The sequence below is a fragment of the Pinus tabuliformis genome, chromosome 7, assembly GCF_031772625.1.
Source record: "Pinus tabuliformis cultivar Carrire ecotype Pingquan chromosome 7, CPIR1, whole genome shotgun sequence".
Taxonomy (NCBI): Eukaryota; Viridiplantae; Streptophyta; class Pinopsida; order Pinales; family Pinaceae; genus Pinus; species Pinus tabuliformis.
This window is the reverse complement of record NC_142293.1, coordinates 1,400,877,156-1,400,949,244: the sequence shown is the minus strand read 5'-3', so window position 1 is coordinate 1,400,949,244 and position 72,089 is coordinate 1,400,877,156. Positions and strand designations below refer to the sequence as shown.

At 32.9% G+C, this 72,089-nt stretch overlaps 1 protein-coding gene across 1 annotated transcript; it reads left to right on the top strand.

The window, feature by feature from the left end:
• Window positions 1–16,189: 16,189 nt before the first annotated feature.
• Window positions 16,190–53,877, top strand: KAN2 (Homeodomain-like superfamily protein). The gene is made up of 8 exons (XM_089459822.1): window positions 16,190–16,591; window positions 16,809–18,032; window positions 18,611–18,687; window positions 18,988–19,033; window positions 19,521–19,719; window positions 39,778–39,922; window positions 52,804–52,996; window positions 53,120–53,877. The coding sequence occupies exons 2-8, from the start codon at window positions 17,024–17,026 to the stop codon at window positions 53,134–53,136; spliced, it is 1,686 nt and encodes a 561-aa protein (XP_089315948.1). The 5' UTR covers window positions 16,190–16,591; window positions 16,809–17,023; the 3' UTR covers window positions 53,137–53,877.
• Window positions 53,878–72,089: the final 18,212 nt, after the last annotated feature.

The window sequence follows — 72,089 nt, the reverse complement described above, 5'->3', positions numbered from 1 at the left end:
AATCTAAGGGCACAATAATAACAATAGTGGGCTTCTATGGGGCACGATAATAATAATATGGGGACCACATGGGCACAAAAATATAATAAGGGGGTTGTACTAATAACAATAAGGCATTACACTAGTAGTATAGGGACTTAACATGCCCCTCTCCTTCAAAAAGTGTTGTCCTCAACACTTGACTAGTTCTTGATGCTTCTGTATAAAATTCTTGTCCTCCCATGTGGAATCTTCAATGAGTAAGTTCTTCCACTTGATGAGATACTCTGAAATTGGTTGATTTCATAGCTATTGGATTCTTGTTTTTGTGACTACTCCAAGTTCCAATATGATTTTTCCTTCCTCGTCAAGTTCTGGAAATATTGTTTGAATTGAGTTCTTCTGCAACTTTTGAATGAGTGGCGACACTTCTTCATCCTTCTTCCATTCATCCCTTACTTTGTTTATCCAATCTAGTTAGATAATAGAAATAACACAAAACAATGCTTCCACATCCTCATCCTTTCTTGACAGTGCATCTGCAACAACATTTGGCTTCCCATTTTTGTAGATGATTTCAAAATCATAACCCAACATATTTGTTACCCATTTTTTCTTTTCTTCTAAATATAATCTTTGTTCGAAAAAGTATTTCAGACTATCATGATTCAGTTTTACCTTGAAGTGCCTTCCCATTAGGTAAGGTCGCCATTTCTTAAGTGCATGTATTATTGCCCACTTTTTTTTCTAATCAATATCTTGCTTGAGATGTAGCCGTAAAAATACCCAATCGCCTACATCAAAACGTCTTTCACTACGATGTTGATCTGCCTCTTATTTCCTTTGATTCTACACCAAAGTGGCGTTATCCTTTAAAATTTGGAGAACTTGTTTTTGATGCTTGATTTGATCTTTCACTACTTGAATTTTTTTCTTCTTGATATGTCATTCTATCTTGAGAGTTTGAGTGGTAATTTCTTTCAATGCATTACAAGATATGGTCAAATTCATTTCTTGATGCTCGATGTGATCTCTCATTTGAACATTTTTCTTCTTCATATGTCTTTTTATCTTGGTAGTTTGAGGAGTGGTAATTCCGGTCAATGCATTACAAGATATGCTAGGATTCATTTCTTCTTGGTTGATGTGATCTTTCACTTCTTGAACCTTTTTCTTCCTGATATGTCCTTCTATCTTGAGAGTTTGAGGAGTGGTAATTCTTTCCAATTCTTTACAAGATATGGTTGGATTCATTTCTTCTTTCTCTGGAGTTGGTTCCTAGTGTATATCCTCTTTTTTTGATGTTTCTTGATCCTTTTCTTTCTCCTCTTCATAATCTATGTAAAATAATTTCTTCTCGGCACACTTATGACCTTTAGTCTATTTGTTATCAGAATTGTAACAAAGCCCTTTTGCTCTTCTTTCTTCCAATTGTTGTGGTGTCAACCTTGTAGGTTGTGGAAGGCTAGGAGAAACAACATTTCCATCTTTATAGTTGTGAGGGGTAGACTTCCTTGTTGCCATTATTTTTCTTTCCACTTTTCTTGCCAAACTGAATTCCCTCTCCAATGAATCAGGTTCCCAAAGATGAACCTCATGTTGAATGTTATCCTTTAAAGTCCCTATGGAGACATCAATCTTCTGCTTCTCTGGAATATAATTTTCCCTTATATTGAATTTTTGAATGTCCTCAATGTGCTCTGCCATTGAACACTTTTTCTTTAGATTTATGAATTGGCTAAAGAAGGTGTTTCTCTTTGTATCTTCATAATGTGCTATCATTTCCTCTGTGAAAATTGACCACGTAACAAGTGGTTTACGAGAACAAAGCCCTTTATACCATAAAATTTGATCTGGTTCTAAATATGACGCAATACCTACCTTTTGTAACAGTGGTACACCATGTAGATCAAAATATTTCTCCATCTGTAGTATCCAATTTACTGGATCCTTTCCATCAAACTTCTTCATCTCTCTTTTCTTGATTTTAGGAGCTCGATCTTGAAATGACTGTAACTTTGTAATATCAGATCTTTAGGTTCTACAATTTCGGCCTGTAATAGCCCTCTAAGTCCTGTTTCTAACTTCGCAAGTCTGATCACAATTGGATTCTCCAAGGAAGGGTTATGCAAAATCTCCCACGGTGACCTAATTATATAATAGTTCAGTAGAGCGAACTCATACAAAGTGCCACGTGTCACTGTTTCGACCTTAGTACTTGAAACTGATATACAGAAAACTACAGGCTGTCCTCTTTCTGAAACCTCTTATGAAATTTAAATCTAATGCTCAGAACCAAAGTTATGATGATTTTCCATAGGTCACCTTTTTGGAATGTAATTCAGGAGTCTGCAAAAGTCCTAACTTCCTCAGATCATATATCCAAAATTATAGCGAGACAAGCTCTGAAATTAGGACCCGAAGTTCAGAATGATTTCGGCTCAAATGAGTTTTTTTTAGCTTCTGAAACGTCGCAGAAAAAAAGTTATAGCGAAAATGCCACGATGGCTGGTTTGGAGCAGAGAAACCCTAGAATCTAAAGCTCTGATACCAAATGTTATGAAAATAGCTCACAAAAAGATAGAAAAGATAGATGAACGCCTTATAAATAAGCCTCTTTGAGGGGGCAACCTCCTTTACATTACACAAATGAACAATTCTTGGATGATACAAATGACAAGACCTCCTTCCTATATATAGGAGTCTAAGGGGTCATAATATAATCAGAGCCGACATAGCAATAAGAATCTAAGGGCACAATAATAACAATAGTGGGCTTCTATGGGACATAATAATAACAATATGGGGACTACATGGGCAAAAAAATATAATAATGGGGTTGTACTGATAACAATAAGGGGTTACACTAGTAGTATAGGGACCTAACATTGTTCAAGGAGTTCCAAGCTCAGGAACAGGTGTACTTGTGCATCAAATTGAAGAAGAGCTCCTTGCGGGTTGGCTCATGTGCCAAGCTATTACCACAGTTTTGCGGACCCTTCAATATCATTAGGAGTATTGGGCAAGTAGCTTATCGACTTGCACTACCTTCGACAGTGAAATTCCATGATGTTTTCCATGTATCTTTCCTTAAGAAGTGTGTTAAATATGTTGATCATGTGATTGACTTGTCTGTATTGCAAGTGGAACTGGATGGAGAATTGTAGCCAGAGCCCCAATGTATATTGCAGAAAACGGTGCTCATGCTCTAGAACCGAACAATCGAGCAAGTTAAAGTGCAATGGACGTACTTTGGGCCCGATGAATCTACATGGGAGATTGCGAATTAGATGTGGACATGTATCCTTCCTTCTTTGTCATTTGATGCAAAGCATCTTGACAGGGTGGTTTGGTATTTGCTTATGGTGGTTTGGTATTTTCTTATGGTGGTTTGATATTTTTTTTTATGATGGTTTGGTATTTTCTTTATGGTGGTTGATATATGCTTTACGATGGTTTGATATATGCTATATAATGTTTTGATATATGCTTAGGCATGGTGTTTAGTATATGTTTTGATATATGCTTTGGTATATGATTCGGCATATGTTTAGACATGGTGTTTAGTATATATATATATATATATATATATTGATGATGTTGCTATATGTACACCTATGTATGGATGTAAATACCATAACAAGCTATGTTATAATGATCCACTATGCGGTATGGGTGTCATGTTATTATGTTATCATGTGGTTATGTTATCATGATTTTATGATGTTATATGAGTTGGCACTCAACAGGATGATCATTGTAAATACCATAATGGGTTATGTTATAAAAGCTCCACTATGCGGTATATTTTCATGTTGTCATGATGTTTTTCTCTTGAGCAAATATTTCATTGTAAATGCTGCATTGAGTTGTGTTATAAAGCTCCATGAGCAGTATGTCTTATTTCAACAGGCTGTTGAGGTATATGTGTCATTGAAAACCAAGGATGGTGTCCCCCAAGGGGAGGGTTTTGTAATAGCCCTGGTGAAAATTCCATGTAATAAAAGTTAAAAACAATAGCACTGTCGATCTAACACTTATTCCAAGATGAATGTTGGGAAATGCATCCTAGGGGGCATTCATTTGGTTATTTATGGCTAAGGAAATTGGCAAAGGCAATGGCTAACGCTTTAAAAGGCAAAAAGGCATTTTTGGCACATTTATTTATGAAAACAATGGAAATTAGGAGAAAAAGGAGGCAAAAGGTCACGTGTTGCATATGAGGAGGAAAATGAAGGAAAATAGAGGCCTCATCCATAAAAAGTCTTCTGAGGATCAGTTGGTAACCTTTTGTCAGTGTAGTGTTGGAACTATCTCATTATTTTCTCTCTCTCTCTCTCATATTCTTGGATACTTAGAATTTTCTTGGAGCAGTCTTGGAGGGTGTGGCACACTTGGATTCTTGGAGAAAGAGGGAAAAGGAAGTGCATGAAATTACAAGAATTCATTGACATTAGCAGCTACATCAGATTTTCTTGCAGGTACCGAGTTGCATGTATGATTTCTTCCCTAGTTTTGGCATGCATGGCATATGCATGTGGTTTCTTGGTTGTGAACTATCATTGACATGGAGGATGGCCGAGATTCACAGTGGATTGCCTAGCCTTGCCATTTCTTGGATAGCCATGGTGATTGTGGGTTTACTTTCATTGTTTGCTTTTTGTTGGTTCTCATGTTTCCATATCTTCGGTTGAGTTATTAGTCCCGGAAGCCCTATTTGAACAAACGCTCTAGAAGCCCTGTAACAACTTGGGCTGAGTTACTAGTCTTGGAAGGCTTGGTTGGAAAATGCTCTAGAAGCCCTTGGTGGGTTGAGTTACTAGTCCTAGAATCCTTGGTTGGAAAAACACTCTGGAAGACCTGTATAAGCTATGGGTTGAGTTACTAGTTCTAGAAGCCTTGGTTGGATAGATGCTATGGAAGCCCTGGAAGGCTTGGATGGAGACCAATCTGATGATGGTTTTGTGATGTCCATCTATGAGGTGGAATCACTGTTTGATGGGTTAAGGTGGATGGCCTTTGGAAGACCTAGATGAGTTTTAATTGATGTGTTCTATGATGTCCCACATTTGTGCTTGGACTATGACACAGGGGTGAATGGCTCAAGAGAGATTTGACTCAACCATTCTATGGTCAGGTGGAACGTGGAAGTCCCATCTCGGGTTTAGATTTTGCATCGTCAATGAAATTTTATTTCTCCTCGTATTTCTATGAGCATTTTGATGGATTATGTTGCTTATGTATGTGTTTTATGACAACAGCCATGTATGGATTTTCTCATGCTTTTAATTTTAATTGAATGATCAATGTATCTATCACCTAATGGATGTAATGGAAGTTGATGTGTTCAGGCATCAATGGTTCTTTGCGATTGTTAGCTAAGTATGAGACCCCTGTGCTTAGAAATGTTAATTATACCTGTATATTACACATTTCCAATATGTTTAACAAAATGGTTGTGGCTAGTAGGGTTCCAGTCAAAGCCTTGAATAAGTATTTACTTTAGTATTTTCATTTCCATGCTAATTTACTGATATTAAGAGATGGTTCAATTTTGGGCAGTGACCTGGGCTCTGGGCCTGAAAAAGTGGCTTGAATCACAGAGTTTTTGGCATAGCACTGACTATTTTGGTGTCTAGTCACTCGCAGATAAGCCTGTGAGAGCAACTTTGAGTTGTTGGTCGCACTTGTGCCTATAGCATGGGAGCGAATGAGCCTCAAATTGTCCAAAAGCTCAATGGGACCCCAAGGCAAGTTGTCTAAAGGATTGGATTAGTTCCTAAGGGTCCTGTATCTGATAATTAATGTTTGTATAGTGCATTTTTGTTGATTCCACTTCCTTAACGTGATTTGGGAGGTCAAATCATGTCATAGTGCCCTCTCGTCGCATGTTTACCCCAGCTAGCCGGTTGCTTTGGTAGATGTGGGAGGAGGGTATTACAAAAAAATAATTTAGTAACTCATAATCAACCATATGTATACTTGTACATTACTAGTTACCTCTAAATAGAGCCAAATATAGTCTTATTGTCTCCATCTCATTGGAATATCTACTCACTTATCATTAAAAAACTAAAAAATTATCATCAATATTATGTAGGTCATCCATTCCTCCATATCAATATTTGTGCGGTTATTCCATTAAAAATCACACATCATGTAAGCAATCAATGGTAATCTTGCATGATGTAGGCATGCAAACCATAAGTAAGTAGGTTGCATAATCATGCACACAATCAAAAATAAATACTTTATGTGATCTTGTACACCTATCCCACCAATAGGTCTACTAGTTAGTCACATAGATAGGAGTCTCACTAAGTGAAAAGTCTTCTAATTGTTTATGAAATATTTGCACTGCATCACATTATTGTAAATCAACTAATAATGTAAAGTGGTCATATAACTTGTGGTCCTAGCATCTACACCTATTGTAACTATTGAAGGAACAATTGTACCATCCATGCGAATCTCCCCTTGACATCCACATGACCTAGAATAAATACCTAATAGTAATATTTACAAGTAACTAGAATCATAAAATGTAAAACCAAATTAATGAAAACCAATATTAAGGAAATACCTCTTACATGGACGTTGCATAATCAAATTTTGTTGGTCTAATTAATCATAGTGTCCTATGGAAGAATTAGGGTTGGCATGGTCACACAAACTCATCTCAACATAAATGATTTTGAATTTTATTTCTTGACTCTAATTATATGTCTAACCTTAATTTTATTTTGACTTGTAAGACAACAAAAGATATTTATTGTCCATGTTGTTTGCACCATGGGATCCATTTTCTCAAGCTCTTTCACATCTTGAGGTTTGTTTTTCTTCTCTCTCTCTCTCTCTCTCTCTCTCTCTCTCTCTCTCTCTCTCTCTCCTCTATATATATATATATATATATAGATATATATATATATATATATATATACTCTTCTTCTTGAATCCATTATCTCCCTCCATTATGTTTGTATTGATACAAGAGCTCGCAAACCAATTTTCTAAATCTCACACATAATTGGTTTTATTTTCATAGGAATTTTCATGTCATAGTATAATTTCGGTGTGTGTGGGTATTTGATTTGGACACTACCTACTTCTTGGATTTCAACCAAGGCCCACTACCCACTCTTTCACATATACTTCTTCAAGCTAAAATTTAGACGTCATATCCCTTCTACTTATATTGCATTTTCATTGTTTTCTCAACTCTTTCCCACTAATTCAAGATACCTTCCTACATATGGGAAGTGCCATTAAGATTTGGATCACAGTAAGTTCCCATTTATCCTATTGTAACTTATTTTAACATTTTTCATGGGCATGAGAGTACCTACCTCATATGTATAATATATTATATGTGTATATATCACCTTGTCCTTGTTTGTCTTGCATATGTCCTCCATTACTTATTCTTAAGTAAGCCTCCCTTGTTAGCCATCTCACTCACTCTCTTCGAAATTTTAACACATGATATACTTTGGATATATAAGATTATCATAGCCTCATGCATCAAGGAGTGAGTATTATAACCTTAATTTTCCTTACTCATGCCATTTTAGTGGTTGTATAAAAATTGTCACCAATATCTGAGCCCCATGCATCAAGGAGAAAGTATTATAACCTTAATTTACCTTACTCGTGGAATTTTAGTGGTTTTATAAAAATGTCACAAATTCACACACAAACACACACACACACACACACACTAATCGATGATTATTTATACCCATTAAAGCAAGGCGAAGTTCTCAACTCATTGCTTATATAAATTAGCATGATATCTTCATGTACATCAATCACACAAATCATGTGGAAAACCCTTCACGAACCATGTGATTTATGTGAATTTAAAGGATAGAACAAAGAGGAACTCTTTCCTAGCATTCTTCATCTTGTAGATTTCCTTAATTTCTCACATAGCACAAGGAATCTATACAATGGAAAAATTGAGTTCACACATGAGTTAGTTTTTCAAAATATTTCAATTATACACAAAATAAAGAAGCCATGATCATGCATTATGGGGTGAGATTTCATTGCAAATTTATGCTACATGAATGATTTTGGTGATCACAACCCTTTATTTCTTCATTTATTCCATCCTTTCCCTCTTGCTTTATTGTTTTCCTTTCATCAAAAAGGGCATGTTGTCTATATTCACGAAAGTTAAACATTGAGGACTCAAGGTGGAAAAGGACCACAAAAAGGAGAACTTTGGAACCATTTTCTACCACTTATCCTCATTAAGGTGATATTTTATGTTTATTGTTTTTCCATTGTATAACAATTTGATTATTGTTGCTCGCCCCAGATTTCTTTTATTCAAGTGGTGTTTGTTTATTAAACTCATAGATTAATGATTCTAATACTCTCTTAGTTCTTATAGGTTATTGCGTTTTCCCCTATGCTTATCCCACAAATTAACATTTGTTTATTATTACCTTAACAACTTGCTAATAGAGTGATTTTTCTTATCATTGCAAGAAAACTCAATACAATGTGTAATGTGTTACTGGAAAAAAAAAACTCTTCTTAACTCTTTGTAGTTGGAAGAAAATGATTTTTTCTTCTTGTCTATGTGACATAATATTCCTTATACAAATTGAGAAAACAAAAATATTTACAATATTAATATCTTTACTAGAATTTTGTATCTATGCCTATATTCCTATATGGGAAATATACTAAATAGATTGAAAATAATTCTTTCATATGTTTGGAATAAATACTTGCATGATGATTATTTCACTAATTTTTAATGGTTGTCTCATTATTAAAATTACAATAAAACATATAAAGTTATTATTTATTATACTTTTCACTTGTTTATGCTCCCATGACATACTAGGTGCATCATTCTTTATTTTGGAAAATTATATGCATAATGATATTAGGACAATTTCACATTTTAAAAGTATAAATATTATGAATTTGAAAATTGTGTTATATATAGATAGAGAGAGAGCAGTGTGATGTATAATTTTATGTAATATTAATGTCTTTATGTATTATAGAATTATGTTTTATATGAGATATTAATGTAATGATTCATAGTGTTTGTAAAAATCTTATAATTTATTTAAAAATATTTATTTTTATTTAATTTTATATATAATTTATTATTATTATTATTATCAATTACATTAATTTTGATTATAAATTGTCACATTTTTTTATATAATCATATACTTGATAAGTAAACTAAATTAATATTAATTAGCACACATTTCTCCCTATGCTAAAAAATATTCTACAACAACTTTGCTTCAATTATTTCTATCTTTATTCTTTCTATGATTAATTATCACTTTTAGTTAATACAACTAAATCCATGTTATATAACAAAATTCATATAAATCTATGTAATATCATATTATTCTTATAAAAATTTATATTATTTATATATAAGTATATAAAATCACAATACAACCACACTAACCTTAACCTTAAAATTTACCATAAGTAACCTTAAAAGTTACCATAAGTATCCTAAAAATATGCAAGAGACATATCACTATCTAAATAATTAAACTACCACAACTAGTAGTAATATTGATAGGGACACTAGTAATGTAAAAAATGATATTAAAAATTTGATAGAAAGCCATTAAAAACCTAACACTCTTCCACCTTCAATATTCCTAGTTTATTTGACCTAAAAGGGAGAAAAAGTACTACTGTTTGTATACAATAAGGGAATACAAATTATAGATATTCTTTAATATTTTACTTTTAAATAAATATAAAGTGAAATTGATTTAAAATTAATTTTTATAAATGATATATTAAATTATTATTAAGTATATTATTATAATAATTAAAGTTTTTTATGTTGTAATAATCTTTTAAAAATTAAAACATTTATAGTTTTTATCTAAAATATAATAATATTTTTTATAAAAATACAAAATACAAAAATAAAAATAAAAATTATATTTTAAAAATATCATATAAATAAAATAAAAATTATTTTTAATTTTTAATATCAATTTATATAATTTTTTAAATAATATAATAAAATAATAAATATAAATCATTATTTTTTAAACCTATTTATACAATTTAAATTAACAAAATTCAATCATTCAAAATAATATATCAAACACATTTAACAAAATTTTTATGGGAAAGACATAAATGTCCTTCCTTTCAATATGTTATAACATGTAATAAAAACATCCCGTTTAAAATTATAACATAACTTAATGATATTTTCAATATAATTATTATTATTAATTTTAATATTAACATAGCTTAATCATATTTTCAATAATATTATTATTATTAATTTTAAAGTTAATGTGATTATTATTGTTATTTATTATATAATAATTTTAAAAACTAATTCTTATTTTATAAAAAATATTACATAAATTATAAGATAATTTTAATATGATAATTATTATTAATTTAAATGTTAATGTGATAATTTTAATATGATAATTATTATTAATTTAAATGTTAATGTGATTATTATTATTATTTATTATATAATAATTTTAAAAATTAAGTATTATTTAAAAAAAAAATTATATAAAATTATATTATTTATTGTTAATTTGAAAACGATATTAATTATATATTTATATTATTTATGAACTATAAATTATATATTAAAATTTAAATAATTATCATATAATTGTAAATATTAAAATTTAAATAATTATCATATAATTGTAAATACATGTCATAATTAAATATATTTTTTAATATTATATTATATGAATGTGTATTATATTTTTATTATTATTTTAGTATATATGTTCGTGATATTTTGGTTTTAAAGTTATTTTAAATTTGAAATTTAAGGAGAATATTAATGGATAAATTGAATTAATTTAGAATGTATTTGTTTAAATATTGTTAATATAAAATTTATTAATTATAAAAAATAAATTTTGGAAAATTTTAATAGAAAATCTAATATTTAAATAAATTTTATTAAAATTATAAATTATTTATTTAATAATAATTGATTATAATTTTTTTTTAAATAACATTTTTTAAAAGTTAAATGGTATTTTATTTCCCTTATATGAATTTAAAAAGAATATCATTGTAGGAAGAACGGAGAGATTTATGAATTTATTTGGAAATATTGGAAAGAGGTTGAAGAAAGATAGGATTAGATTATCTATCAGGAATATTATTGATTAATAGAATATATTATTTGTTTAAAGAGCTTGTAAAAATAGATCATATTGTATTATTTTTGACATGACAATAAAATTATCATACGAAAAAAAATTGTATTTTAAATGAAATTCATAAGCATATTTAAATTTGCTTTATGTATAAAATTGTTGACTTTAAGATAAAGTAAAATATATATATATATATATATATATATATATATATATATATATAATCGCATGCTATAATTAAAAATAAATAATAATAATAATAATAATAATAATGATAATGATAATAATGATGATGATGATGAAACATTTTTATATTAAATAATGTATAAATAAATTTGTGTTGTTAAATTATTAATATATAAATATATTTTTTTTAATTTCTTTTTATTAATATGTTTTAAAATTTTAAAGAAAATTAAAAATTTAAGTATATATAGATGAATTTATATTAATAAAAATCCTAAATATTAAAAATATTATTAATTAAGCAATAATATTGCATAATTTGTTTAATATTCCAATATTATATGGCTTTTAATTTAAAATAATAAAAAAATTTATTAAAATAGAGCAAGCCAAAAAAAAAGTTATGAAAATATTTATAATAAAAGAGTGCTATTATTATTTTAAATGAGGTTCTTAAGTATGTACTTAGAACTACTTTATATGTAGAATTGTTGACTTTAATATAAAGTAAGGAATAAAACCAATAAAAACACAAAGCATAATTAAAAAGGTAAAAGAACGGCTAATGCTAAAGCCTTTTTCTCTCGTTAATCTTCCATGAAGTTTACATTTCGTGTGTTACTCATACAAGCATACTTTGGAAATTTAACTAAAGTCAAGTGATGTGTCAAACGAGATTTAGGTTCCTACTTTCAAATGGTTTGGCTTTAAGGGAAAACAAAGTATTTAGGTTGCAATATAATGAGAAAATAAGTTAATTTATGGGTCAAACTAAGTCAAGCTCTTGCTTTGAAATTAGTCGGTGTAATACAATTAGGGAAATAACAAAAACTGATTTCTTAAGAGTATTGGATAAGGCCTTCAAATCATTTCATAAAATTATTTATATATATATAAAGTTTTATATGAAGTCCACTTTTCTTTAGACTATTAGGATTTTTTTTCTTAGTAGTAAAACATAAATGAACGATTTCTGGAAGTTGTGTAAAGGGAACTTAAAGAATTGGAGAATATCATATTATATGATTGACACCATCATGGTTTGGTTGTTGGTTGGACAAGTCTTCTTCATCTTATGCTTTTATTCCATATGTTAGTAAAGTAATTATATTGTCCTTTGCCTTTTTGGCTATGTCCCACCCTATTGTTAAGCAATAATATTCAAAATCTTTTTATATAAGAATATGTATGGTTTGGTTAACATTGACATTATATATTTCATCACAACTTGTACACATGTTAGTCTTAGGAGACACATGGTTTGTACTATCTCTACAGCGTTTCATACCATCATGAAATTGGTGGGTCGATTTGATGCCTTGATGATAGTTACATATTGGCTATCTATGATGTAAGATGACATAAATTTTGCTCATACCAAAATTCTCAATTTGAAAAAACTGCTAGTGAACGACTTCACCATTTATGGGCTTCCTATTCACAACCTGGCCATACTTGTCACATTATGCACATGTCGCCTCTCTCCGCAATAACCCCACATCCACAAATTCAGAAAGGGAAGACACCTGCTCTATTAGGTTAATGGTTCATTTGCAATAATATATATGTGACAATGTCACTGTCGCGCCATGTCAAACAAACAAAATGGAGAGAATAGGTTGGAAAAAATTTTGGGTCGCTATACGTTGATTGATAACAACATAATAACTTACCCACATCTGAAAATGTAAAGGTTAGTGACATGGTTTTGATGAGTACTCATTTAATATAAAATCAATGGGGGCAATTTTTTAAGATTAGTTTGGAGATTTTTAATAGAATATCTTTTAATAAAACGCCGTGCTATGATATTATATTGACATTTAATTATATCATATTGACATTTAATTGGTCAATTATCGTAAATAAAAATCTTTTTGAGCATATTTGGAAAATGGCATTATAATGTAAAATTAAAAGCAAGGTGCGGATGTTTTTTAGTTCATTTATTTTTATTGAAACTCAAGTAAGATGATTTTGTGATTAAGTTTTGTGGGTGATTGGTCATTACTAAAAAGGTTATTTTCGAAATATAAACATATATATATTAATAATAGAAATATAAAGGGATTTCTCCATAGATAAAATTTAAGATAATAATTATGTAATAAGATACAAAATTTAGAACAATATGGATGAAATTGAAGGTAGTGATTAAGAGACAAGATAAGAAATTTAGAATAAGTGTCAATATTGTTTTTAGTTATTTATTATTGTTTACAATTATCACATTGTTTATAAAATATTATTGAAACTCAAGCACCTTCTTCTCATTGATCTATTTCTTGGGACCAAATGCAGGGACTATCAAAATGTTTATGAAATAGTTTGCTTGGATTCTTAAGTAACTCTAAGATAAAGGCTTGTGTTGCTAATATTTTCAAATAGTATCAATTACAATTTGATTGTTTAAGTTTACTTTGGATTTCTCAAAGTTGATGGCCTAGGAGTTGAAGTCATATTTATAAGAGACAAAAGAGTTGGTATTGGTTAGAATGTCATTTTAGGGAGGGTGGGTTCTCTTTCCAATTGTATAAAATCCTTAAATTGGTTATGTAATGTGCTATATTTTGTCATTGTGGATTAAAGAGAAAATTAGACTTCTTAATAATGTCAACAAAGATACCCACAAAATGTAGAATAGTCAATGCCTAGGTGTCTCCATGGCGAAAAGGTCATCAATTTAAAACCCTATTAACACAAATATAGCTATTAGTATAGGTTGGTGTGGGCCATGTCAAGTGCAATTTGTGAGTGATTTTGAGAACTTAGATGCCCCTCGGCCATGGTTTCTTAAGCCATAAGTTAGCCTCGTGATTTAAAGGCAAACTAACTAATCACCCCTTAATGACCTCTTAATAACAATGACAACAAGAAATAAATTTAAATAATAAAATATAAAATTATTAAAAGCAAAGAAAAAGAATCATCCATAATTAATATCAATATTACCTTTTCTCTCATAACATCCTTGAATTTCTATCTCATACACTCAGCTCGTTATATCTTCATAATGCCATGATGCCTTTCAAGATAAAATATTCATAAGTCTTAACTTCAGTCCATATACATGGGTTGGAATGATAATAGAAGCAAAGTAGGATCAACTAATGTGTAAGTGTGGGGTTTGAAGTGTAGAGAGATTTAAATGATGAATATTGAGCTTTAAAGTGGGAAGTGTCTCACCCTTCTTTTTTTTAATGCAAAGGTTGATAAGTTTCTTAAAGACAAAGTTATGTTTTATTTCTTAAAGTGAGAAGTAATGATCCATATATACATAAGTAGTTGATTCTAAGTAGAAATAATTTTAAATCAAAGCAATGATAAATGAATAGATACATAAGTTTATTTAAACTATTTGATATTTACAAGATTGAATGGCTATATTGAGTGATAAAATTTCAATTTTGTGCCAATTTCCAATGGAATAGTGAATGAAACTACGATAATGTAAGCTAGTGATGTAAGTCCCAAGCCACAAGTTGGCTTATTCAATTGAATTTAGTTATTTTCCCTGTTAATTCTACTCTCATCCATCTACTTCTTGCCTACATCATTGAACTAACTTTGATGTACCTTGCATTAGATTCATTTGAGACATTGATTCCTAGACTTTGGATATACAAATCAGACCTCCACCTAATTTGTCAATATAATTTATAACTTGAAAAAAACGCTACTCTATTTCTGCCTCTCATTTTTAAATGCTAAATATAACCTACCTTTTCTCTTAAAATTTCTATAGTGATTATCATCTCCTTATTTCACTTCTAAGACATTTATGCTTACCTTCCACTTGTAAAGAATAACAACTTGGCTTTTTAATATCACTCTCACCAATGGAGAATATAATAGCATAAGCCAGAGAATTTATTTTGTCTTCACTATGACAGCAAGGGAGCTCCACACGCAAAAGGGTTGGAGAATAAGATAACCTACCCTTGTAAAGTAAAATATGGAAGGACCTTTTAAAGTCATGGCCAGAGTGGTAAGGTAGCAGAGAAGAAATGACAAGGGAGAGCTTATCGATTTCAACAATAGCCGCACCCACCTAAAATAAAATACAATACGAACCCAAAAGTTTTGGGTAATTTTGTTTAAAAATAGGAAATAGGGGAAATCTTTATTAGTATTCTCGTTACAATTTGTATCTGTATGCATGGATGCCGGCAAGTTATGATGAGTGTGATGATGGTGTTTTTTTCATGATGATGAATGTGATGATGATGGTGGGTTTCTTCTTGTTCTCATTTGCCTGCTCATCGACAAATATGGTTTTTAAATATAATTAAAAAATTGATTAATGACGTTGTTTTGTCATATGGCGTGTGAGAAGCAGCCTTTTTACTTACCTTTTTTAAACCCGCTCTCCCAGTACGTTAAAAACGCAAACCGAATATTAAAAACCCCAAAAAATAAAGCATTAGGTGTGGAAACTTGACCGCGGATTCCCATGATGATCGCCCGGATCGTTCGCTGACTATTACCCTGGGTAAAAAGAGACAAGACAAGATAAATAAAAACAATAGGACGAATAATCTTTGGGGGCCTATAATTTTCTTATTATTACCAAATGATTCCATTCACCATCATCACACACTAATTAAAGGTATCGGTCAACGGGCAGAGCAGGCCAGAGGGCATGTGCCCGTGACGCACTTACCCTGAGCGTAGGGTACTAGCCCTCCCGTTACCGGAGGGACGGGGGCTGGTTCCGGTTGCAGGGTCATATTCTCCGGGCTAAACCTAGGGTTTAGAGCCCTGCTCTGCACTGACCTAAGTGACCTTTAACCCTACTACAAGCAAGCTGCTTCGGTTAGTGAGGCATGAAAAAGACTGAAAGAAAACGAGAATAAAAGCAGAGTTACAGAGGGTTACATGGGCAGCCACAGGGTTTGAGCTGGAGAGGGGTCGGGTGGTGCAAAATATGTGAGAAGCGAATAGGTTTTTGATTTTATTTATTGGGTCTTCGGGTGCAATTTTTTTTGTTGTTGTAGTATTGACTAAGTTGCCTGACTGTCTCTGTCCGAGATATACTTTCATACTTTGTCTAATCTATATCCTCCTTCCCTTCATTCATTCTTTCTTGTTCTATTTCTGCAGCTGTTGCTGTTGTTCTTTCTTATTCATCGTCGTCTACTTTCCAAGTTCCTCTCCTTCTGCACTTGCCTTTGATTTGGTTGCGTATTTCAGATTCTCTTTTTCTCTCTTTGATGGTTTGCAATACAGATTGTCTCTCTGTGTGATTGTTTTCCGGTCCTCGTGGACAGGTGGGTGATAGAGAAATAGAGAAACAGTCTGTGTGCAATTTGATTTATAGAGCTAGAAGAAGATAGGCTTGCTTATCTTGACAGTTTTGTCATTGCCTTCCATGTTTTCCTTTTTGCCAACACACCACAAGATAGGCTTATCTTGCTGTTTTCTCATTGCCTTGTATGTTTGAATCAATTTTGGAGCCTCCTACGATATTATTAGCTTTGGTGGCAGGTTCAATCCATTCTGCATAGGAGCTCAGACAGTTCTGCAATCATGGCATTCTTCAATGCCACCTGAGAAGGTTGGCTTTCCCACCACTGGCTTCTTTGTGCTGCCACTGTGGGTGGATGTGGGTGGAGATGTGCTGCTTTGGCTGATTTGGCAAGTTGGCTTACAGTGCGGGGGTCAAGGATCTTGAAACAAGGAGTGGATCTGGATAATCAAGAATGCAGCAGCGACAGGAGGGGTTGTCTGTTGGTGATGTTCCTGATTTGTCTCTGCACATTAGCCCTCCAAATAGCAAGCCAGCATCCACTTCTAGTAGCACTGAGCATGACATTGGGTTTGATGTGTGGAGGAGGGCACTGAAGTCTAATGGGAACCTAAGTGAGGGTTCTACTAATTCAAGCGGGGCAAGTGAAAGAAGGGGAGCTGGGGACATAGATTTGTGTTTGGCACATCCTGCTAATCATAATAGTAGTAATTATAATAGATATGGTTCTGTTGATTGTAGCCATGATAGCAGACGAGATGAAGAAGAAAATCAGCGTTTGCCATCAACGCTAGCATTGCTGGAGCTGCAGCCTAATGAGAGAATTAGCAGCCCTATAAAAGGGGTTCCTATTTATCATAATCGTTCTCAGTCTTTTCCTTTTTTGCAGCCCACTGTGGAGACTCGCAAGCATGCTAGCTTATACCGAGGGCATGAGAATGGCTTCCATGAGAATCCCAAAGTGGGTTCTGGCATCTATGGTTCACAGGCCGAATCCTCTCCTACCCTCCATCAATCTCTGGCTGGTCAAGCTATTCTGCCATCCAGAGGTTACAATTGCTCCATTGATTCAGTTAGGGATCACAGAGGGGTCGACCCTTTGAGATTTGGCATGGCAGAGCTGGAAAATCCTTGTAGGATGCTAAATGCCAACCACCATCGTCACCAACAACATAATAATCCCTATCCCTATTCTCGCTCGGAGCTGAAGTTGGGAATTCCTCACGAGGACATAATGGAATCACAAGGTAGCGTGGGAAATGTCGACCATCACAGCATGGGGAGCTTTGAAGCTGGGGCATCCCGTGCTCCCTCAACCCTTTCTGATTCGCAAAGTTCACTGAGATCGAGATTCATGTCGAAGCTGCCTTCCAAGAGGAGCATAAGGGCCCCGCGAATGCGCTGGACCAGTACACTACATGCACATTTTGTTCACGCTGTTGAACTGCTGGGAGGCCATGAAAGTATGCTCATTTGTTCCAGTGTTTTCCCCCCTTTAGAATAAAGTATTTCTTCCCATGTCTTCCATGAAACAAAATACTGGTTTCTTCTCGATTGTCAGTCTTCACATGAAATCAATTTTTTCCAGGTCGCCATTCCCAAAGTGAAACCTGAACTAATCTGCTTATGGGAATAATCTAGGGTTTGTCTATCACCTAGGTTTCGCTTCAACTGTGTTGTTCTTCATAGAGGTATCAACTCCCAAAAATGCCCTCCCTAGATAGCCTTGCAGTGCCCCGTATAACTACTTTTGCATTGAACTCATCACAGAAGCGACGATAGCCTGTTTTCGATTTTCGAATTTTACCCCTACACAATCTGAAACGTGTAACTGCAGTGAAGCAGCCAAACCCCTTTTGCATACCAATTTGTTCCAACAACAAATTCAAACATATGGTTGCACTAAATCTTCAAATTTTCATTTTCCATAGACTATGCAGAAAGAAGTGCAGAGATTAATGTAATACACAAATGAATCTTTATCATTTTATAAGCTATGCAGATCTAGGGGAGTTCTGACATATTTTCCTGTTTGTTCCAGGAGCTACTCCCAAGTCAGTATTGGAGCTTATGAATGTCAAGGATCTGACCTTAGCCCATGTAAAAAGTCACTTGCAGGTATACCTAACATGATTCTCTTATTCAAGATTATTGTAATAAATTCCAAGTCATACCAGTGACTGTGTGGTGGTTGATTAACATATATGATACATGTACGACTGGCAGGCCCAAAAAATGTTGTTGTAAGCTCAAACCAAACATGCATCTACTTAGTGCTTGTGATGAATCAAAGTACAAAAGCAAAAGCCAGCGGATTTGTGCTTTGATTGATTTCAAGATAGTCAAGATCTTGTTAACAGTTTCTGTATTCTAATCTGTGGTAAATATATTTGACCAGAAATCTCTATATGGTTGCAGATGTATCGAACTGTGAAGACAACAGACAAACCTGCAGCTTCTTCAGGTGAATACAAATCATGGTGTTTTCAAATTGAACGGATTTTCGAACCATATGATCATGTGAGGTGTATATTTGTCTCTTCATATTTCTGGATGGGTTCTGTAGATGATTGTGTCAAACAGCAACCAGTACACATATACTGTGGCATGTGGGAACAAAACTATAAAATCTTTTTTCTTGCTCCTCCCATCTTGTGGCATCTGGGAATAGAACCAGAAAAACTCCTTTCCTCCTTCCTCCCTCTAATAGTTTCCCTGATGGGAGGTTGTTTTCATTGTTACTACAAACCTCTCATGTCAAAAGACCACTAAGACTGTTAAGCTAGGCTTACCCACTGATCTGACTAATTTTCTCATTAATTTGCTTAGGGTTTTTTTATGTGTGTTAGGGTGAAGGGGGGCCTGTTGTTTTTAATTATCATATGATAATTTTGGATCTGGTATTATTCACTGTATCTATTCTAACGAATGCCCATTCGATCCCATTTCAGGTCAATCCGAAACATTTGAGACTTCCAGTGGAGAAACACCGGAAGATTTCATAACGGAGAAACCCCAATTTAATAATTCAGGCAACGATGTTGTCAAATATGGTCGAATGGGCAACGGGCGGGATTCTGCGCTATCAGTCCAGGGCAAATCGCAATTTCAGCAGGAGGACTATTCGAATTTATGGAGCAACCCGTCAAGGTACACCTGCTTCTCTCTCCATGTTAAAAGCAGTAGTTAAAGAACGCCAGATATATTTTTCTCCGGATAGTGCCCACTGGATAAATACGCATTCTGTGTCGTAGTCAATATTATCGAAGTAAGCGAAATGACCGTATCACATTAATGTTTGGCCACGTGAAACTCGGCCACGCGTCACGGGTTTCTGGTGGTTAAGTTCAACCTAACAAACCATGTCCCAACTGTTTCTGCTTTGACATTTCACCATTGTTTACAAAACAACCATTCAACGACAGTTTTATTCTCAGACCAGGGATGAAAAAACGTGTTCGCCCTGAGGTCTATAGACTTGAATTGTGTAGTTTGGTATTAATGTCAGATGGAATCGAACGGTACATATCCAAGTATTATGCACTAAGCTAATGATTCATTTACTATATTTCCATCATACACTAAGCCAATGATTCACTTACTATGTTTCTATTATCTAGATTAAATAAAAATAAAATGATCCTGGTTAATATTTACCTCTTAGAATTACCTAGTTTACATAGCTTCCAGAAATAAACAATTCCTGTACAGATATTGGATAGTACTAGAATTAATGAATAAATCCGGTGTCAAAACGTACTGGATGTACCACAAGCTATGCGGTCAGCCAAATTTGGTCCACGAAAGTTCAATGTCATAGGAATCACTCTGACTGAATTTCACGAAGACCGAAATAACCAGACAGTATTCATGGAATACAGCCCAGCAAAAGAGCGGGAATTACCCTTCGAAAATATCTTCGAGGGAATCGCCTAACCTATTGCGTTATAAAAAGAAGTGCAGGTTACTTACAAAACCTACTGAGTAGGCTAAATTGAAATTCAGTACACTCTAAAGAAGGAATCCATTATCCCTTTCTGTTGGGTTTTTAAGAGTGTATGTCGACTGTAGTAGAAAGATATCACAGATAAGAGCATGCATCCTCCTAGATCTTGCCACTCGTTTTGCTTGCCAATTACCATGCTATACAAAGACCGGCAATCTACGCTCCAACTTTTTGATAAAAGTACAGTCCATCGAACGTAGGGTTATAGCCTAAGATCATGAAATGACGAAGTTAACCTAAAATTATATGCTCGACTTCACATTTTTCCAAACTGGGAGGTTTAAAGACCATGAGTAGCTGTATAAAAATTTGATATCCAGGGCTGTATATTTTCAAATTATATAACTTCCTCTCGATTTCAAGTGCACCTTAGGGTTTTAATACTTAACTGTTAGGTTTTCAATTCCTCGAGTAGGTTCTTAATTCTCACTGTCAGTTTTCATAAGTGTGTGCGCCTTAGCGTTTCAATGCTTCATGGAGTGAAAGAATCACACTTTGAACGGCCAGTTTGAAAATTAGGATAGGTATGAGTCCACTTCAAAGGATTTTACTAACTCATCTTAGTTTCGCATTCATATATTACCATATATATATATATATATATATATATATATATATATATGTGTGGGGGGAAGTATTGCAATATAATATATAAGGAGTTTTATTAATATTACATCTTATTAAATATAAATATTTATTATTATATATCAGTAGATTAATACTTATTTAATATTATATATTAGTAAATTAAGAGTATTAATGAGTGAAATTAATATTGTTATTTTTATTTTATTTTGATATTTGTTAATGGAGTTGATTTTTTGTTCAAGTAGGAGGTATTTATTTTTATTGACGGTTTAAAAAGGAAATTAGTTAAGAGATTAATATATCATTAAATTGGGATATATCATTGGTTTTTAGTTTGATTTGACCTACTCCAACTTCAAGTGTCTTATATTTTCATAAACTTTATAGATTAAGATTTGATTGAGTTGCTCATAATAATTTTTAGTAATCTTTAGACAATAATATATTTTCTTTTTAAGAAGATTTTGTTAGTTACATCTCTTTTCTATATATTTAATATACACATGTTTCTAATATAAAGATTAATATATTAATTTTTTACATCTATATAAATAAATTATGTAAAAGAAACGATTACATTCTACATTTTATTAATAAAAATATAAAATTTTCACTCTCTAACGCCTCTCTGAATCGAAAACATTTACAACAAATATTTTCAATAAAAAAATATGTTACTCTTTAAGTTCTTTTAAATATAAGAGTGAGAATTGATGTGGGTATCCCTTACCAATATAAGATATTTTTATAATACTTTTAGTGGATATTTAATGGGTTTGGTATTTACTTCATTCTCCTACTTCTATATCCCCTTGGACCAATAAATGGATAGCTTACCTAAACTTCCTACCAAAATATTATAATTTATCATACTCCTATAACTTGTAGGTTAGAGTTTAATTTATCATACTCCTATAACTAGTAGGTTAGAGTTTCATAGAATTGAATAAGATGCACACTCACTTACACTTGGGAAAAGTGACTAACTTTCAATAATATTGGTGAAAATTATCATCTTCCACTTTCATCAATGATATAGCGTCTTAGAAATTTATATCCTTGTGGGATAAAGTCTTAGAAATCTCATTGATATTAAAAACACAATTTACCACATCAAGATGTTCAAATGACGTGATAGGGTAAACAAGGAAGAATGAAACTCCCAACATTCTAGTAAATAATGCTTTCAGTTCCCCTTCTCTTTCATTTGATGATCTCCTAATGCTTCTAGTTTCCTCTCTCTTTCATTTGATGATCTCCTAGAAAAAGAGACTAAGAAGATTGAGGTAGGATGGCTTAGTCTTCTAACTAATCCATAATATATTTAGTAATAATATCACTCACATACTAAAATTTACATTCTTATAAAACCCTATCTTGTTGAGTCCATCTAAATTTAAAGTAAAATCTTAAATAAAGGAAAAAAAATGGTTAATAGTGAGTTTTGAAACACCTTTAGATATCATTATTTCATATTTATTTCTTAATATGTTTCTGTGTAACCATGATTATATTTCTATCCTTATCTTCATATCTAATAATTTGAGAATAATCTCAAGGTACATTTTACAAAATATACTATACAGTGTAGCTCAAATATAATACCAATCAACTCTAACATAAAAATGACCAATAGAATTAATATCAATTAATAAAACATTTTAAAAAAAATATTGAAAAAAATATCATTCCGTGCACAATGAATAGATGTTTTACAGCTACCAACCAACCAACCAACTGTTGTGGGTGGGATCGTTTAACCATTTTTTGTATTTCTAATGTTACACATCATTTCAAAGTCTCTATGATGTGGAGATACATTTTCCAAAAAACATAGTTTAAACAACTACTTGAAAGCTAAGCCTTTACGAATTAGTAACCACGAAACCATCCTTAATTTAGAGAAGAATTTAAATGTTCAAACACTTGAAGGAAATATATGCATTTTCTTCACCTTTTTCCTAGATTTGAAAAGCCCCAATTCCTATTGAACTTGTCCTCGAAGAAAAATTATGTAAATGTACACTTAATGGGTTAACCTATAACCACGTACAATCTTGAGAAGAACTTGTCCTCGAAGAAAAATTATGTAAATGTAAACTTAATGGGTTAACTTATAACCACATACAATCGTGAGAAGAAGCCATAGATTGTGAGTGTTGGTCTTATAAGGATTTTTAAGTGTGAAAAACTACTAAAGGTTGTGAATATGAGAATGGTTAGAGAAAATCACCAAACTTACAAGTTGGATATACCATGTATTTTATGTTTTGATTCCATATCCAATATATCTTGCCAATAAAAAAACCCTTTTCGAACCAACCTCTTAGGAAGGTGTAGGGTGAAACCCAAAACAAAGTGGAGACATCACACTTATGAGTCTAAATCAAAGCACAAGAAATATGAGAGAACCTTATATAGAGAACTTAATGCCATGTAAATGCAAGAGTGATTGTTTTCCACATGTCCTCAAATTGTTTAGTATCAAAATTATTCAATAACAAAAAAGAAACGACTTATTAAGGAGTAACGCTTAGCTTTGAGCTTAAGAATGCATGAGATGTTTAGAATATGAGAATTTCATCCATAAATCCCTCCAAATAAAAATCAAGCCAACCATTCTAGCATATGAAGCAACTCATTACTGCTTGACATCAATTAAGATCAAAGAATGCTCATCTTCAAGCAAGGTCTATATGCCCCAAATAACCATAGGCACTAAACAAACTCTACTATTTTTCACACTTCCAAAGTCCTTAATACTGAATGAGTTAATGACCAATAATAGTATCATTTACTAAAGAATAACCCCTAACTTTGAGCTTGTGAACCTCATGAGAAATTTATAATGCGAACAATGCCATTAATAGATTCTCCCTAAATAGGCATTCAGTAAAACAATCCTTTATTGTTTAATATTAGTTAACCTTATACCACAACCTCCCTTTAGGCAAGGTGAAGATAGACCAACCATAGGAAATTAGCAACCTCTACCAATTTTTGACCATAAGAAACTTCTTAACAGCTAAACTTTGAGCTGGGTGAATTTGCTTAAAAGATTTTTCCAATAATTGTTTTTACCAATTAACCAGTAATCTTGAAACTTCTAACAATAAAAATTAAATTGAAAATTTTGTATATACCATTAGGGAAAATTGATTCCAAAGACAACCTTAAATAATGAAAAATATCATTTCTTTCATAAACTACTCAAAATACCTTTTCCTCGCTCACTTTTTGATACTAATTAATTAAAAATAGATATTTAAAAATTAATTATTTTTAAATAAAAATAATAGTAATTATAAAATATTATTATTAAATTTCTAAGATTAATATTTTATACATTTATTATAGTAAAATAATTTTAAATATATTTAATAAATAGGTTGTAAATTGTTATAAATATTTTTTAATTTATTCATTTCATCAATATAATTAAATATTTGTAAATTTTAATTTAATCATTATAGATATTATAAAATCTTTTTTAAGAATAAACAGTGTCTTTCATATATGAAAAATATCAATCATTCTTATCAACCAACTAAAATAAATTCAATTAATAATTATAAATTTAAACACAATGTTATAAAATATTTTTTATTAAATAACATAATAAATATTACTATAAATTAATAATACTATTAATTAAATATAATTTATAATTTAAATTCAATAAGTTATAAATTATAAATGTTATTGAATTATAAATTTTATTATATTTATACATATTTATTATATAATAAACCTTATTTAAATAAAATAATGTAAACCTTATTTAAATAAAATAATGTGTGAATTAAAATGTATCTTAAAAATTGTTACTGTACTTTAAACTAGTTAAAAAAATTAATAACAAAAAATAATTTGAAAGAATATTTTATAAATATTTAACTTTACTAAACTACAAACTTAGTTGTAGTTGCATTATCTTATTACATGAAAAATCTTTCATAATCACTTACAATATTAAATTTTAGGTTGTGAGTGTAATGAAATAGATTGTTGTTCATCTAATTCTTATTCATGACATAAAAGACAAGCATTTTACATTATGTCTTATGGAATAAATTGGTGTTCTGTTCATGATATAAGTATTAGTATGTGCGATCATTCACAAGTTTTATTAAAGAGGATAACAATATGATGGGAGTTTAGTTTAAGGTGAAATCTATTAAGAAATGAGCAATAGTACATTTTGGTTTATTACGTTCGTTTCTTTTCTCAATGGTAACTCATTTTTATATTGCTTTAAAAAGGTAGATGATAAGGAATTATGTCATTTAAAATGAATTCCAATATTATTCATAGAAAATATTATTATAATTATTATAAAAATATGTATATTAATTAATATTTTATAACATTTTGTAGAGGTTATAGTGAAATAATATTGTATAACAATTTATAGAGATTATAATAAAATTATATTTTTATATTTTATTGAAAATTAAAAATTTATTAGTTATTTTTCTATATTTTATAATTGGTTTAGATTTTTAAGTAATACATATTCATACTTATTATTGACATAGAATTTGCCAATTAAATCTAGAATTTTAATAATTTTATAAAACATAGGATTTAGCATAGAGCATTGTGGTTGACTATTTTTTGAATGGATATGTTCATTAGACGTAGAATTTCTTGACAATTTTTATACCTTTATTTAGTTGGTGCACCATTTCTTCCTTCTTGAATTCCTCATAGTTGGAACTGATTAGTTGCACTTAGTCTGAGGCTTCTAAAATGATTTCCCTTACTCAAATTTATGACAATATTCTTAAGTCTATTGTATTCCATCCTCCTAGAGAAAATATAACTAAACTTGTAAAATCCCTAGAGCTAGAGCTAGAAACAATCCATATAATGCCTGAGATAAACACCATATTAACTCGTGGCCATACAATAAAGAACACCTTCGCAATATTGAAAAAAACTATAAAAAAAAATAATGAAAATTCCCCTAATATAGGGAATGGAACACAAGTAACATCCTTGAAGCGAATGATTAGAACACAGGTAACATCCTTGAAGCCAAAGATTAAAACGTTCTAGGAAAATGTGAGCGTAGATGAGGTGAAAGGAGGGGGCTCATGTGTAATCCAAACCCAAATTATGACTAAAAGTATACATGCAATCCTAAGAAATATAATAGAACCTGTGAAGTTATTGCATAGATCTATAAACTAGGTTCTCCACATATGAATTGCAAACTAAACAACCATAATTCCACCTTGACATGTGAAATTCCTTTTCATATATTTGAAAATGTGTGAGGCCAAATGCTTGAGCAAATGAACAAGGCATTAGGACTCTTTGCATTATCGAGCACACTATACGACTTTGCTTCCATGTTGTGTGACCTCTGAAGCCTTAAATGCCACTATGTGCCTTGGTTCTAATATGAAAATATCATATAATGGGTTGATTATAAACATTTCCATTGATGTTGATGACCCCCTCTTTTAGGAATGGTGCTTGTTTAGTGAGACTATTTTGTATTTTCTTATTCTCCTATAACACATCATACTACTTAATGGATGTTACTTTGGATACTTCCTGTTTTGATTGAACTATGATTGATGTTGATAAATTATCAACTGAAATAGTAACCAAGACATTTTGTTTATGATGACTTTAGAATCTCCCATCACTATCAAAGACGAGATGTGAGAATTGGTGGCTATCCTTAAGCCTTGCAATAAGGCACATGCTTCTAGTTAGTTGTTAAATGAGTACCAATACCACATGCAAGTAATGTTTCTATTATTCATATATTGCTCAGGATTACCTCTCCCTCACCTAATATCCTAGTTACATGAAATTCTAGAGCCTAATATTTCTAATGAATCTTTATCTCACCAAATATAGGAATAGGAAAAACAAACACTCAACGAACACTATAATTTTGATAATTTTTTCGTAAGTTAATATATTTGGAATAATTTTTTTCTATATACGTGTACAAAAGAAAGCATGGTATATGGTATATTCTTGAAAGATACCACTTTCTTGTTTCTAATGGGATGCAGTGTATAAAATTAGTCATTGTTCATAGGTTCATCCTACGATAATTTAATTGTTGAGCACGGATGAACATGTATAGGGTTATAGCCCTTGATTAAAGTCAAAGTTTGATAGGCTCAATACAATACTGATGCACTTTGTGTGTAAATAAAACAAAGTTTATAACTTTGTAACAAACCAATAAAACATGTCTCTCAACAATATATATTCTATATATTTTATTACGGAAACTATGGAGATATCTTGAAGTAATGGTTGAACATGTAGTTACACTTAGAAATATTATATTAATGGTTTCATGACATGTGCAAACATAAGTGGATCAACGTCTACCCTTACATCCTTCTTTCTTTATAAGTCAAATGGGGTTAAATTCAATGGCAAAAGATGACGACTTTGTCAACCTTGAGCAAGATTCAGTTATCATGATGGCTACTTACTTGGAATCCAAGGTGACACCTTGAGGTAGTGGCTGAAAGTGTGATCATAACCCATGCACACATAAATGGGTCAAAGCCCACCCCCGTGTCCTTCCTTTACAAAGTTATAATATACCTAGTTGTCTTAATGGTGAGCCCTCTCATCACAATAATTGAAACAACACGATTTCCTTTTGGGAAGTAGTACATGTCTTGGTTTCCTTAATGATGGGCCCTCTCATTACAATAAGTAACTGGGACACCTTAATTTCCCTTTGGACAAGTATTAGAAGTCTTAATTTTATTTTGTTACCTATATAAACTAGCCCAATCATATATATATATATATTTATATATTTACTTTCAAATAAATTAACACTATCAATATCTTATAAGAAACTTAATTGATGATGGAAATAATGTGAAATCTGTGAAAATTAAGAAATCCAAAGTTCAAAACATAACCAATTGCTTTTTATTTTCATTTTTAAAATAAACATATTACCAATAATTTATCAATACAAACAAAAACACCTCCTTATTACCCAACCCAAAAAAAAAATATTTCATATTTGATAATTTTACTAAATATTTACTCTAGTATTTACTCTATATGTAGTACACATATTTACATACCCAACATATTTATGAAAACTAATATTTATTTCAAATTTATTTTGAAAAATTTGGTTCAAAATGATGTTGATAAATACAATGTTAATCTTCCATGATATAATTATAATGGATGATGGCATATGCATAAAGTATGTATAGAAAATGATGTGAATATTGTAATTTTTGAAGATAAATTCGTATATACATTAGTTAGTTTGAACATATCTAATTCAATATTTATTATAAATATAAATGATTACAATTTATATTTAGAGAAAAATAAGGTTTTTTTTTTTTTTTTTTTATTACATCTTTAATGGTTATTTAATTTACCATTAAGGATGTAATTTAATATTTTATAGACTTTTGAGTGAGACTTATTTTGTTGGTGGGGATTGTAAGCTAATGACTTTGTTTCAAATTGGTGTTTTCTTTTCAGCATTTTTTGGAATTTGTTTTTCTTTTCAGCATTTTTTGGAATTTGTGTTTCTGTCTATTTTAGATTTACAGAATGCCTTTCAATATTATAAGACATGGTCGGGTATTGCATATTTAATTTCTTGTTAGAGATTTTCTTTTCCCTTTTGGTGTTTTGGTGTTTGGAATTGATTCGCAAGTATTCTCACTTGTGTTTATTGAAGAAACTCCTTTCTAATATCGTTAAAATATCTCAAATTGTGGTTCATCTCTAACTAAATATCTCTTCAACTTTTTTTATATGTTTTTTTAAAGTAATTTATTATTATGGAGGTTACGGATACTACATTAATAACAATGTCATCTAACAATAATAATTTTCAATAACTAGATATATTCTAAAGAAGATTGATTTATATATAAATTTCCAACTCCTAAAATCACATTTAACAATTAAAATTATTTTTATTATTATCAAAACTCAAAATTATAAAATTCATTATCATATAAGTAAAATTAACATTTTATTTTCAATTAGGAATTTCACTTATTTTATATATGATGTTTGAGGTTTTTATAATTTGGCTATATTTTTATGAAATTCAAGAACTTGTTTTACAAAATATTTTCATATTTAAAGAAAACATGATCTTTCTTTGAAAAAATCCATTATCAAATCCTAAAATCACAACCCACAATGAAAAACAAATCTATATCATTAAAAAAATCAAAATTATAAAAACCATTGTGACATAAATAAAACTAACATCGTCCTATTTTTAAGTAGGGAGCTCATTTCTTTTGTATCCGAGGATTGAGGTCTTAGAAATCGACCATACCCTTATGAAATTATCTCTAGAACTTGCTTTACAAAGTATATTCTTGTTCTTGAAAGCACATGGCCTTTCTTTGAAGACTTTAGAAAGAGTGCTCAAAATTGTGGATACCATCCCATTTCTCGATCATTTCAATCTTTTATTCATTAAGTTGATGCAATTATTGGAGACTAGAAAGACTTATCAAACTCAAGGAAACTATTCTTCAAAGGTTATGGTACCAACACAAAGCATGAAAAGAGACTCAGATTCATTGTGAGGAATTGAAGCATTGCAAAATATAGTGTAATTAAGACAATTATGATGAGGATTTAACATGGCAACCTCTATTTAACATCGCATGCAAAAGATAAAAGAACTTTTCTTCTATTTCTAAATTCTTTCTTAAATGTTATTATAAAAAAATATTATTGTGGAAACAAATTATTGCTATAAATATATAATAACCAATTATAAAAAAATAACTATTTATTTTAAAAATTGTCTTTTATTATAAAATTGAATAATAAATAATATAAAATTTTGAAAATTTAAACAAAATATGTCATTAATTTTAATCTCACTTCTTTATTTTTCTAAATATCAATCTATTTAATAAATTTAAATAAATTATTTAAAATCACAAAAAAATTATCAATTAAAATTAATACTCATGAATATAAATTATGAATTAATGATCCATTTTACATTATAATATTCCATTAAAATTAATACTCATGAATATAGATTATGAATTAATGATTCATTCTACATTGATAATATAGAATATGATATTTCATATTCATTATTTTCAGTTTTAATAATAATAAAATTAAAACTATAAATATAAATGAAAACTAATAATAAAATAATTAACATTTCTAAAATACATCTTGCGCTAAAATTTTATGTTCTTTAATATGTAATCTGGCTCAACATTTTAGAGATTGCTTGGAAATAGAGTATTTGGATATATAGATTAAAGTAGTGGTTGGAGAAAGGTCATTAGAATGGTTGGCTAAGTCAAAGGAGTAGTTTGATTTGAGATAGCACATGTTTGGTAGGATGAACAAAAGCATAATAGAAGGAACAAGGATGTAAATTAAATTATATTTAATTTAATTATCAACGCCCAAAGTGTTTGGGTGTTTAAATTTATCCAATACTTTTTAACATGTAAGTTAAGATGCCCATCATCCGAGGACAACACAAGTATGGACGGAGTTCTACTTACCATTGTTAGGTGCGTGAAAATGGAAACAAGTTAAGGTTAGGTGTAGACACAATTATAAGTAATAGTTTACATATATTCAAAGTTACGGAATGAGAAAGTAGAGATATTTTCTATCCAGCATAATATTATGGAAGTATAAAAGCATGATTTATATATAATGATAGTAATTCATAGTTATAGATATAAGAAAATAATTTTATTTAGGAGAATAAAATCAAATAATATACTTGATAGTTTTCTAATATGTTTAGGTTAAATATTTTATTAATTTAGGTAAATAGTTGTTTTTAAGGTTATACATGGGATTATGTAATTTGCATGAGATATAGTTATATAGATTTGTGTTATTTATATTTTATAGTTATATAGATTTGTGCTATTTATATTTTATAATTATTTGATATAAAATATATTCAATTTCTTTATTTTTATATTAATTTTTAGAAATATATATATATATATATATATATATTTTTTCTTTATAAATTATTTTATTTTGTTTTTAAGAAAAAAATTATATGAAAAATTATTTACTGAATTATTTTGTCTAATGTTGTAAAATAGTCTCATATGTTTCCTAAAGCTCATTTTTCTTATAACTTAATTGTTCTTTGATATCTAAACACCCAAAAACTTCATTCACTATGACATTATTTCTTTGAAAAAAATGTTTCTTTTCCTTATTTTTAGAATTGTGTCTTTTTTTCCTATACATTAAAAATATGCATTAGAATTACATCTGTTTCATTCACTACCCATGATATACACTTATAAAATGACCCAAAAAACTATGTTGTATTAGTAAAAATTATATTGAAGGATCATACAAGCATTCAGAATTTTGTACTTGATGACTCCCAAAGACATTCCAAACTCCTCAATCTAGCTCTAACTTATCTTTTGTTAAACCATCCAATGACTTGCTTCTATTTCTATATGCATGTTCAAAGAAAATTTGAGTGAAGGATAATTGTAAAGACATAACATCAAGAAATAATGCTTGGAGCATCAAATTTCTCATAGTTGGCTCTTGTTTCATCCATTGAATTACAAATGAGACCCAAAATATTTGAATATGAGTTATTTGAATGCAACGGGTTTCTTGAGAATCACCGTCAATGAACACCTATGGAAAATATTTATTAATTATATCTTCAATTGACTATCTTATGCTACTCTTTTATTAAAACTGAGGAAATGCATATAGTGCATTTTAGATTTGGACATCACAATTTAGAGGTAAAATATCTTTATCTTCAAATAATTTTGATCTCTTATCCAACCATATTCCCTAAGCAAGAGTCAAAGGAATAACTCTATCGCTTCTAGTTTCCTATTAGTGCACCAAGTTATGAGAGCCTCCTATATGGTGTCCTTATCACTTTCATTTTTCAATATTGTCATTTCTTCTATCTCCTTCCAAACCTGCTTTGTAAATTGGCCAGGTAGAATTAGATGCGAGTTTGTTTCTTCCTCTTATTTACAAAGACAACATCATCAAAGTCCTACAAAATACCCAAGTTAAGGATTTCTTATTCAGGAGTAGCCACATGAATATTTTAGATTTTTATAAATACTTAAATTTCCAATCTTGTTTCGACTACCAAACCTTGCTTAGAAAAGCAAGGAAACATCTCCAGTTCAACCTATTTATGGGATTTCTAAATCCTAATGAAGGAGGCAAATGGCCAAATGAATATTTTAGATTTTTCTAAATACCTAAATTTCCAAGCTTGTTTCGACTACCAAACCTTGAGAATCTCTCATCCTTTAGTAGCTAAATCTCTATATCAAATGCTTGGCCTATAGTTTCTAGTTGGATTTAATGACTTGATAATTTGATCCTCATCATCACTTACTTTATTGTAACATGCTCTTAAGTATTCAATGTACCTATGGAAAGTAATTGCTTCTTCCTTTCTTAGATTGATTTCCCTCTAGGATGGCCAATGCTACTACAATGTAATTTCCATATCCCATCTAGCAATATGCCTACATGTACATGGAATCATGTCTCTTAGATGATGTATGAACTGTGTATGTAACCTATGGAATCATGTGATTTCTAATACATTAATCTAGCCCAATTTCAATTTTGTCTCCCTTTCTTACATGCCACGCTAACAAATTCCCAACCAATGGAAAAGTTGTAACATTCAACTCCCATAAATTGAGGCATTTTGGATGAACTTAACATACTTTATTACTGACTGTTGTATCATATCTACACTATTACAAGTGTATCCAATAGTCCAAAACCTTGAATTAGTTGGAATGCATTCATTATAGCTAGTGCCTTTGGGAAAAGGAATATATTCTATAACCCCCATCCTCTAGCTTTTGATATTGCTAGATTTTTCCAGGAAACTAGATTTTTTTCCCTACTAACCAAATAACTCTATAACATGGATTCATAATCTTAGCCAACACTCATTTGGATATCTATGCAAGAAAATATCTTAAGAATGCTTTCACCAAAATTACTAGAACACTTTTGATATCCATTGATTTTACAAATTATTTATCTTTAATTGTGTTATTTTATATTCCATTTTTTTTAAAGCTAAAATCCAAAGAGAATTAGATAGTGTCTAGCCCTATGTTTTCCTTCGGCACGTCACTAGGAAAACTAGACTAATGGTAGAACAATATGGCTTTTGTCCAAAATATTAGTAATTAGCATGCGATTTCAAAAAAGGAGCATAGATCGTCAAAATTGAAATAGAACCAAGGTATATCAACCTGAAAGTTTGTAGTAAAAAATGAGCACAAGTTAACATCTAGACAACAAAAACTATAAACTAAAATTATAGTAATAAATGTCATAAATAGGGTTCAACTAAGTGACCAAATATAAAAAGTAGCCCCTATCATTCATAGCTTTAAGAGGAGGTGGAGACCTTAATATGAACAAGATCCACGACACTATGAGGTGGAGTTGGCCCCTTGCCATGTAGTATGCCTATCTCAATCCTCTCCGAGAAATTGTCCATTTCCATAAATTGAAGTTGGAGCTTATCCATCATTAATAGAATCTCATCCTTTACATCACTCCTCTACATGAGGACTTTACCCAAAAGTGATTTGAGTTGTTGATATAGGTCATTTATGTGAAGATATTGATTATGTTGATGTTACGTGTGACTGGTATTTGGAACCTAGTAAGATACATTGGTAATTACCTTAGAATCTAAATGGAAATCACAAGTTGCGATGATCTCCTCTTTTGCTTCCAAAACATCTTGTCGAATAAATAGAGGTGTCCTCATGTGGTGGAGTTAAGAAGATGATTGGGACCTATCTCTTACTCTTTCCTTGAGGCCCTACCAACTCCACCCTCGCATGATCTGGGATGTTGTCTTAGCATCATGTCAAAAATAGAAATGACCTATCAACAAGACTATAAATGGTGCCACCCACTAAAGTGAATGACCTACTTGGAATAAAAATAGAACAAATTCAAAGATTCACACTAGCAATGTGCCTTAACCAATTTTTTGATAAACAATTGTTATCATGTGCTAATATGGAGCTTTCCAACATATAGAACAAAGTGAAATGCTCTTGAAATCCAAACTGTATAGGAAAGAACAAGGGGATGAAGACTAAAGATGAGGTTAACAATGGGTGTAAGGAACCAAATCAGTAAGACTTGTTCCTTTCCACAGGAAAAAAAGAAGAAGAAGCCTAGACACTCCATACCACTCTTTGGACACTAATGAAGTGAGATTCACAAACTACATCTAGCAATAATGGAAGGTTAAAAAAGCTTTCTACGGTGGAGAACCAATTATTATCCAATTAGAAGGCTTCTTGAATCCCAAAACCAATCCATTAGACCTCTTGACACATGTGAGAAAGGATTCCCTTGAATGAGAATTCATTGTTGATATGAATACAAAATACTATATTCCCACCATGTCGCGCCTTATGAGGGAGGGTGGTACCCAAGTTACCTTATTTAATACTTAATGTGATGTTGGTGGTGCCACCTTCACCTCCTCCTTCCCTTCACGGTCCATCTTCCATTTATAATCCATTTAAAATTTCCTTTTTGCAGGTAGGTTAATTAGTTTGGAGACCCAAGGGTTAGCTCAAGCGGTCTAGAGCAAGACGTGATGTTCTTTGATATTGTCATCAATTGTTGTTGATCATGGGTCTAATTCTCTTTGATTCCCTTAGGGCGAGGCCCCATAATTAGGGTTAATGGTTTACATGGTTTACCTTCCATGATATGTGGGGAAGTATACCGAGGTTTCCCATTCTTTCATTCCAAGTAAGAATAAAAAAAAGGTTGGTTATTTTGGGAGTCTCACACATCCCAAAGGTTTCGAACCAATTACCTTTGCACAAGGATTTCATTAACAGTACACCCTATCACCATCTATTGTGTGCTTTGTCAGATAATCCAATTCCTATTCTTGTTAGCATGATTGAATTTCAAGAGTTTCAAGTTCATCAAGGTTTGAAACTCATGTTAATCAAGAGGAAACACCAAAATAAATTTAGCCATGTTAAGAGTTAGTGTGGCTTAGGTCATTTGTGATCCCTAAATGATTTTTGCATCCTAAATGCCACTTGGTCCAATCGATTAAGCCATAGGCTAATCCTACACACACTAGACATACTAACAAACCAAAAGAATCTATTCAATATACATTTTAGTAAATTAAAAATATCAATATAATTTTTAAATATTAAAGTTATATACTTTAACTTTTTTTTGCTTATCTACTTAAAATAAATTACACTTATAATTGAAAGTGTAGTAGATATTAAATTATCTAAAAATTAATAAAGTAGTAAATATTAAATTCTTAAAGACTAATAAACTAATTATCAATAACTTTTGTCTATTATTTTATATATATATTTGAATTATTTTATGGTCATTCATTATTTTTCACCTATACTATAATGCTACATTTTCATATATTTGATTTTATTCATATATAATGAATTTCTTTTAATTTAATAAATTTATAATTTATATTTTTTTATAATAATAATATTAATATATAATAATTTTGATGAATACTAAACCATATTTTAAATAATAAAAAATCATTTTTATCTTGAATATAAATCTTATTTCATAACCTACATATCTTATTTATAAGTCATAAGTCATACTCATGGTGGCAACTATCAAAATCAACTATAACCCACTTACCAAGTCCTCTCATTGGCTATATATATATAGCAATTTAAATAAATAAATACTTTCTTAAGCATAATTTTTGTGATTATATATATTTTAAATAAAATAAATATCAAATATTTTATTAAACATATTTCTATGTTAAATGCAATTTGTAAATTGAATCTAATTTTCTTAAAAAAAAATTATGATAAAAATAAATAGCAAAGTTTAATTTAAATATTTCTCAATGTTCATGAAAATTATTAAGTTAATTATTAAGTTTGTAACTTTTAATAAGATAGAAAAATAAAAAATCACATAATTAGATTTAGAATTTTATTTTTATTATAAAAATTTTAAAGAGGAAAGCTTCTAAAACATTATATTTTTAAAGAGTGAAAATGTTAAAAAAAAAGAAACACTAAAATTAATATTTTAAAATTAATTTAATATAAATAGTCCACTGAATTAGCTATATTATTTAACCTACTCTATTAGGTTAAGGAATTGTTGGAATCTAATCCTATAATTATATTCAAAATCAAAATAAACTTATTGGATTTTATAGGTTATTTCTCTAATGATAACCAAGTTTTTGCTTTGCGAACTCAAACTTTCATCCTGCTATCTGTTAGTGAATTTGACATGAATTTTCCATTTAAAATGGCTATTATTAAGATCAGCTATTTTTATATTACCAATAAAGGAATGAGATCTCGACCTGCTCTCTGTGTCTCGATCTTACATGGCTTTCCCAATCACAACATCTGTCATGAAAGCATATCTATTTTCATATTAAGATAGTTTTCTTCTGTGAAAGGGTTTGTCTAAATCCATGAATTTTCCAATCACAAAATCTTTCATGAAAGCATATCTATTTTCATATTAAAATAGTTTTCTTCTGTGAAAGGGTTTTTCTAGATCTTTGGTAAACGGTCAAGGGTGACAAAAGTTTGCATCAAAATATTCTCAACAAAAGAGAATCGATGCGTTCGATTTTTCCTTCAGCTTGTCCGAGTTTCTGAGTCATGCATCGCTACAACAAAAGGAACTTGGAACGAGATTTGTCTTATCGAAGGAACATAGATGCAAGTGCCATTATTATTCCATGACCTTTTGCTACCACTAACCTTCCCCCCACTTTTTTTTTTCATGCAAATTCCAACGAATCTCATTTCCATCACCTGGTGCAACTTCCTGTTGTACCGCGCAAATTTAGAATAATATCTACCGCAATACTTTAATGTACGAACCTAATTTTGTGTAAGCCTTGTGCAAAAATCCTGATTCCCCACGTAGTGCTCAACTTGGCCGGGGTGCTATGTAAAAATCGCGGTCATGGGCAATTAGGAGTACGTGATGTTTAAGGTGGGGATGAGAATGTGGACATTTGGACGTAGAAAATTAATGTGAGAGACAGCCTTTTTGTCTCTTCGAATGTCCTGTTCTCATTGACTGTAGACCCCGTGGGTTCTTGAAGCCATTCGTTTAGTATCTTTCCCCTCGACAAAGGCCTGTCATCAACCACTCTGATATGTCGTCTACATGATGGGACGTCAACAATATCTCCTCTTCCTTCCCGTGACCACTTCCAGCATTATACCAACAGACAAATATCGGAAAAAAACAAAAGTTTATCGGTCACTAGTCTTCAAAAGATCCATTTCCCCATTATCTTAGATTGTTACATCATCTCTGTCAATCGAATATTTTTTCTCACATGGAAGACTTGATCCCCACAATACTGCTGTGTAGATTCTCAGAAAATAGTAGAGGAGACGGACATTCGTGATTCTTCACAGTTTTGTCCGTAAAATATACATATATTTATAATCAGAAGCTGTACACTACTTGCTTTTTTGGTCATGTTTTATGGGGATATTTCTTGTTGTTTTATGGGGATATTTCTCGGTAGAATTTGTGTTATTTGATCAAAAAATTGTTTAGCTATCAAAAATTCCAAAAATATAATATTTACACATTTCAAAATATATAATATTTTCTCAATACCTTATATATATTTAACCTTATATATATTTAGTCTTAAAGTTAGTTTAGTTGGTCTAGTCTTTATAGTTAAGGTATCTCTACAATTGAGAGGTCTAGTCAGGCTCCCTTGTTGAGATAGCAGAAATTGATCCCTACATTATTTATTTTTAAGGTTAGTTCAATTGGTCTGGTCCCCATAGTTAAAGTATCTCTGCAATTGAGAGGTAACATGTTCAACACTCTCAAGTGAGGCTCCTTGGTTGAGATAGCAAAAATTGATTCCTTCAGATAGATCTCTGTGATACAATTATTCTAAGTTTAACTACACTACCTGTTTTTTTGGTCATGTTCTATCCTGATATTTCTGGGTAAAATTTGTGTTATTTGATAAAAAATTATTTAGTCATAAAAAATTCCAAGACATATAATATTTAGACATTCCAAAAATATAATATTTCTCCAACACAGTACATATATTTAGCTCTAGGGTTAGTTCAGTTGGTCTAGTCCCCATAGTTAAAATATCTCTGCAATTTAGAGGTAACCGGTTCAACACTCTCAAGTCAGACTCCCTTGTTAAGATAGCAACAGACTTCCTTGTTAAGATAGCAAAAATTGATCCTTTAGATAAATATCTGATATAATTATTCTAAATTTAAGTATATTTATAATTATCCTTATATGAATTCGTAATTATCATTATATGAATCTATAATTATCATAACACTTATGGCCAAACTTTTATATCATACAGTTTTAGCTATTATTTATTTGCAAAACATCTCATCTCCACCATGTAGTTCACCAATGACAAAAACAGTTGAAGGGGTAAAAGTATGAGTAGTCTTTCTTACACTACCTTATGCATGGGGAGGTGATTTTCTATGAAATATATGCTGTTATATACATCGTACCCACAAGCCAGAAAATGGAGGGATTCTTTAATGAATAATTACATGTGCAGATTCTTTAAGAGTAATTACATTTCAATATACTAACAGTAGATACAATTAGGCTTACGTACATTTATAATTATCATAGCCACTTGATTTGTACCTATAGAAGGACTTTTTATTTTATTTTATGGCCAACATCTGTATCATACAGTTTCAGCTATTATTTCCTTACAAAACATCCCATCTCCACCCTGTAGTTCACCTAATAACAAACAATTGAAGGGGTAAAAATATGAGCATGGGGAGGTGATTTTCTAGATGCTCTTCGACACCTCGTACCCACGAGCCAGTGAAAAAAGGAATCTTTAATGAATAAGTACACTTACAGATTCTTTAAAGAGTAATTACATTTCAATCTACCAACAGTAGATACAATTAGGACTACATATATTTATAATAATCTCAATCACTTGATTTGTGCCTCTTTGTGCCTATATGAGTACTTTTTATTTTAGTTGAGAGCCAACTTTTGTATAATACAGTTTAAGTTATTATTTATTTACAAAACATCTCATCTCCCCACCCTGAAGTTCAGCAAATGACAAAAACGATTGAAGGGGTAAAAGTATGAGCAGTCTTCCAGATCTCACTTGATGCATGGAAGGTGATTTTATAAGGAATATATGCTGTTATATGCATCGTACCCGCAAGCCAGAAAAAAAAAGGATTCTTTAGTGAATAATTACGTTTAAAGATTCTTTAAAGAATAATTGCATTTCAATCTGCCAACCGTAGATACAATGTGCTTAATTATGCTCGATGATGGATTTGTATGAATCGGACAGATGGTATTAAATTTAAGCTCAGATTTGGAACAATCACATTGTATTGGATGCATATTAAAGTTCTGAACAGAATGTTGAAAGGAATATTGTCAGTGAAATGACATAGAGTGACACCAGTGAATTTTATTGAAGGAATGAAATTTAGGAGAGTTTTCTAGGACTGCAGCATCCTCCTTTTACTTACGTAAATAACTTTTACAATTTGCAGCAAAGGGTCGTGGTCAACGCGGGATCAGCTTCAAGGATTGCACCTCTCTACGGTCGATCAGAGCAATTTGCACATCTCCGCTGAGGATCAAAGCAATTTGCACCGCTCCTTTCCCTTAAGACAAAATTCTGTCAATTTATTAGAGGTATGCTGCACGAAACTCTCTGCATTTTTGTAAATATGCTTAAATTCCTCATACTGTGTTCATTTGCTCCTGGAAAATCTATGTGAGAATGCGAGTTTGTTCAAAAGAGAAACAGAGACAAAATCTAAAGACACTTTTCATATTTCAAGTGTATATTCTGCACTGCACTCTAGAAGCAACTGATCCTTTTTCTTTTACCTGCCATGCATCATGAAGTTTTTCGTATACCTTAGCCAAATAGGGCTGTGATATACGAAATTTTGGTATAACTTATTCAAGACAGCGGAAGTGAGACAAAATGAGAGGCACGTGATTAGGTAACTCAGGAAGCGATTCTCCGATATTGGGCATCGCACCACCCATTAGTTACTGTGGAAGCGATTCCCCGATATTGGGCATCGCACCACCCATTATCAGATGAAGAATCCCGATTTAGGGCATAGCACCAACTACGAGAGCATCGGTCACTTTACCTTTATCCTGGCATCGCAATACCCATTAGCAGATGAAGAATCCCAATCTAGGGCACAGCAGCAACTACGAGAGCATCGTCCATTTTACCTTTAGGTTGGCATCGCGCTACCCATTACCCATTAGCACCTGAGGAATCGCAAACCAGGGCATAGCAGCAACTACGAGAGCATCGTCCATTTTACCTTTTACTTTTGGCTCAACGAGGTTACATTTATCACGACTATTTAGTTGGAAAACCAGTAAGTCAATGTTGAGCCATGTTAAGTTGTCACTTAGGTATGGCTTTTTAAGTTTTTATAACGTCAGTTGTTATTTGATAGGTTTTTGTGACAAGGCATTGGATTATGGTTGGTAGGTTGAGTGGTGGGGAGGTTTTTGTGACCAGGCTAGAAGAGTAGGATTTCCATTCAAGTGACCTCTTAATTGTTGCTAAGGAAAATTAGATAAAGCTCAATAAGTAAACCTTGATAATTTTTATTTCTTACTGATTTGGAGTAAGAATCATAATTTATTAGTATATCTTGTTTACTGATATATCTTCTGATAAGTTATGAATTCTTTATTTTGTAAAAGAATAATACATTTTTTTAATTGATTCAGATATATATTTTTAAGGTTAAAAAACCCTTTATTATTTGACTGTGAACTGGAAATTGATTTGGGCTCCCTCTTTCACTTTTTAGATCTTCAACGCATCAAAAAATTTAATACTTAAACCCTCCCCTACCTTTTGTATATAGAAACATAAATGTGAATCGTAAGGGAAGGAAAATACAACAAGAAGTTGCAAATTTATCAGAATCCTTTTTAAAAGCGACACTCAGCTTAGATGCTTAAACCCACGTACATGTTCACAGCTCGCTAGTTTCTTCTCACGTTCAACTTGCTTCTCCTACCTGAATCTTAAACATTCAACCTTGCCCCACTTACTCCCAGTCAACCCCGCGGGCTTCTTTTCTCAAACAATATTTGAGGCCAATCATCATTGTTAATAAAGGGACTTGGAATCTTGGACTTTGGGGTTCCAACTATCATTGACTGCCGCCATCATCCCCATGTGCTTCTCAGGCTGCATCTTCATGCGCTTTTCATTTTTCGAGACAATGAGGTCAAGGTTGGCCACTTTAATTTCGGGTCCTTGGAAGGATATCCGGTGGTAAACGGAGAATCTGTAGACTAGAGAAACCGACTAGTCACCTCGAGAAAAGTTTCACGAAAATATTCGTTTCTCTTATACCTTAAGAGGGCAGCCAATGCTGGCTCAATAAAATAAAAATGGGCATTTAGCATAATTATATAATAATTATCAAATGTTTCTGAGGTTTTGGAGTATTTTTGCATCCATGCTCGGGGTGCTTATTTCAAGCAATATAAAACTTTGATTAATTAGCAAACTTTGTGCTCATTTCGATCAATCAAATGCTGAGGATGGAATCATATAGACTATCAACTTCAAATGCTGAAGATTGAATCATATAGATTTTTGTTTTACGTCATTGTTAAGAAACTTTTGGCATCCATTGGTGAAGTGTTTAGCCATATTGTGTAGCCAAATTTATTATCATTTTGATTATATTCCACTTTGTTGATTTTTTTAATGTTTCTTCATAGTTTGTCTTAAACTTTTTAGCAAAAACTTTTAAAACTTTTCCACCTCACTCTCACTTTTTTCTTTATATTTGATGTACTAACTTATTTGTATGCATGGGTTGAATAGTTGTTGGACAATCAACAAGTTCCCATGTTCCATTTTCAATCACCCGATCACACTCATGCATCATTTTTTGTTACCACACTTTAAGCTTATTTGCGTTTGTAAAAGTTGTTGGTTCAATGAAAAATAAGTGATTCACTAAAATTTTGATTTTGATGCAGTGGAAATTTTAGCTCATGTTTTGTTTTGTTCATCTAGGTGTACATTTGTGAGAAATTTAGTGAATTATTTTGGTGTAATTGTGTGAACCATTTTGGTCTATTTTGTTGTGCATATGCTGAAGTTACCATAATTGATCTAGAGAATCATCATGTGATGAAGAGGTATCTAACTCCTGAATATTCATGATAGGGGCTAAGCCTTTCTCAATCCACTTTTGTTTACTTTGATGAAATAGTTTATCTCGAGTTACACTCTCTCCAAGTGACTAAGGAGATTATCAATCTTTCCAACTATCTAACGTTTCCTCTTATCAAAGACAACAACTTGACTTACAATGAATTTTCTACTAGGTTTTAGCATACAACCCCTCCTTTCATCTAAATATCCAATAAGTATGCATTTCATACTATGATTTTGCAACTTAATATTTTATCTTTAGGAATTAAGCCATAACTGGTAGAGTCCAAAATTAAAAAATGATTAACTAAAGAGTTAGTACCATACCAAGCTTCATATGCATTGATTCCATGTAAGGCAGATGTGGGTGATCAATTATTTAGATATAATTTATACTTATGAAGTGTTTTGAACCAATACTTTTTTATCTATCTCACTAGGTATACCATAGAATTTTCCATTCTCATTAGTGTGTTATTCATTTTTCCTATGACTCCATTATCTTGTAGAGTATAATAATTCCTCATTTGTATTATTATTCGATTCTTCTTATGATAATCATTGAATTCATTTGAAGTGAATTCTTCCCTATGATCTATTATCAATGTGACAATAGATTTTTTGGTGGCATTTTCAACTAATCGTTGAAAATGTATGAATTCTTCGAAGATTTATAAATTATCATTCAAAAAATATACCCAAATTCTCATTCTAAAATCATAAATGAAAATAATTAAGTATTTGCAATCACCAAAAGAGGATTCCATAGAACCAAAATTATCACTATGGATAAGTACCAAACATATATTTGCTCGCCCTATATAAGTGAGGAAATGGTCTCCTTTTCTTAGCCAATGATATTCACATTTGGCACTTTCCTTTTCAATGTAGGCAATCCTTTAACCATATTTTCTATTTTAAATATACTTAAGCTTTCAAATTTCAAGTGAACAAAAATATATAATGCCATAACCTTAATGAGATAAGGGATAAATCCACTAATTTTACAAAAGCCTATTTGTGACGAATGGCCATGTGTATCCTCAAAATTTCTTGATCTTCTAAACCTTCATTACTATTTTGCAATTGATTTTGAATGAATTGATTTTTATTAACCCATCTTCCATGATAATTTGATAACCTCATTTCCTAATGGTAGCCAAAGACAACAATTTTATTTTTAAAAACATGGACATACCAAACATTAGAAAATTATAGTCTATCAATCCTTTGATAAGAGAAGTGGATTGAGCCTTCTCCTTGAGGAGTTTTCATTATGTCATTTTCCCACTAAATTGGATATAGTTGCATAGCTTAATATGCCAAAAAATAATGTTTCTTGTAATGCGTATGTTGAGTATCCTTTATATCTAGTATGCAATCATATTAATCCTTTCTCATCAACTTCTTGGTGGTAACTCAATCTATAAAATGTATCTCATCATTAGTTGTCTACACATATTCAAAAACATCTTCTTGATAATTTCCATGTTAGGAAAAATTTGAAGGATTAAAATTAGAATGTTGCTTCAAAGTTTGCTTATTCTCACACAATTTTCCATTCCATGTTCTACACTCTTCCATCACATGCCCAATGTAAAGACATATTTCACATTTTACTTTAGTCATATCTTCAACTTCTTCAACTTTTCTTGATTCATTATTTCTTTTAGAAGAATCTTTAGATCTCCTAAAATAACATTGATTTTGATTATCTTTCCTTTTTCATTATTTTCTACCACATCCGTGACTATATTCTTGATTTCTTGGATCATTGAGTCTTCCCTTCCTTTATAGCTTTTATTGTTTTTTGACTCTTCCTCTTGTATTTTCTTTATAAGTGCCTCTTAATCTTGAACTTTTTTCTTTCCTTCAGTTGATAAAGAAAACATGTTCCCTCAAGTTCTTATTTTTATCAAAATTCTTGTCATGTTGGACCAACAAGTCACTAAGGGATTCAAAAGTTTTATTCTCTATATTATTAGTGATTTGTAATGTTTCCAAAAAAAACGGTTTATGGAAGGATGTTAAATCATTAATCAAAATCCACATTTATTTTTTCCATGTGATATTTTAAACAACAAATTTATTACAAGACATCTTCCCCTTATATTAGCCTTGTTTAAAGTTCTTGTATGAAGATCAACTTGTTTTGATTAAGGTTGGGTACCAAACATTTTCTTAAAAAATTTCCTTGAATTTTAGGTATCAATTTCATTTTCAATGTGTACAAACAAATCATTAATTATAGAGGATTTCAAAAGTGTAAGTTCCTTTTCATATTTTGACTTCGATTTTCTCAAGTCCCCAACAACTACAGACTTAATTGGAACTTTATATCCACTACATGCATATTTGCATAATTGAATTTAAATTAATATGTTTTCTAGTTTTTGGGTACATCCAACTTGTTTGAATATATGAATAGATTTACCAATTTAGACATGGTAAGCTTATCAAGTGTAGAAAATGCATTATTCACACTAGAAACGAACTTTATAGAGGCTTGACTTTGATTCTCTTATACCCGTAATGGAAAAATATTTTGATAGAGTATTTTACTTAGCTCTTATCAATGCTTTAATTGCAAAGTACAAACATTTTTCAATTTTGTCAAACTTTCAAAATTTAGTAAAATAAACTTCAAGAAATGATGAACACCTCTCCCTTTGAAATAAACAATCTTAATTAATATTTCAATTAAAATGTTAAATAACAATACCCCGTAAACTAGTATGGACTTAAATTGAAAAATAATATATCATTCACCAAAAAATTAACATAATATCGTGATATTTTCAGATTGACTTAAATAATAGATGTTAGGGTTCACCCTTATACCTCTTTCATTCAAATGATATCGTGTTAGTATTCACAGTCCTTAGACACAATTTTATTAATTAGAAAAACAAAAATTATATAACATGCAAAAAATGTATTATATATAATTTATGTAATTTTATCTTAATATGCCATATATTTTTATTAACAATTTAAAAATAATTACTATAACAAAAATATGATAATGATAATCAATTTTCTAAAAAATTTACACAATTTTAAAAATAACTTTATTATTATTATTATTATTATAAAAAATTACCTATAATTAAACTTCAAATTTATCCCAGGAAACTGAAAAAATTGACAAAAGAAAAAATATCCCACTAAAATTTTCATGGAAACTGAAAAAGTTGACAAAAGAAAAAATACAATGGAAAAACTACTTTCATTAATGATATTTTAAAAACTATCTACTTAAAATATCCCACTCCCACGCTTAGAATAACCTACTCTATTATTTAAGAAATGCTCTCTAACTCTTATTTAATAATTTATTTTAAAATGTTAAACTTATAACTGCTTCTAACATTCCATACTTGGAATAACCTACTCCATTATTTAATAAATAGTCCCCAACTCTTATTTAATATTTTTTTTAAAAGTTGAACTTATACTACTTCTAAACTTGAGCTGGCATCTTTATTAAGAGCGTTCGATGTTCCAATTTCGATAATGCCATAAAAATTTTAAGCTTTTGCTTGTATTAAAGATAATTTTATTTAGATTTGTCACAATATACATTTGCTTTTCATCTCAAGTTTCGACACTTCGATTCAATGTTGAGCATTAAATCATTTTATCATTGAATCAATGCCTCTCTTCAAATAGTTAAGGTCGATATTCATATAGCTTCAACCATAGTTTAGCAAGGGTTTTGACAATACTAGGAGTCATCAAAGGAAGTTCTCATTAAAATAGAAAAATAATTAGTATGACCTGAATAGTTGGTTTTTCTCAAGTAAGGCCGAATCACTATGAATATAATGTCATGAATGTAATTGAGTTAGTGTTTCTCCTTGTATTCCGTGGTAATGTCATGAATGTAATTGAGTGAGTGTTTCTCCTTGTATTCCGTGGTGTGATTTCTTTTAGGCGATCTGAATAATAGAAATAAGTACCATAGAAGGGATGGAGCACGCCTCACTAATTTAAATTGGAAATGAGTCTCCCAAAAAAAATACTTATTCTTCTAGTAGTCTTTCTCACTATAGTATTTATCTCACTGCTTATTTCTTGGTTATAAGTTTTTAATTCCTAACATTTCTTGAGTTTTTCTCATTTTTATATGCCTTTTAAACTAGGTTTTTTTTTGGGTCCAATTAAGATTAGACTTGACCTTCTTTTATACCATTTCATTACTTTGAGAAACAAACGCCCTTTTAACATTGATTATGGCTTCGTAACTTCAAACATAAATTGATTGTAGGTTCAAACAATTTAATGAGATATATAGCCTTGATGGATAACCTAAATGATCGAAGTCCTCTTACTAAGTCATTGGCCCTCTCTCGTGATGGGCGAGTTTAATTCTCCTTAAGTCCATCAAGCTCATGCTCCCTATGGTAGAGTAGATTGAATGGGAGTTTGACCTATCGGGGTGTTACAAGGAAAATAAATAAATAAATAAAATTTAATGAGGCATCAAGATTTTCGATGTTTCATTTCCTTTTAATGTTGGATGAGATTTATTAAGGATTCATATGCCGTGTGTTAGAGAGGTTCCATTTGATTGGATGAAAACCTTTTGCCCACTTCATATCTTAGATTAAATTATTTATAGACTTATCTAAATGCTTGCTAATGTAGTGATAAATGGTCCTAACATCAAGCATAGTAAACATGTGTAGAAACCAAGATCATACTAAGAGAATGAAACAAATCTGGTTAAATTAGAAATAGAGGTTCTAAAAACTTAAAATGGCTAAAAAATACCACCTTTTAGTTGTTGTATACTAATGTATCAATACATCAAAAACACAGTGTAGTAGCATATCAAATTCTAATAGTGCAAAATCCAAAATGTTTTGATCAAAAGTAGTTGAATTCATTGACTTGTATTTTATGAATAACTATTTGTAACACTATAATTAGTCCACACTATGTACCTAATCATTTTGCAAGATCCATAGCAAAGAATTCATTGCAAAATGTCCTAGCCCCATCGAATGCATTCAATTTTACAACAACCGTAAGAAAAACTTCATTGCAAAATCTCCTATCCCCATTAGATGCATCCAAGGATTTTCTCAATAATTATTAAATTTTACTTATGATTGATCACTAAACATCATAACATAATCTTGGAACCTTTTTGGTGGTCTATGACATCTCATTTGTTCCAAATACTGATGATTCCAGAACAATTTTCTACAACTCCTCGAGCCTAGTCTAGGATGTGTCTTGACCCTCTCGTCATTTTTATGATTAAAAAACTCTTCCACCTATAAATTATGTACGAATTTCTTTCCCACATTTATGTTGATGCTTTCTAATGCTCCATTACCAACATTTTAGAACTCAAAATCAAACGTTCGTGTTCATTTATCTACAACATCTTCCACACTCTATTACATAATTGCATTTCATAAAAGATCACATTATTACATGAAACATTTGGATTGTTTCCTCTACCAAATCTTCTCTCTCCTCTCCATGAAAGATAAAATACTAATTCTAAAAGGATTCCTCCCCATTAGATTATAAATCCTTAAATTCTACCATTGATTTATTTCATACTTTTGTTATTCAATTTCTTATGCTTCTCATTGGGTACATTTACATATACAAAAGAGAAGAACATCTCAATTTTTTTCTCCCCTATGATGTTTTGTATATAGTTTTAGGCTTCAATTATATTGTGGGTCACTCATCTTAAAGATATATTGGTTTTGTGATGTCATTTCTCCAAAAAAAAATAAATTAACTCAATATACACCTTTGCAATTTTCATTAATTCCTTATTCTCTTTTTTATGTTTTCATTATATTGTAAAGTGTAGGCATTGTAAATTCAAGTTTAAGTCTTTAAAGGTAATTAAGGCATATGTATAACTATATTCTTAATCTCATCCTCTATTTAGGCCCAAAACAATTCAAAACTTTCAATTGTGTTTTTATTTCTCTTCCACGCAATACTCAAAAGTTATTCTTGAACATTTATCAAGGAAATATTTAAACTATCGTAATTTACTATGTGGTAGCTCCAACAATTTGTTAGCATATTTGGTAACATCCTTTGAGAGAGGAGATTGATGCTACTTATGGAGGACACATAATCACAAATTCCCAGTGAAACACACATTTACATCAACAAACTTCAACCAATCAGCAACATTCAAGGCCACTTCAGACATGTTCTAGTAAAGTCTATACAAATTTACTTTCCTTACCACTCTTGCCATTACATTCCTAAGATAGTAATTGAGTTGCCCTCCATGTGTATGAGATTTCATGGTTAATCCAACATTTTCCATTTGGCTTATAGGTAACATGTTCTCAATCATTATAGTAACTTACATTCTAAATATTTTTTTGGTTTCCATACCCTATTGTCATTCAAAGAGTCCCTTTTCCTACAACTTCAGTGGCTTATCCACATCCAAAAGGAAAATCTTTAATTCTATCAGTAAATTCATATTTCCCAAACCACACTTATGAAAAATATATAAACAAAATTATACAAAATATATAGCAACAGTAAAACTTTTTTTTTGAGAATTCCAAATATTATAATTAATATTTTTCTGCAAAAAAGAAAATTAGGTGAAAATGATTTATTTCTAAGTAATCCAAAAGATTTTGACTACTTGCTATCATTTATACTCTTTACTATTCATTTACAATATTCTTAATCAAAATTGTAGGGCAACTTTGCCTACAAATTGTTCTGACTCTAGTTCACTCTTTCATCACTATGCTTCATCACACTCAAGTGTAAGCTCTAATTCCTCACATCTCCTAATCTCAAAAGAACATTTTCATTCTCTCATAATTCTTTCCCTTACTATTAAATTTACACTTTACACTCTCTATCAATTTTTGGTTTTTAAAGAAATTATATATTAATGGTATATTAGCAAACCATTGCCATATCTCATTTTTATTACTTAATTTAAATAATTTATAACCAATACAGGGATATATGAGGGGGGGGAATTCAATGATGGAAATTTATCTTAAAATTTAGAAACTTTGGCGAAAGTTACTAGTATTCAATATGCAAATTGTAAAATGTTTAATGATGTTTTTGTAAAAATATGAAATTTATAATGATTTTACATATAGTTTTTATAAAATTTTGGCCAAATAATTTTTTACTATAAAATGTGGGAAAATTATTTTTAAGAAAAATGAAAGCTATCCAATTTTTGGAGAATAATTTTTAACAAAAATGAAAATTATCATTTTTTATTTAGAAAAAAAACATAAATATTAACCTGAGTATAAATATTAGCCTCTAAAATTTTCCATAATATATGAAAAACTTACCATTAATTGATAACTACTCTATTAATAAAATTATAATATATATACTCCCGTTAATAATGATTATTAATTGTAATATTTCAAAACTTATAAATTATAATTCCCATTTTCAACTATATAAAAATATAGTTTTTTATTAAAATATATTTATATTATAAAAAAAATTACTCAAGAAATAAAAATATGTTTTTGTTTTGGAATAAAGCCTCCCATTGTTGTTTAAGAAAATAATTGCAACGTATTTTATTGTCTTGCTTATATTAAAATCGAGAGGAGGTTAAAAGGCCGTCATTGTTTATGGGCGGTAGCGTCTAGTCAACTAGTCGTTGAGAAATGGCTTATTCAGAGGGTAGCTGCTAGTCATCTACATGGTCATAAATGGATTAAAACAATGTCTGAGCAAACTTTCCATCCAACAGAATTGTATCAACACCAAGGTTGAAATGAGATTTCCCCACTTGCTACAATAAGGGCAAAAAAATCGCCTCAGATGGTTGTTGTGCAGAACATTGACAGTTCACTTCCAGTAGACTGATAAAGGTGATAGCTAGTGTATACATGGGTGCTTTTTAATTCTGAAAAGTTGCATGATAGTGAAAGTTACAACCGGAATCCAGATTGACCATGTCTGAAGATAAGATATATTCATGAATTTAAATCCTTTCTAGATCAGTTAGAATTGAGTAGGAGTTTGGTAACTAAGTTGCAGTCATTGAAGAAGATAAGGGACTTAATCTAGCCAAGTAATCCTATCAGTGAGTTAAGATGCGTAGGTTTTGGAAATCGAGGTGCTTTCCATTAGTGTAAGCAACGTCAACAAGAAGCAATTAACAATATTTGATTATGCTGTTGATGCTTATATATCTGTCAAGAATATAAAAACCGTGGTGCTGAGAGACCGTCATTCTTGTTTATTGCAATAAATGAGGGGCATAGCTTCTTTAGAATTCAAATGTGAGAGAGGGGTGTTGTTAATTTAAAACAAAAATTGAGAAGCCAAAACAACTATCATGTTCATTGATAGTTATGAACAGATTGTGACTACGTTATGAGTGGTGGAAGCAAACCATATAATCCCTCATAGGAAGAATATCGAAATTATTGAACAAAGGGTTGCTTCAAAACTTATAGTTCTAACTTCTAACGAAAAACCTATCATAGCCAGATAAAATATTTTTGAAATCAGTCAGGATGGTACTATAGTTATAGTGCTATGCAGAGATAAATAGAATTCTTTCATGGACGTGTTCAAAGAAATATTCACTGAAGAAAATTTTTGCGAAATTTTTGCTGCACAGAAATCAATTCATTTTGCATATAACTGTAACTAGAGTTGAGCAAGTCTGGAATTCATCATCAATAATAGCACTAATAATCGGTACTAATTCTCAATTATATTGATAGACTAGTTTGTAGTGTGGGAAGGGCGGCAGTGTGGTATTAATAGATAATTGTGCATGTATTATAAATAATAGCTGTATATAAAAGAAGGATTGTAGGTTTTGTGTATCTGCAATTAATGTGTTTGCTAGAATAAAAAGGAGAGGTTAAACTTTGGAATTTGGAATGCTGCTAATTGTGGTGTAATTCGATGCTTTTTACAGAAATTACCTACCATTTGTTCTTCATTTCTCCACTTCATATCTGTTTCTCATTGCATCTATTGCATATGCATGTTGGTTGGTCAATGCATCTGTTGAATAATAGTAAAGTGAGTTCATTTGTTTGGTAAAACTATCCCATCATGGCATGTACATGACCATCAAAGTGGAGAGAACCTCCTGATTAAACACAGCCTGGCATTCTTAGTTAAATAAATATTGTAATTTTAAGCTCGCAAGTACAAACATTATGATCTCCTTTACCTTGATCCACGGGGTTATTAGTTATATTAGAATTTTCATGATCCTAAGACCATTCTTAAGAAATTGATTAAGCATTCTTAAGAAATTGATTAAGCCTTCTTAGATCACAATATATTACAAGACGCAAGTAAGAAGATTCTGGACAGTGGCTTGTATAGTGATTTATTTTGTTATGTCTCAAAGAACAGTCTGCCCTGAAGACCCTAAGACCCTAACGATAACAGCAAAAATTGAAGAGATGCTTTTTGTCAATGACATTTTTGGATCATTTGAGTTAACAACTACATACTTTCGGAATGATCTTCAGAAAGAACTTAAAATAAATAGCTGTCCTTGTTTACTGCCTAAACTTTCCAAAGGCATTGAATTTTGAAAAGAGAAATGGGAAGTCTTCTGACAGTCCCTCTCAATTGAAATCCAGATACTAGTAGGCTCAAGAATGAAGAATACCTTTTCAACATGTTTTAATAATAAATATAACCATTGAGATGTGAAAAAAAAAAGGATCGGTTCAAAATGGAAGTTTGAAGGGTAAATTTTCAACATGTTCTTATACTTAATGCTTATTATGGTGATGCTCATGGGGATATGACTTGGAGTTTAAAACGTAATTGTTAGTTAGTGACGAAGTGTGTTCATATTGACAAACATATCATTTAGCCTTGTCATGGTATTTATGTTTCTGGTTTTGCAATGATTGAAATTCTAAATGGAAAGAAGCTTTTTTCTTTTTAGTTAGAAATATAATAATATCAATAATTATAATAGTTGAGGAAAATGTTTCATTGCAAATTCGGTAACGAAAAATGCCATAGTAATGATGTCATTCATAAATTTTGTACTGATTTTGTAAAGTGGAGGGCAATCTGTTTCATTTTTTATCAGAGCAAAGTCATGCACTCCTGGTCATTTTTTATACAGTTTAATATTTTATATGGCTATATCGATAAGTGTGGGCTGCAAATTTGAGATAGGAAACCCATGGTTGAATTAAATATTCATGAGTTGAACACGGTCAGACGGGTTATTACTCAATCTGAGGTTGAATATGTTCGAAAAAACTTTGAATTTAAATTATTTTGCTGAAGTAATTCTGCTTTCCATTCTCTAATAGAATCATTACCACGCTGACGATAAAATTTCTTCTATTATTCGGAGCAGGTAAATGGTAATAGACAACAGCAATCGACCTTGCATCGAATGAGTACCGATGCAATTCATCACAACAGCTCAGAGAGCCCGCATCCTCATTTCAATAGTACAACTTTGTCCCAGTTAGTTTCTTCCCAGATTAATCAGACCATACCCAAAAAGCCAAATTTAGAGTTTACTCTTGGCAGGCCGGGTTGGCAAGGTAAAGAGTTTAATGCCCCTGAAATCTGTACTTGGATGAGTTAGTGAAATCTTTGAGCACTTTTATATGTAATATTTTTATTACTAAACTTTTCTGAAGTTTCTGATATATGGTGTTATGCAGATCTGAAGCAAACATAATGATGCTGGACTAGGGTCTGTTGAAATCAAAAGGATGACTTGTATGTATTATCAGAAAAAGAAATGCCAAAATATCCATCCTTGTCATTTTTATCCTGTATGACTTCTTATCTCACCAATCTCTTCTTGCAATAAGGAGTTGGATGTTCTCACTTGACATGTAATTGAAAGCAATACAGCCCACAATGGATTACTTTACATTCAAACTTCAAAGCACAAAGTGTATGAAGATAGCGGGTGTATCTTATGGTTTTTAATGGTTGGGATGCACTTTGCATGTTTGCACATGTGCATTGGCGTGAAAGGGCATAGCAAGTCAAGATCCTTTTTATACACAGTGTTTTAGATCTAGCTTTTTTCTAAATGTACTCTCTTGTTAGACGGTACTCCTGGAGTTTCAATGCCGTCTTACAGTGAATCATACAAATGTTGCGATGGCCTACAAAATACATACCAAAGTACTGAAAACATGCGGCATTGAAGGCGGTGTCTCTGGATTTTATAAGCCTCGTCGTTGAATAGCTGTACCATATAGAATTATAGCAGATTATGTCAAAAAATTAACTGCCGCGGAGATCTGTTATATGTCATACCTGTTTTTTGGGAGAACAGACACATATATCCAAAAGTAAATAGGCAGTTTGATGCCATTTTGTGCTGTTGGATGAAAATGCCAATCTATTTTTCCAAATCCATGGTTAGTTTATCTTATAATTATAATGAATTGGCACGATTTTCAGAGGCCACTGCGTAAACATATGGTTGTTAGATATATCTATTGTACTTATTTTTCATGGATGGCAGGACTAAGCGATGATATGCTCATAGTGGTTACTGGTTAGTTATGGAGCAGATGTATTTGATTTTTTAAACTAGGGGTAAAATTGTGAATTTAAGTTATTTAAAATGTTTTTTTTAAGTGTATAAATAGATTTAACATATTGAAAAACTTTGGAATGATAAATAGATAGAAAAAGAAACCACAAAATAACACTCACATATAAGTTGCTGTTCAGTAAATTGCTTCAATAATTCCCCTATTTTTCTTATACCAATCTGATAAATAGACAGATAAAAAAAACTACAAAATATGAACTGCTACTACATGATTAAAGACTGAAAACTACTAAGAATAAATATGCTATTCTTAACTCACAAATGCACAAATAACACTTTCTAATTAAAACTTCAGCACTAATGACACTTCCTGAATTAAAACTTTAGCACTAATGACACTTCCTACATTTAAATTATATGTAAACTGCTTTATACTGAAATCATCAATGAGTAACTAGGAGTCATTATCTCCGCACTCCATTTCTGCCGACTACATCACTAAAGCTTAAGACCATAAAACTAAAATTACCCTAATAATTGCATTTCTGCCCGTTACATAAAAGTTAAGATCAGAAAACTAAAATTAACCATAATAATTGCAAAGGAGAAAGGGAAAGTACATAGTTATTTCAGACACACGGACTGATTTTACGGATATATTTTGTAATTACGAGAGGATGCTTTAGAGTTGGACCCATTTTCTATACCCAGAACTTATGATCAACCGAGGCAGGTATTGGCCAACAAATTTCCATGCAATGCAATGCAAATGCACGAGACTCCATAAAACTCTTAAAAGTGAAATCACAGTCAAGCTCCTTTGTCTGGATTGGATCAAAATTTGCGTTTCACTCGTACAAGTCAGTTGGATTTGAGACAGAATACGGCAAATCCACTGAGAGGTCAAGTTGAACTAACATCTTTGTCGCTGTTAGTTGAAATGACCAGCACAATTTGAATAAAAAATAAATAAATAAATGCGTTGATCCTTGAAATTTGAAATGGGCACTCATGCTGCTCAATGAATAATATAAACAATGGGCACATGTCAACGTAGACCTAATCAGCTGTCCTATCGGAGTTAATGGCATCGCTTCATCACTATACCATTAAACAGCTGCTAACCAGAGAGCACCCATTTTTATTCCTTGGATTCTCTATCTCTATGTACTATAATAGTGTGTTTGTACTCGAAAGCATTAACACCTCTTAGACTTTGCGACCTATATGCGAAAAAAATGCACCTTGCAAGCCCCTGAGAATAGAGTTAGATGGCATTGTTGTCTTGGCTATGGTAAATTAATGCTGTTTCCATTTATACTAAAGGCATAGAGCACGATAAAAATTGACAAGGCTTCCATGGCAAAAAGAAAAGCAAGGACCATTTTGACCGTTGTTGCATATTCACCAGAAAGAAAGAGGCCTTTTAGGATTTTAGGAATCAGAGAACAAAAATATGGAAGAAAAACTTCATTGGAAGATCAAAGGATTCTCGTAGACTTCAAAAGAAAGCTATTCGTGATAGGAGGCAAGGAGATTAGAAAGTCCTTATCAGCGTCGTGAAGACTAGATAGTTGTGTGTTGAAGGAGATATGTCGCTTTCCCTCCATAAAATACGAAAAAGTAGAGCTCATTCAATCATGAATACTGTCATGCATGGATTGGTTTGTCTCGGCAATAAATCTAATACAAACCTAATGAATAAGAAATTGGCTTATGATTGGTTTGTTTCGGCTAAATAAATATAGTACCTTTTCCTTGTGTGTTCAAGGAGATATGTGAGTTTCTCATAAAATAGAGCTTAAAAGGTCATTCGATCATGGATAACAACTCTAATGCAAAGCGAGTGGATCTAAGAAATTCTTATAGGATGGGTTCGTGAAAATTGAGTAAATATAATATTGGGGATGTATTATGTTCTTAGCAACGTCATTTAAAGGATCATTCCATCATAGATAAACCACTCGGAAGCAAAGCGAGTGGACCTAAGAAATTCTTATAGGATTGGTTTGTATAGTTTGAGTGAATATAAAATCGAGGATGTATTATGTTCTTAGCCACAACGTTTCCTTTTTTAATGGGAGAGCCAAGAAGTCATAAAGATGAAAATCTTTACATATTCTTTAAGTATTTATATATATTAGAATATAATATTTGTTATGAATTTTCTTTTTTAATTTCAAAGTATTTTATATATAAAGCTTTTATTATTATTATAAGAGATTATGTATTTAATTAGGTTAATTCAATTATATATGGTTGACTCAATCACGTATATAAGTAATCATAATGTTTAATCATTTTTTAAGGATATTTAGTTTATTTATTCTTTTAATTTGTGTGGCAATTTACTAAGTGAATAGGTAAATTCTAATTGTATTTTTCTAAACTAATACATGTAATACACTTAAAAAGAACATAGGGATTGTACAAGAAAATAATTTTGAGTGACTGAACGGGAAAGATGAACCCTAAAAATATCGCCGCCTCCTCGCTTTCGGCCGCCGTCTGGCCTCGAGATGGTTCTGTCGACGCAGGGGACGAGTGCTTCCTCCACGAGTTTCTGGTTAACCTCACCTCTGATACATCTGCCTTCGGCGATGCGCATTTCATCCACGGATTTCAGGTTTTTTCCACCTCGAATATGCTTGCTTTCCATCATATTCTGAAAGCCCCCCTCATTTGTTTAGCCCTCGGCCCTGTAGCCGACAGATCATGGACTTGTGCAGCCGCTTCTCGCACCAGCCGACCCCATCAAAATGAAGGTATAGCGGCTAAGGAAGAACGCGCAGAGTACCCTCTTATCCATCCTCGGGCAGCGGCCCCCAAGAAGAATTTCTTCGCTCTGGAAGGAAGCCCATTCATATCAGCGCTCTATCTGTTCCCCCAGAATAGCCATTACCCTGTTCTAGATTTGCAAAATTTATTAAGCTTCCTGGATCTGCCTGGACGGATCACCCGGAAACTCTCCTGGGCGGAATGCATTGATAGACTCATTAATCTTTGGACCCTCCCCTCTTCTACTCTCATTCCCATGCGGCAAATTTAGGAGGAGAAGGCCCTTCAAAGCTCCAGTCCTCTCTCATCTGAGATTTGCAAGGGTTGGAGCCGGGTAGCAGGAGCCAGATCTGACCCAGATTTGCATGAAGATTCACATGTTTCCCAGATCCAAGTCAGCCTCTCGGGCAAGACAACAATGCAATGGGCACGTGCAACGGATCTTGTGCAGGACCTTTTGCAAAATCTTGAAGGCCGGCTAGGGATCCCCTCATCTTGCCTCAGACTAATATACAAGGGTAAGCAACTTACGAATACCCTTCCTCTCTCTTATTACAGCATTAAGAGGGACTCCTCTATTGTAGCTTCTTTTCGTTTGAGAGGGGGCTCCTTTAGGCAGACCTCCTCTGCCCCTTCTTTCTCTTTTAAAGATGCTGTCTGCAAAGATGCTGCCCATTCACAGCCGTCTTCAACAACAGGCCATCCATTTGAGGCTCCAAAGCCTTTTCTGGTAGACAAATCAGAGGACATTCCTTCCATCAATCTCTCCCATCCTGGGTTGATGATCGCTATCAACTTTTTGCAGAATCCACACTTGTATGTAGATTCAATGGGTTATGGCCTCGCACATCAGATCTATACCAATGGATTCATACCAATTGGACTAAAAAAAGCCAGATATACTTATGTTCAAAAGGATTCTTCATTGTGGTTTTTGACCGAAATGAAGATTATCAGAAGGCCTTAACGGGAGGCCCTTGGTTTTGGGGCTCGGCTGGGCTTTTTCTTACTCCTTGGTTTCCAGACTTCGACCCTTCTACAGCTGTTATCACCAAGATTCCCATTTGGGTCAGGCTCCCGAACCTTCCGGCGCATCTATGGCATATTTCGGTCTTCATAGCAATTGCAGAAACTTTAGGACGCTACCTGGCTGTAAATTCTTCTCGGAAGGCAAATGGGCTCTACACCTATGGTAGAATCTGTGCAGAAATAGATATAAGCAGAGGACTGTCGGATCAGATTAATCTCAAGTATGGAGATTTCCATTGGACTCAAACCTTGTATTACGAGAACACAGCTTTCCGTTGCCTCCATTGTCATCAAACAAGACACCTCCAAAGTTCCTGTCCCCAGTACCTCGACAAAAAGAAGATTCTAAAGCGCAAGCCCAAGTCCAAAAGTTGGAACCCCTGTGCGCCTCCTCCCCCTATGGACGATTCAGATTCCGCTAGTTCGGATGAGGAGGAAATTGTTGCAGATGGACAGAACGCTGAGATTCCGTTGGATGCTCCCTTGGACGATTCGACAAACCCCTCCGTCTCTCAGATATCCCAGAAACGTTCTCATTTCACTTTGTCCTCAGACTCTGAGAAGGATATTCTGCCACCAGGGCAGAGCAGTCTTCAACTTGTTTCGGCTCAGCCAAATTCCACTAAATGGGTCAAAGTAAGCAAGAAAAAAGGAAAAAAAAGTCATGTGATAGTAATAGCCCCCTCAGGGTAGTTCTCTCTGCTTAGCTCTGGTTCTTTGTTATTCCATGTTCTCTATAGCCCTCTCATGGTTCTTCGCCTAGGAGCAAGGTGGAGACTATCTCCTTGGGCTCCCTTGCTCTTCTGCTTCGCTTGCATGCAAGCTTGATTTTACTATACTCTTCTTTTTTAATAGAATTAGTCTTTACTCAGAAAAAAAAATACACTTAAAAACAATGCTATTAAGATCAAATTGATTGTTTATTTTATTAGAAGTTTTATTAGGTTGTTTTAAGTAGTACTCTTTTACATTTAGAATATATTTACATGACATTACTATGATTGAATAAAATATGAACATATTATGATTAAGAAAATGATTTGAGTTGTATGTATAACTCAAAGTGCATGTAGCACCTATCAATATATTTCATGCATAAGATAAAAAAATAATATCAAAATCCAAGTATGTAACATCTCAACCAAGCCTATGTAGCTTGTTGTTAGAAATTGTTGTCATTGATGTCAAAGGTGTGTCAAAGGTGTTGTCATTGGTTGGAAAAGCTCATTCATGTCACAGGTGGTTTCCAGAGGATTGTCAAACAATGTTATCATTGATGATAAAGGTGTTTTAGGATAATAATATTTGGATCCATTTTCAGCATAGAAGATCTACTCAATTGTCCTTATAAAGTGCTCAAATGGATAGGGAATGGAAGGACCTTTCCAACAGTATATTGAAGTATGAAAAGTACCTCGTGGATCAAAAGATATGATCATTCAAAATTCTCAATAACAAAAGTCAACATTCAAGGTTTCAGGATTAGGTGGACACATAATCAGCATCCAGTGGCACATAGTTAGTTGCAGACCCTACAACATAGTCAACATACAGGTAGCAGGATATGGTTGCATGGGACCACGATTCACAAGTTGAGGAGGGATATTTTTGGTCTCACAAGCGGACATGCAACCCTAGCACTTTGTTTCCTTGGAGGTTTTGAGGGTGGCACAAGTTTAAAGCCCCAGGGAGATGAAGCTTTCACTATCTGTTATCGAGACTCTTCTTGTCTAATGCATGTTAATATTCACGTCCTCACATTTTTTAATTACATTGCATTTTACCAGTGTTCCATGATTGTAAGGACCAAGGAGACAATTTTATAAAGAAAACCATTGAAAAATCAAGGTTCAGATCCCCCTTCCTCCATAGATGATGTGGAAGATTGACTACATGGACAAATCACCAAAGGACACATGGCACAATCTTATTGGATGACATAGATGGCATGGAGCATAGGTGGAGCCACATTGGCATGATCATGTCAGTTTTCCAAAGGTCTAAGATGAAATCAACATGACATCAACAACTCAAATGTTTAGGATGATGTCAACATGATGTAAGCTCGAGGTGACTTGGTAGTCTTGATTCATGACATGTGGCATGAGGATTTGGCACATTTAGGAGGCCAAGAGGGACAAAAATGAGTGACAGATAGCACAACTTGGAGATGGACATGTAGTAGTGGTAGACAGGTGGCACACCGATGGTAGACATGCAGCGAATAGATAGTAGACAAATAATGCATAGCTGGAAGACAATGGGTGCATTGATGGCAGACAGTTGACGTGTAGATGCGACGAGGTATGACATCACCCCAACGATCTTAAAAGGAGGACAATGAGGAACACTTGGGGAATTCCTATCCTGAGCCATGGAGAAATCTCCCAACAACTAACATAAACAAAAGTTTGTCTCGAGCCAAGTTAGGTGATGATGTCACCATGAAGGTGTGTGTCGTCAATGATTTTTGATGGAGCACCAAAGAAAATGCTTGGAGTATTTACATCTCAAGGAGTTTGGACCAGGGAGACAAGAAGTTTCATGGAAGTTGATGTTTTTTCAGTCTCCAAAAGGTGCAACTAAGAACAGCTTTTTGGGGTTTCAAACTCTTAAGCATTTTATGGTCTATGAGCATATTAACACAATGTTGTGAGAATATATCAAAGAGATTATCCCTATGGATTTAAAAAAGGTAGTGAGGGCTTGAGACTTGTTAAACCTCTAGGCCTACCACTAATATATAGTCTTGATTTAGTGTTGCAGGTTGTATACAAAGCGCCTATGGGCATATGTTAAGGTTACGAGGGGGTTTGACACAAGTGGTTAAGCCTTAGTGCTTACCATTCCATAGTCATGATTTAGCACCGTGGGCATATTGCAAAGGACTGTGTTCATATAGGATTATGCCTATGGACCTATCACAAAGAGTTCGGGTGTATGAACATGAACGGGTTGGAAAATTTGGTGCAATGTGCCATATTTGGTGGAAATTGCTAAAGGGCACATGAACAAGTTGGAAACATGCAATATATTTGGAATCCATGCCAAAAGTGGTTGTTCACTACAATTGGTTAATGTAACATGATTGGGTTGGAAGCTTTGGTTTCATATTTGACATATTTTCCAATTGTGGCAGTTCACTAAAGTTGGAACTATAGCTAAAACCACTACTAAATCCCATAATTTTCTAGAATGACCAAAATTGGAATCTTGGTTCAATTTTTTAGTTCAAGACAACAAATCAAAGATTGAAGACATATTGAACACATCGAGAGGACTTAACTGAAGTGGAAAATCATGAAGAAATCAAGATCAAACCTCAGTTAAGTGTAAATTATGAGCTGAATATAAGTAAAGATAAATCCCAGATTTTCAAACTTAATATTCTTTGTAAGCATAATTGAATGATCAATAAATGGTTTTTGGTGTATCGATTATAGATCAATGAAGGTGTTGAAGGTGTATTATGGTGATTTTATGAGTAGAGATTCTGTACAATTAACTATTCAAGGGGCTTTAGATGTGTATTGATGTGTATATTAAAAAGATGAATTGGAATTGGTGTCTGAGGGGTGTGCAAAAATGCAGAGAATGAATTGATGATATTGGGGTTTGAAATAGGTGATTAATGTGTGTTAGAAAGAAAGGTGGAATTACTTTTGAAGAAAGAGGGTCTTGTTAGTATGAGATGCTTGGAAGTAGCATGAAAGAGGGATCAACATGGACAATAGGTTGGTGCTTGCAAATCAAGAATTCAGTGCTTCCATCTAAGTGGGTGTCTGAAGAATAGCTTGTGGGTTAGTGCCTCCACAAGTGGATGCTTGAAAAATCAGGGAGTAGGTGCTTCTTCTAAGCTAATCAAATGTCTACAAAGATGGAGTGGGTACTTCCTACTAGTGGGTGCTAGGAAAATGAATCAGGGGTTCGTGCTCCTTTCAGTGGGTGCTGATAAATTAGGGGTTGGTTCTCCTTTCAGTGGGTGCTGATAAATCAGGGGTTGGTGCTCCTTTCAGTAGTAGTTGATACATTGGGAAGTGGTAGCTTCTTTCTGGTTGATTCCAGAGAACATTGTAACAAAAAGTTGAATGTTTCCTTTGTAAAGGAATTAAGAAGAATATCAACATCTTTATGAGTTTCTTATATGTATATTGATACATGTTTGATTTGTTGATTGATAATGCTTACATAATTGATTACTATATAGATTGAAAAGTGTAAATTTGAGATACTAGTATAATTTGATCACACTACTGATGCACCCCACCCCTCGCTCAGCAGTGTCCTAGTTTCTAACAATTGGCATTAAAGCTCGGTTCCTTTAGGATCAACCTAATTGTTGGAAGGAAGATTAGGGATCATGGAGAAATAAGATTGGATTAACTTAGATGGAGTTCCATTTTTGAATGGGTCAAATTATACAACTTGGAAGGTATGAATAGACATTTATTTTACATCCCTTGATTTTGATATATGGTTATCTATTGAATATGGAATAAAAGAGAATCATTATGATGCACAAGCTAAAGAGGCGATATTGAAAGGATCATTTAAGTTAGATCTTAATAAAGTGATCTATTGTGAGACAGCAAAGGAGATATGGGATAAGTTGTAGTTCATCTATGATATAGGTTCTCAGGCTACATGTGATATCAAGAAACTCTATCTAAAGTATGGAGCACACGAAGATCATAAATCAGAGAAAAGAATACAATTGCTACAATGTTGATCAACACTTAGAGGATACAAAGAAGATGCAATCTACAAGTAAGTTGTTATTCTATTGTTGTTGTAGTAACAAAGACATCTATATTATAATTGTTTACAAGTAATTTTTGATGAAAGAGATATTTTTGCATCTAGTAGCAATGAAAAAGGAACTACTTTGATAGAAATAAGAGATGTAGATACTTCTCAAGAAGATAATGGATGCCCCTCTGGTAGAGAGGAAGAAAATGTACCTCATGTGTCTACACAAGGCTCCCTAGACTAAAAAGGGGAACAAGATATTAAGGAAGTTGTAAGTGAAATAAACACTAGTTGTGAATCTAGTAGCTTTGCTAATGAATTAAAAGACCTCGTGGACAACATATATTTTAGAAGGAAATTTATATCAACTTTTGAGGAGATCGAATGTGGACAATTGATTTAAAAATGGCTAGGGTTTCTGAGAACGGTTTTAGCACCGATGTCACGCTCTTCGTACCACCAATCTGGGCGTCAATGGAGTATGCAGGATACCAGAAGATGTGTAGGACAACTCAGTAAATCAAGCAATCATTTGGCTGCACCGTGAACCAGAGTATGAACCCCCAGAGGCAGATCGACCCCCACAATGGCCACAGACGACCTCTCCCTACCTGAAACAAGGCGATTCTTATAGATCAGGACAAGGGATCTTTGATATGGGCTGCTCGATGGTAGATCAGCCCCTGCACTGGCCAAATCTGGTAGTCTACAAACGTATTTTCTCTGTCTTCTACCGACTCGTTGACTCAAGGAAAAAGGGCAAAGGAAAATCCTCTTTGATGGTCTGGGTAGTGCAGGAGAGTGTCTGGGGCATCCGTCTGGGCATTGTTTACTCAGATCTATCACTCCTATGCCTCACGAAGCCCCTTCCCATTTCTGATACAGCAAAAACCATGTGTATAATACGTAATAGAGAGCCATATCTATTTCCCAACCGAAATTATGATCTATCTGCTGAGAAGATCTACATAGACACAACACTGGGGTGGGCAGAGCCATACCTGGGAGCCCTCTTAGAACTCTCAGGTGGGTATCTGACAAAGGGTGATGCCAGGCACGCTAGCCCAGATATGCCAAAGCAAGAACCAAACAGAGCACTGATATGCATAGATCCATCAGATAGCCCAAATCTAGTGAAGCAAGAACCAGATAGAGCACTGATATGCTCAGATCTGTCAGATCCGGATGCATTGGCAACAGATCGAGCCCTTTCTCAAACAAACCCACACTCTACTGAGGTGGACTTGATACAAATTTTCATTAAAACGTTGGAAGGTAGGCATATTTGCTGGAGGATCTAGAAGGGGAGGAGGATTCAAGACTTAAGGTATGAAATCTAGACTCACCTTGGTATACCAGCATGCAGGCAAAATTTGATCTACTCAGGACACAACCTTTAGGATAACCACACACTTCAGGATTATGGCATTGTCACAGACTCGATCATCATAATCAATCTGTATCTACGGGGTGGATGCTCTGGAACCAGCTCAAAGAGCATAAGATCTTTTAAAGATGCAGTCAAAGGAAAGAAAAAAACACAAACCAAACCAACAACATTGCCTGAGCTACCAGGGCCCTACATCATGGAACAAAAATATGAGACTCCTTCGCTCACAATCTCAATCCCTGAGGTAAATGATTTGTACTCAAATCTCTATTCAAAAGCAGTTATATGCATATTTAATGGATTTTTGCCTAAATCTGATGTTTTTCACCAATGGATATTTGTTGCATGGTCACCAAATTGTGAAATATACTTATGCCCTAAGGGGTTTTCTATAGTCAAATTCACCACAATACAAGAAAAGGAACATATCCTCAATAAGGGACCATGGTTCTGGGGCAATGCAGGACTCTTGATGACCCCTTGGTTCCCATAATTCTATGCCAACACAATGGTGATATAAAAAATGCCAATTTGGGCCAGGCTGCACAACCTTCCATTACACTTCTGGCATCATAATGTTTTAATAGCCATAGGGAACTCCCTGGGGAATTTTCTAAAGATTGATGGGGATAGACTTACAAGGGGAATATTTACTTTTGCCAGGATATGCGTTGAAGTAGATCTTAGCCAGGGACTACCAGACAACATTACATTGAATTTCAATAATACACAGTGGACTCAACCTTTAGATTACGAAAATACAACTTTTCAATGTCGTGGATGTTTACAAATAGGCCACCTCCATAGTGCCTATCCACAAGCAAAAAAACCCCCAAATGGAACAAGAAGCAACAGAAAAAGCCAAAAGGATGGCAATATACAGACCCCTTGGAAGAAGAAGTAGAAAATGCAGAAACATTAGAAAAATAAAGTAGAAACAGATGTTCAAAAGGTCTAAAACAACACACAAAAGGAGGAGAAAGATCCCACCAATCCTTGCAACTTGTGGCCTAGCAACCCTTTGCAGCAACAAGAGTCCCAACTAACAGGAATGGAAGTAAGTGGTATAAAATGAACTCATGGATCATAAGGATCTGATTCTAACAAAGAATATCCCATAAATCCAAATGAAAATTAGTTGTCCATTATAACATCCACTCCCAACACTGGAGGTTGGAAAAAAGAAGAAAAAAAGAAAGGGAGAAAAGAATAGGTTAGCTGTACTTTTTTTATTTTATTTTTTATTTTTATGTTTTTTGTGAAAATGAGAATAGAAATCATATGCATATGCTTTTTAACATCTACAAGATGTAATTTTGTCTCATGAATAAAATTACGATTTTTCCAAGGGGAAAAAACTTTTGAGGAGATGAAGAGCCTTTCAACTACAAATAATAAATCAAAAGTTGAGATTATTGCATTAAATAATCAACCATCTATATATCAGAAGCCTGAAAAGAATTAGGAATTGTTGGATAAGTTTTATAGCAGCAACCAAAATCCCCCTCTTAGTATGACAAATTTGGGTTTTGAAGGCGATTCAAATTCAACAAAAACTATAAAATCAAAGGGACCCATCAAATTTGTTGAATAACGACCAAACAACATAGCAACATTAAAAGAAAAGAAGCCCAATGGCTTTAGGAACATAATTAAAGGGCTAGAAAATATTACAACTATAGTGAATTTAAATCAACAGCAAGAAAATAATGAAACCAAAGGTAAGTAGCCCCTCACATGCTGTAATTATTGTGAAGTAGGATTTTATGCTTCCAAGTGTCCAAAAAACAAAAAATCGTAGTTGAAGAAAATGAATATGGTGTTTGAACCACATTAGGGAACTATTAAAGGTAGTAATTAAGAAAACCACACGCAGAGGTCCTTTCTCCCTGAAGGAAAAAAATATGTAGAGAAGCATCTAATGGATATGTTAGCAGAGGATATGGTAAGAATTATATTAATCCATTTTCTCCTTTCTCAAATATTGTTGAGTGTTACAGGTGTGGAAATTATGGCCACATAGCGATAGAATCTTCTAACCAATTATGAGATCTTGGAATGTGCAAATACTTAATGTAAGTAAATGATCTTTGCAACAACCTCACCCTTAAATACTGGCGATATAAGCATGGATCCCTTACTCGATAAATGTTATTCAATTGTGACACTATCAGTTGTGAATCAAGATAGACTACCAATGAATCGATTCCATAAGAAATTGCTTTGGATAGTAAATTAATAACAGTAGTATACTCAGCCATATTATTTGATGCAGGACCAATGCATACTCCCCTTGACACCATCAACTGACCAGTTGGATAGTAGATTACCCAAGCTGCAGAAGTGAGGTTCCGAGTGTGCCAACTAGCACCATCGACGAATCCAAAATAGACCAAGTCATCCATCAACACCTGCCACAACAGACCAAAAAGTGTTGATATCAAAAAACTCCCGATGAGATATGTACAAAAATACAAAATGTACAAAGAAGCCATTGCCTAGCTACCACTTAAGTAAAGTGCTTCTTAAGGTAGAGCCCGTTTTGGGGCTCTACTAACTTGTTTCCTTCAAAATCAACTAACTCATATGCCCCTTTTTCTAAAACTCCTTTAATTATAAAGGGACTGTACCACATAGGTTTGAAATTGCCTGCCCCCAAGGTGTCCTTATCTTGGTTATAGACCAAGACAAGGTCGCCTTTAGAAAAGACTCGAGGACAGACAACTTTATTGTACTGAGTTTTAACCCTTTTCTTATGAGCCTCATTGATTGTGGCGACATATCAATGCTGTTCATTGAGATGTTCCAAATGAAGGAGGTGCTCTTCGAGACTAGAGGTCTCTGGAAGGAGCTCAACAGCTAACTTAAGAGATGGAATTTCATATTCAACAGGGAAGATAGATTCCAGCCCATAAACTAACTGAAATGTTGCAAAACTTATAGCAGTCTTTACAAAGGTTCGGTATACCCAAAGAGTCAGATACAACACAAGATGCTAATTGGACCGATTTTTGTCGATCGTCCTTTCCAGGATCGTCTTAAGGGTTTTGTTCACGGCCTCGACCTGTCCATTGGCTTGAGGATATATGGAGTTGAGTGCTCCTACCGGAAAGCCAATTTAAGAGCCAATTTAGAAATTAGTTGGTTCTGGAAATGACTGCCATGGTCAGTGAAAATCTCTCTTGGGATATCAAACCTTGAGATAATCTAATTGAAAAGGAACAATGCTACTATTTCACTATGGTTTTTATAAGTGGGCATGGCCTCAGCCCACTTCGTGAAATAGTCTATGACCACTATAATGTACTTGTGATTCGTTGCTGAAGGTAGATTACAAGTTTTAAAATCAATACCCCACTTAGTAAAAGCACCGACAATGACAACAGGGAAAAGAGGAGCTGGATGTCCGTGCATCTTCCGAGTATAAACTTGATAGGGGTGACAATGTTTAACCGCTTCAACACAATCTTTGAAGAGTGAAGGCCAAAAGTAGTCGGCACACAAGATACGTTGGGCTGTAGCAAGCCCCGAAAGATGACCACCACAAGCTCCACTGTGGCAATCATTGAGCACTGACTCTACTTCCTCTAAGGTCAAAAAACGCCTAAGGATTGAATCAACCCCTCGACAATATAATGTATCACCAAGGATGACATAATTCTTAGCAAGGTGACGTAATTTTCGGCATTCATCCTTAGAGAAAGTAGAGGGAAACTTTGAAGTCTGGAGATAGACAATGATATCTCCATACCAGGAGTCGAGTGAAGAGATGAGGAATAGATGTTCATCGGAAAAACTTTCATCATAAACAGTATCCTCTCCACAAGGCAGCTTGGAAATTAACTCCACAAAAACCATGGATTTCTTAGACTTGGCAGACAAGAAATCCTGATCGAATTCTTGTAAAATGACCATCCATCGATTATATTTGCCCCTAATCACTCACCTACTGAGGACAAATTAGAATGGATTGACTACCACTAAGACAAAAGTTTTGCGTAGCAAGATATAATGGCAGAGCCACTGGACAGCATGGACAGTTGCCAAAGCCAACTTCTCAACAGGAGAATAGCGAAGTTCAGGACCTACCAAGCCTCAACTCAAGTAATAAATCACATGCTCCATGAGAGCATCATCTTCTTGAATGAGAACCATACCTATGGTTGATTCTACAGTAGCGAGATATAAAAGGAAATCCCTACCATAATCCGGTGGACTCAAAAGTGGGGCAAAGACTAATGCCTTTTTCAAGGCATCAAACGACTGCTGTGCAAAGTCGTCCCATGCTAATGGAACTCCTTTCCATAGCAAATGCATAAACCCTTTAGTGATCTCAACATAATTCTCTATAAACCTTTTTAAGAAATTAGCCTTCCCTTGAAGACTTTGAAGTTTTCGAATTGAGGACGGGGGAGGCAACTGAATTGTTGCCTCTACCTTAAAGGGATCAACTCGAATCCCTTAAGTTGACACAATCAACCCTAATAACCGACTATATGTGAACATGAAAACACACTTATTTGGATTCAACCAGATCTTGTGAAATTGACATCGCTCAAAAACCAATTGAAGGTGACTAGGATGATCAATTCTTTTTCGAGAATGAGCAGCTAAATCATCCAAGTATGCTTCGATGATATGTTTGATGTCATGGAAAGTGTATGACATGGCCCATTGGAAGGTAGCTCCAGCATTTTTAAGACCAAAAGGCATATTTCTGTATGCAAAGGTAACCCAGGGACTGTTTCAAGGAAAACTAGTGTCAATTCGAACTGCTAGTCCCACTAAGATGGGTAGCTATCTTAGAAACAAGCAATGAAAGCTTTTCAAGAGTTCCTTTAAGTGTGATAGATGGAAGAGAAGAATAGAAGACCAACCTAGATCTCTCGCTTTGATCCTAGCTTGATTTCTCCTTTCCTTGATAGAATTTTCCACTCCTCTCCTACTTGTCCCGCTTCAAAGAGTACCTGTAGAGTCAAAGTAATAGCAAACTATCAAAGCATCTCTATCTAAAACATCATGAACAATGCAGAATCAGAAACACATTGACCATACAATTGCATTCATAAACAATAAGATTCACAAATACAAGATCATATGGAGGAAAAATCAAATAACTTTATTAATAGTAATGTAAGAGAGGATTACAACCCAGCTGTTTGATCCAGCATCATCCTCTCAGTTGTAGAATCCCTCTTCACCTCATGAACAAGCAAATCACCCAACAATGAAATGTCTCTTCTCAACAAACCAACAACACTTCCTTACAAAATCCAAAATTCCAGCCTCTAGATCTCTCAGATGAGGGATCTATTTATGGATGTCTTGCAAGGGTGTGAGTCAGCTCTAGTTTTTTGATTAGTGTCATTCCACTGATAGTTCTTGGTTCCACTTGGAGATTTCATTATCTCTTACTTATCCCTGGGAAAATTCAGAGAAGCAAGTGTCACAGGAGAAGTTGCTGGAAGATTCCATGATCATCCACCTTGCAAACTATATCTGCCATTTGTCTATTCTCGCTCATCGCACCCCATAGAAGGCCATTTTAATATGCATCACACCTAGCCAGTTAGGCAGTCAGTATGCATCGCACCATATCCATGGAGCAGCCTGTATGGTCCAGTTTTGGCCAGTTCTGAGTAGTTTTTCAGGCGGAACTTTTGGGAAATGATGTAATCAGATGATCATGATCCTTTAGGGTATGAAGCAACACTTTTAGGGACTTAACGAGTCCTTATTTTATGGACATATGAGTTTGGGGTTGCAGTGCCAAAATATGTCTATAATAGATGCCCCCTAAAGCATGAGGTCGTAAATCTTCTGATGTCAGGTGGAATGCGTTATTCATGAGGATTCGAGGTATTCGAACTGGAAGGTGACCTGTATAAAACAAAATACAATACATCATCATCATATTATTTTCATGATCTAGCTGAGGCAGGAATTCCCATGCTCAGCTTTATAAATTCATTTTCATGTACATAGGACAGACAATCGTTTGCTATTGTAGACTTGTGATTATTCGCATGAAGAGTCATCTTCCCTGGCTAGATGACTATATGTGTAGCTTCTGTGTACAATTAGTGTCTTTATTTTCCTGAATATATCACAGCTCGGATGGATGAAACTAGATCTGGGGTCTTCAAAACGCGTACAATCTTCGCCCGATGTACAAATCGATCCATGTGAAAAGATGTTCTGAAGTCGAACATGGAGAGACATCACCTAATTACCAGCCAATGATGTAAGTTGTTAACAGACACAAGAGGAATCACTGATAATGATGATGACCCTCAAGGTACTACAGTACAATTCACGTGGTGTGAATATATGAGTTGATGTCGAACACCATGCAAAGTCTTTCGATCGAATGTCATTGATGTAAACCTGTCGCCAGAAGTGAGAAACTTGCCATTGAGGCATGCAAGCTTCAAAGTATTGAAAGGGTTGTTTCTAAGTCAACTTCTTGGATAATTAGTTGATGTCGACAAGAAGTGACTGGTCGTAGGAGGGCCTTGATGTATCCCACATCTATGATGTGAAACAGAGCAAATGATTTTTGTGGAGGTGAAAATGTTCTAATGATATGAAGTTCAGGAATGGCGGTCATGAAAAATGAAGCATGGATGTAATGTAGTGGATGAGGCATTTGCTGGATGGTGAATTCTCTGAATGAATTATCTTGAACATATTGGCAACACTGATATGGACTGGTAGCATTAACCCCATGAATGGCACGGTGGACCAATGGTGACGGTGAATGAAAACCCCACCCAACTCAATCACAGTGATGGAGTGAAAGTGTCATGCTCAAGAGCGACTTGCTGCCAATAGAGTTCTTCAAGTTTTCTTCCCATTTTTCCCCAGTCATTGCTAACCAGTATCTATTTATTGTTGAAAAGCTTGAGGAGGATAACATATGCTTGGTATATAATTTGCCCTTCAGGCAAACCTGTCACTTTGTGTTTAGTGAGCCTAGCGTCAGTGAGACTCGTTCTTGTCTGGGTGGACAAGTTTGTAACTATTGTTTTAACAAGTTTAAAAACAAAGATAACTTGGTCCTTTTCTTGTTTAGGAGTCTGAAAATGGATGAAAAGAAGACTCCAATAGTCCTTTTTCATGGCATAATCCCTTAAGTCTAAAAAAGTGTAAAATAATACGAAAGCGATGACTTTTCGATAGTTTTAACGAGCCAAAAAATACAAGCGCTCAATCTTTTTGTATAATAATCCCTCAAGTCCAAAAAGATTAAAATATATGCGAGGGATAGTGTTCCCCTTACTTTAATGAGCTGGGAAGGCTAATAGATCGACGATATTTTTATATTTAACGAGTCTAAAAAGAGTTTAAAAGAGGCTTGTTTTCTGAGGAACAAGTGATATTTTTGGGTAGCAGCGGGTTCCAGGTAAGTTTGGAACTTCTCAAAACATGGCAATGTGAAGAGGGTGGTAATCAGAATCACTTGTCGTAGATGTTCCTCAAAAGGGTAAACAATCAAGTGGAAGCGTATGGTTGGCCGAATGAAATGGATGTGATGGAAGGAACACAACCAAAGTTCGAAAGGGCAGATAGAAATGCAATCACAATAGGTTATTTACCAGAGGCGGGTTTATTTTTTAATGAGCTTGAACCTTGTGCCAACATGTGCTCAGTATGGGTTGATTTTTTAACAAGCTTGAACCTTGCAGGAACATTTCTTTTACCAGTCTTTTGATAATGTCTCTTGGCAGATTTATTTTTTAATGAGCTTGATCACTACTATAACATGTTCTCATGACCTTTTTATGTAAGCTAGAAACGACCGAGCTACGAGGTTAAAGGGTTAAGAACCTACAAACTAAGAAAATCAAAGGTCGCTTTTCACTTGCATGCAAAGGTTTGCATGCCCCCAGGTCTTTCAGTAAAAGGAGAGTTTCCAAGTTATCAAATGGAAGTCCTTGCAGTTAGGCACGATCGTTTCTATTGGGAGACAAAAAATCTTCCTTTGCTATGTGCATCAAAATAGACAAAGGTGATTGTTGTGAGCTTCCAATCACATAACATACGAAGGTGAACACTGTGAGCTTCCATTCACAATCGTACAAAGGAAATAATCATGTCAGACTGATCACATAACTTATACGGGAATGTTATTCGGCCTAAGTTTTATGACCTTTTAAGAAAATCTCTC

Excerpts from the sequence above, each read along its gene's own strand:
- KAN2 (XM_089459822.1), top strand. The coding sequence starts at position 17,024 with ATGCAGCAGCGACAGGAGGGGTTGTCTGTTGGTGATGTTCCTGATTTG. Across the intron at positions 18,688-18,987 it reads ATGTAAAAAGTCACTTGCAG|ATGTATCGAACTGTGAAGAC; the intron begins GTATACCTAACA and ends ATATGGTTGCAG. Across the intron at positions 19,720-39,777 it reads TTATGGAGCAACCCGTCAAG|CAAAGGGTCGTGGTCAACGC; the intron begins GTACACCTGCTT and ends TACAATTTGCAG.